This window comes from Amblyomma americanum, chromosome 6 (genome assembly GCF_052857255.1).
Source record: "Amblyomma americanum isolate KBUSLIRL-KWMA chromosome 6, ASM5285725v1, whole genome shotgun sequence".
Taxonomy (NCBI): domain Eukaryota; kingdom Metazoa; phylum Arthropoda; class Arachnida; order Ixodida; family Ixodidae; genus Amblyomma; species Amblyomma americanum.
In genome coordinates, this window is record NC_135502.1 from 2,415,615 (window position 1) to 2,487,529 (window position 71,915).

Genomic DNA, 71,915 nt, shown 5'->3' on the forward strand with positions numbered 1-71,915 from the left:
GTTTGCCTAGTGGTGGCTACGAGCGTACGAGCAAATGGCGCGTCAGAGGTAGTGAGGGGGGGGGGGGGGGGGGGGTGGGATGCTCCTGGTATCTGTTATGCACGCCGTCGTCGCACTCACCGGTTCGGTGGCTACACGACGGCTGTAGCGACGCCGTCTCTTTGGGACCATCTCTCTGCGTTAATGACGGTCGCCGACGGAATTTCGTGTAATTGAATCAAGTTACAGATTTGTAGTCTTACCCCTTGAAAGGTACTTGAAAACCCTTTAGAAGTACCTCTGTGAATAATAAGCACATGGTTTGTGGGCAGAGCTCCGGTTTTGGAGTGATTTGTTTTAGGATCCATTTCGGTCTCACTCAAAGTTCAACTCGATGACCGGTAACGAATCGTTTTTAAGGGAGGCTGTTTAAGTGCTACAACTAAACGGATTTGCCGTCAGAGATTCTGAAGTGTTTGAGGCATAAGAAGAGAGCTTAAACTAATGCGATAGCAAAACCAACATGGCAGAACTATTGAAGCGCAGAACCAATGATCGACTTCACGTGGTACGCATCATTCTAGCACAGCATTCGTTCAACAGAAGTGAACCGTATTTCCTCAGTTTTAAAGTTGACAAAAGGTTATCGAAACGAACGCTCTGCGGCGAAAAATGCATGGGACGTACACGCACACAGAGCTTGTGTGTTCGGCGTGTCGACTCTTGCATTTTTCTTCTCAGAACATTCGCCATGGATAATAAAGTGGCCCGCAAACGTACCCTCTTGAGCATAACGGAGACGCACTGGCGTAGGCTCACTGGGTGGAGTTGTGACCGCTATGCATGCGCAGCTAGCGTCCGGCAGTTCGTCTTCGTAAGTGCGGTAAATCTCTCTAATATCGAACGGATGTTCAGCGTAATTATTGTTGGCGCTGTGTTCGTAAGGTGCAATTATATTCGAGGAACGGCCGTGCCCCGGTAATGTGGCCCCTTGTTAATAGGGCCATCTCCAATTATGGACAGCTTTTGTAGGGACTAAACTTCCTCAAAATATTTACGCCTCGCTAGTACAAATATAAACTCGCTGTCTGAACAATGCATAGGGCGAAAATGCAGGAACTCTATTGTTTTCTCTTTTTTGTCGCGTTAATGTGGATAACGATGAGAACAAAAATTCGACTGGCCCAACTAGGTCTTTCCTCTCCTGCATTCTCAGAACAAGACACGAAGGGAACGCTGTGGGAAAATCAAATGCTTGAGTGATGGCTCTTTAGTTATGGTTTCGGTCTTTACAGTTTCGAGATGCCCGCTCACGTGCCTTGCCATTAGCCGTATCGCATGAATAGTTGGGAAGAAAACTCTCTCTGCAGCTTGTGCTATGTTGAAAACCGCATTTAGCAGCTGTCTGCCGACTGAGTACTTCGCAGTAGGCAATACGTCATCACCCCATGGGACGTCATCACGCGTGTCATATTATGGTAAACTTCGCCACATTGTTTTAAAGATAATGGCGGCTAGGGTAATGCTTTTGAAGTCCCTGAAATTTTGTATAATTGCCACTACAGTGCCCGCCAGTATGCAGTAAGCAGAGTTAGTTGGACCATGATTTTTTTCCAGAGTAATCTTTTTCTACCCGATTCGTCTTACGTACGACTGGCGGAATGGACAGTTTTGCGCGGGAGCCAAGGTGTGCATATTAGCGAGGAACTTCTTTAATTGCCCAGTGGCAAACTTTGAACGCCGCTGCTTTTTGCTGGTTCCAGTAAATCCGAGCAATACTCAGCGTGCAGTTAGGGCAGAGCGCGATTATTCTGGTTTTGTTTGCGGAATATAACTAGGGTTTGGACTTTTCGGTTTCGACCTAAAAAGATCAATAAAAGCGCGTCGAATTCAGTTTTTGGTATTTGGTTTTAACCGAGAAGGTCATTCTAGTTCTTAGAAGTTAATTCCTCTTGCGCTCTTGACTGCCGGATTTGTCATTAAGCACGTTTCTTTTTAATGACAAAAGCAATTTCTTCTACAATCTCACCTGCGACAGCAAAAGTACTGGTAGATTATGTTGACAACTGGCAAACGAACTGCTCATGCTGAAAAAAATGCCTAAATAGATGAAGTGACTTTTTACTACACATAATTGCCACTTTAAATCACCGAAATATGTCAGTAGTTCATTCATCGAAAATAATATTCGCCGTAAAAAGCGAATATGGCATTCTGAAATAAACACCGAAAAAACTCGGCCGAATTATTGAAAAATAAAAATCGAAAAGTCCAACGAACGAAAGACATGTGCCTTGTGAAAAAAATGAAGAAAACGAAATCATCCCTGCATGTGCCATGCATGTGTGTATGCCAGGCCAATTTTAGAATTTGGATCAGTGTTGTTTTCAGGCTCGGCTACATATAAACTTCGTCCTCTCGTCCTTTTAGAGAGGGAAACACTTCGCATGTGCCTCGGCTTTCCAAAATTTGTGGCTACCAATGTGCTGTACCTTGAAGCCCTCATTCCGCCTCTCTTATCACGACTTCAATTTTTAACTGTGCAAACTTACCTCAGGGTCTATGAATCCCATTTACACCGTTCCCAAACTTCGAACCCGACCGCGGCGGCTGCGTTTTTATGGAGGAAAAACGCTAAGGCGCCCGTGTGCTGTGCGATGTCAGTGCACGTTAAAGATCCCCAGGTGGTCGAAATTATTCCTGAGCCCTCCACTACGGCACCTCTTCTTCCTTTCTTCTTTCACTCCCTCCTTTATCCCTTCCTTGACGGCGCGGTTCAGGTGTCCAACGATATATGAGGCAGATACTGCGCCATTTCCTTTCCCCCCAAAACCAATTAATAATTAATAACCGTTCCCAAAGCATTCTCTGTTGTCAGCCGACATCTTTTTTTGGTGTCTCCTGGTCTCGTTTCAATTCCCATCAGGTAGTGTTTGTGCAAAGATTACTTCAGCCTTTAGATGTAAACATTTATGATATCCTTCCTGCGCATCGCAATGGGCCCGCTATCCACATTGTTTTCGACGACATATTCCCAAAAAATGCAAAACTTTTGCCATCGACTATTCTAAATGGTCTACTAGAAGATCCCCATCTGAGGACCCTACCTACAGATATAGCAATAGCCACTGACGCATCGCAATACAATGAAAAAGCAGGTGTGGGAATATTTTGCTCGCATTTAGACGGGTCCTTTTCACTGCGCCTTCCAGATTTCACCCCTATTTTTCAAGCAGAGTTTCTAGCAGTTGTACTTGCTCTACGCAAGCTAGACCCCTCTATTACAGCAGTTGCAGTAATTACTGATTCTTTATATTTGTGTTCGCCCCTCGCTGCACATGTTGACGGTCCCATTTTAACAGCTTTCTTATCCCTACTTCCTCCGCATTTGAGCCTTGTTCATTTAGTATGGGTTCCCGGTCACAGCAGTATGACAGTAAATGAGATTGCTGACAATCTCGCAAAGGCTTCCCTCAGTGGCCCCGTGTTTCCAATCATCCCGGCTACAGCCTATATTACAGCATCTAGATTTCGGCGACGTGCGTTTTTAAGCACGCCAGACACAACTCTTTTAACATCGGCGGATTATGAGCACCTTAAATATTATTGAAAGAGGAAAATTTGTTACTCTCGGCAGCTTGAAGTATCACTGACGAGGCTGCGCTGCCGCATCCCCCCTTTAAATTTCTATTTACAGAAGTCGGGTTTGGCGCTCTCTCCCCTTTGTGCATTTTGCCGTGAGCCTGAATCTATAGAACATTTTTGGCTGTGTTGTCGCCGATTCAACTCTCTGAGAAAAAGGTTGCTGGAGGTGCCCTTGCAGCATCTTGGCCTTAGTTTGAGCAGCCCGCTCTTGCTATCATTTGGCGCCACCACATCTGGGTTCAGCCACAGATCTGTTTGTACCGCTGTTCTAAATTTCCTGATAGAATCTCACCGACTGCCTTGCTAAGTGTTCCAAACTTTCTTTTCTATCAATTATTACATTTTGACTTAATTATTATTATTTAATCCCTCTCTTTATTATTATTCTTGTAATTTTGAAATCAAAACTCTCATCCCTGTTCTGTTCATGAGGAAGAATTCACCGGTGTTGCGCTCCCACGTGCTTTTCCTTTTTATTAACTGCGTTCAGGTGAACAACCACCCAATTCTTGGCCGATTTCCCAGTGTGCGTATGTGCCATCTTTTGATAGGCTAACAACAACAACAACAACATTTCCGAAGAGGAAGACTAATTTGGTGCTTATGCCGGTGCCAGGTTGCTACAGCGTCGCTCGCGCCAGAGACGAAGCCTAATACGGGGCGGATACCAAGACAAAGCGGCGGGAATTTTGGCGATTCGGAGTGTTTCTTTTGAGGGCGTTTTCTGAGCATACATTTATTCTGAGCAGAAGCGAATGTGAACAGCAAGTGGAAGAAGAAAACAATGAAGAAATCGGTGACGCCCCGTTCTCCGACACCCGGCCCTTTCACCACTCTGCAGAAGGCGTGTACGTAGTCATTTATACATACGCGCAGCCTCACATTTTGACTACGCCGGTTTTGTTGGTTGCTTATCGGGTTAGTCATGTTTTCTTTTCGCGCTCATGAAGTACACGCTCAGAAAAATAATTGGACGAGCATCTCTTTTCGGCTCTCCCCAAGCTCAGGGATCATGTATTTTCTCCCAAGTACCCCCAGTCTCGCTGGAAGCAAATGTGGACAACGGACTGCATTTCAGCAGCGCCACGAAAAGACTATTTGCCTGTGCTCAATCTAGTCTTGATCACGATCTCAAGTAGTCTTGATCACGACTGCAGTACCTAGGAGCGGCTTTCTCGCAGGTCGAGCACAGCGATTTGGGCGGCTTCGTCTGCTCGTGCCAGCCCTGAATGGGCGGCAACCTTCAACAGCCCGGAATGAAAACAATAAAAACCATTACCAGGAACTTGGGACAGCGCGTTGTCAGTGCTGCTAAGCCTAGCGGCCCAACTCCTCCTCCATGGAGCCGCTCAATCATATTTTTTTAAGTCATGTATGATGCCCATGCGCTACTTTTGAATGTTCCAAGCTATGCGCCATGTGGTCGCAGCCAAGGAAACGAGGTGAATTTTTCTTGAATTCCTGGCAGGTTGAGCCCGTTCAGAGAGCGCCATTTCAATTAGCCGCTCTCAGAACAGGGGCGTACACAATGACGAGGACGACGCACGGCAGTTTTCGTTCTTCGCGCCTCTCGTTCCCGAAGCGGAATTTCATTTCCGGTGTGGGGGGCCCTCCAGAGGTGTAGAAAATATTCCAGGCTCTTCTCCCGCTTCTTCTCCGCCCGCTCGTGGAAGAATGATGAAAAAAATGGCGGTCGATTTGCGTACTTATAGGCCGATGCCAGTTTGGTCTGCCAGCACTGTGTGACCATTGTTTCGCATTGCTTATCTTGGCTTTGTATTGTTTATCGTGGTTATACTTTATAATGCCTGACACTACTATACGGTTACAGTGCTATATATAAGTGTATTTTGTATGTTGTGTATGTCTTCATAGAATGGATGAAGGAGAGTGGATACATGACACAATGTTTAATACCGTCGTTTTATGCATGTCACGGTAACGCTTAAAGGTTACAAAGACTCTTTTGTGATTCGTAAAGTAGTTAGGCACACATAAAATATTGTAAATCACATATTCTCATTGTGACCATGTTGCCCACGAAGTTTTGGTCAGACTGCCACCTGCTCACCAAGGCAGGTGTACCACCATCAGAACGATCGGAATGACAACAGCGAAACCCGGCCATGAATGCGGTGTTGAGCGCTAGCGCCCCCAAAAATTTAGCAGTGCATCTTTCTTCTTCTTCCCCACTTTCAGGCATCATGGTCACCGTGGTGATCATAGTGGGGTCTCTGTTACTGGTGCTGAGCCTTCTCCTCCGCACCAGTGCTTCGCCCAATCCCGGGATGCAAGCACTTCATGCTGGAACCTCATCCAGTGCGCATCCACATAGCAACGTTACAGCCCTGCTCGCTTGAACTCGCCACCGCACAAGCCCTACGCAGAATTAAAGGCTCTTCTTTCTGCAGTTTTTTTCATACTGAGTTCATCACATAGCTCATTATCGTAGCCCACTGCACGCTCATAGCGTTGTATTTGTCACATCCACGTGCGCGTCGTGGGCAAACGGACACAGACAGATGGACGGACGGACGGACAGACGGACGGACAGAGACGGACGGACAGAGACGGACAGGGACGGGCGGACGGACGGACGGACGGACGAACGGAGTTGACTTGACTTACGGACGGACAAAAATTATGGTGGGGCTAGGAAAAAGATTGAGAAATAAAATGCCCCAGCCCGTGTCAAAAGTTTCTGTCAGAAGTGGGACAGACAGACAGACAGACAGACAGACAGACAGACAGACAGACAGACAGACAGACAGACAGACAGACAGACAGACAGACAGACAGACAGACAGACAGACAGACAGACAGAGACAGACAGACAGACAGAGACAGACAGACAGACAGAGACAGACAGAGACAGACAGAGACAGACAGAGACAGACAGAGACAGACAGACAGACAGACAGACAGACAGACAGACAGACAGACAGACAGACAGACAGACAGAGACAGACAGACAGAGACAGACAGACAGACAGACAGACAGACAGACAGACAGACAGAGACAGACAGACAGACAGACAGACAGACAGAGACAGAAAGACAGACACAGACAGAAAGACAGACACAGACAGACAGAGACAGACAGACAGAGACAGACAGACAGACACAGACAGAGACAGACAGACAGACAGACAGACAGACAGACACAGACAGAGACAGACAGACAGACAGAGACAGACAGACAGAGACAGACAGACAGACAGACAGACAGACAGACAGACAGACAGACACAGACAGACAGACACAGACAGACAGACAGACAGACAGACAGACAAGGCCGGGCGAGCGATGGGCGAAGAAAGGAACGACAGATGCGAATACGCACTGGTGAGCCCTGTAGGCATACGTTCCAGAGAGCAGCTCTTAGGCGCCCCTTCCTGGCTTCCGCGTCGGCATAGTCGGCGTAACCGCTTGTCCAAGCAGCAGAGCCACCTTGAAGGCCACGGCAAGATCTCGGAGGGCAGCGTAACACGCCAGCCGCCAAGAGCTGCGCTCAGATTCCGCACTACCGGCTTTTTATTGTGATCAACTGTCAATTTTTTTAGGTCTCTTTCGGGGCAATAGGTCTTCGGCATTGACGCACTCGACGGCTCTCGATTCGCACGCAAGGAGCCGGGAAAGCTTGACAATGGTCGCCATCCTCTTGGGGCGATGGCGTCCATGACTCCGCTGGCTGTCGCTGTCCTGTACTGGACAGAGCAGCCTCCCAAGTATTCCCATAGGGAGCGGAAGATTGTGGGTGTACGGCTGCTGCATGTTCGGCAGCATTCAGGGTATTGTGCGGGGAAGAAGAGGTTTGGGAGAGTGTGCGTCTGAACCTGGTGCCAGCCTATGGCATCCGCTCTGCTGAGGGGGCAGGCGGGCAGGCAGGCAGGCAAACTTTATTTTTGCAAGGGAGTTTTAGACCCTGCTGGAATCCGTGGACAGCATCGTATGAATTTCCAAACATCTCAGTCGGCACTAAATGGGGTGCGTGTAAGTCTGTTCAGACCGGCGTTCTTTTCTCAACAAGATCAGCACTCCTAATTCAGGACGAACTATACACTACCCACTGTTTTAACTTTTGCTTTTTTCTCGTCTGAGTCAAAATGCCCTCGAAAACCTCTTTTCAACAATTCGGCTCCGTAATCCAGTGCCATAAACAAAGGATGCAAGTGTTCGGTGCGGAGTGCATCAATAGCACAATTCCTGCGGCCAAGTCCTAATGGCAGCTATACTGCTGCCGGTGGTGAAATGCTTGTCGGCATAAGGGACAAACGCACAAAACCCCGACCAAAGCCAATCATTTTCCCTGCAAAGGCAATGCTGCAGTCTTTCACTGTAGAATACGAGGGGGCCTTCGAGTACTTGTGTAGGTATGTGGTATCCAAAGTGAAGAAAAATTTTAAAACTTGCCATCCCTTCCCTTACGGCGCGGTTCAGGTGTCCAACGATATATGAGACAGATACTGCGCCATTTCCTTTCCACCAAAAACCAATTATTATTATTATTATCATTCCTCTGCTGCTGTCATCTCTACAGTCAAGCCAGCAAAAGAGTGCAGCAGGCTGATGCAACTGAAATCATTCCTGACGAACCAAATGCCCCTGGTCGTACCGACAGAAGCTGCTTTCAGGGTCTTGAAAACAACGGAAGCATTTTTTTGAGCAACAAAGAAGCACTTCTTCAGGATCGCACACCAGTTGTTGCTGTGAAGAAGACGGTACTTAAAGTTGTGCCTAGCAGCATACCTGTGCGCTACAGCGTTCAGAACAAGCTGTTTTCTGCACACGCGGGTGTATACTTGTTCCTAAGGAAAGAGAACGGCCTCATTTCTGCAGAAAAGCAATCTGTCAGGTGTGGCAGCAAAAGCATCGGGATGCGAAAAGCAGCAGAGGCTTACATGTAGCAGTAACAAGTTCATTGGATGAAGCTTGAGTGGTAGGCCAAGTTAGCAAATCCATGTAATGTGCAAATTGTTTCTGAATTGTGGGGTTCGACGCCATGAAGTGACTCAAGTTATGAGAGGCACCACAGTTGAATACTGGAAAAACTTTGGACACCTGGGATTCATCGATGCGCGTCGTACAGTACACTGATCACTTGCATTTTGCCTCCATCAAAGTGCGGCCGCTACAGCTGGAATTAAACCTTATGGAGCCAGCAGCCGAGTGCCATAACCACTGAGCCAGCGGGGAGGGGCCACGTGCAGATGTTGTGGATTGATTGTGGTGCTGAAAGACGATAGGGAACTGTTTTTGCTATCGTGGAACTTGATAGCCCGTTGCTTCACAAATCATTTGGGCACTGCGAGGCACCCCAGCTGAGAAAAAACTCCCAGCTCTGGGACAGTTATCAGCATGTAACAGCAGTACTAGCTGCTGTTAATTTCAAGTTATTTATCATTGTATCCTGATATGGGGCGTCAGTACTGCTTATAATGTGGAAAACATATTTATCGCATAAAAAAAGTCAGAGCCCTAGAAGGATTAAACCATAGTGAAAGTACGCAGTTTTTCCGAGATCGCAACGGAATATTGAGGGTTGACCAGCTTTACAGGCGCAAGCTTGCGACGTACAAGCGTACGGAAATAAGAAAAGACCATCAAAATTTTCAACTATGTTCATGGTAACGAATTAGATCTTTGATCTTGGAATGATAAATCACAGAGTACCGAAGCTGCGAACAAGTTATGGTGAAAAAAGTCCGAAATACCAAATACCTAAACTTTTGAATAAAAATAAGGATCTTATGGCAATAATTGAACGGTACTCGTCAGCAACTGCTTTTAAGGGTGCTTCGATCGAAAGAGCGCTTCTGTAGGCTTATTGAATGCACTTACTGTTTTAACCAAGAAATAAAATATGCCTTTTTCCAAGACGTCTATTATGTGGTTTCAGCTTTATTTTTCTTTTCATTCTTCATGTGTAGTTGTGTCTGTGTGCCTCCAAGTAAGACGTCGATATTTCCAGTATTATGATCTTTGTTTCCTGTTCATTTTCTGCTTTATATGTATGCTTTGTATATATATTCCCCATGTATGCTTTTAATTTTTTTTCTCCTCTTTGTGAGTAGAAGTTGAATGTGCATCTTGTTGTATAGCTGAGTTTACTCCGTTTACAATTTGTTTGGGGTCTCGGACACAGTCAGGTGAAAGGCTGCACCATTTGTCTGGGACTCTTTAGTTTCTTGTACAAGGAAACTAAGAACACAAATAAAAAAGGTTTTAACATTAATATGTCTAGGACTTGTTCACATTGAAAATCTATCTAGCAGGAAATAGTAGGTCAGTGTAATTGGTTCACTGGAGCTGTCATTCAGATTCATATACTAAGCAAAAGACTTGTTCTTGGTGTTTTTGTTTGAAAAAAAAGTGAGCATTGATATGAAATTCACCACCTTGTGTGCTGTGAAATGATCATGTTGGAAGTAGAAACACTGCCTAACAATTACATGTGCTGCTTCTGCACTGCAGTCAGAGCTCGAGCTGTCAAACAGGGGCCGTAAAAACAGCCGTTTGGCTTTAAGTGCGGATTCTCAGCTGCTGAAGCAAGTTAAGATAAGGCCTTTCATGATTATTAGTGTATACTGGCAGGAATTGGTACCAGAAGTTCTCCTGAAGGTGGCCATACGTAAGGACAGCAGCCAAATATCTAAAATTGCAATACACTTTATGGTTTCCATTGAAGCCAGCAGACTGAAGCCATCAGAATTTTAGTTTTTGTTTGTGTGAAAAAAACTGGTTGTGAATCCTTGAAAATTTTCACCACATGTCTTTCTATGACCTCGAACTCCGGCAGTACTGGTTATGTTCTATTGTATGTTCGCATCGAACTATGGTTTATGCACATTAGAGGCACACGTAGCACAAATGCGTGCGCAATGCACGCTTAGAAAGGCCCTGCATCAGAGTCGGAATAGCGTCAACGGGATTCCCCTATCGGCAGCGACTGTGATTTCGTGTTAGCCGGTGAATTTGCTACTAAGCGCGAGTGACACTTGCGTAATCGTGCAATCTGACATGCTTTATAAAACCACATAGTGTGGCTACGGTGCTGAAACAGTCGCATATAAAAGGTGCTGTAGCAGTAAGGGTTTAATTGCAATAATAGACGGAACGGAAAGATGCTTCCAGCCGCGGCAATTCCTATCTGATCTCTTGCGCACCCGAGCTGCGCCCGGCGGAAATCAAAGCGATAGAGAGGACACCAAGGGGTGAGCGAGAACGGATAGTGAAGATCCACGTACGCTGTTTACCAAATACAAACGTTCGCACCGCTCGCGTGTGACTGTCCAGACACAGTTATGAATTCTTCTACGTGCGAGCGACAATTGGTAGCATTTACAATAAAACGCTATATAAAAAGCTGCGTGCGTGTACATGCTCTCTCGGGAACTAGACCGCCGCCCTACAGCTGCAGTTTCGCCGCCATCGCCGTCTGCGACAAAACTCAATGCAAATCACATTCAGAGCGCATTACTGGCACGTTTCCCTTCTTCTCATACCAAGCTGATTTGCCGCAGTTTTTAGTGCACCTTACAGCAGAGCCGCCACTCTGCAAGGTCCGTCGTTTCCGTGCATTCAATTGAGCGCGCCGCCGGAACACAATTGAGAAGAACATAGCGGACGACGCGAGCCGCAGGGGAAAGGGCGTTAGGAGAGCAGGGACCTGGAGCTACTTAGCAAAGCTGATCTAGGGACTTTATTCTCAATAGCCTCAATAGCACGCAGCACGAGGAACAACGCTAGCTAAAAGCTCGCTCGGGTGGCCCGAAGAATCCCCGGCTCCTCAACGTTACGTCACGTGGGCCAACATGGACGATGTTTCCCTCTCCGCTGTTCCCCGCTCCTGCGCTCACACTGCACGCGGCAGATTTGAACACCGAGCTTTAAATTGGTGATTAAGGCCGAAATCGAAAAAATAACTCCACAGACGGGAACAACGAGTCTACTTTAGAACCCTAGAAGGTTAGCAGATTCGAAAACCGCCTCAGCACACCTTTAAACGTCGCAGTCCACATAACCTACCAGTCCCGTCAGGTCTACCAGACGGAAGCGTCTTGGGAACCCTTCGTTTTCCGGCAATTTGCATTGACATTGCAGAAGTTATTAATGAATCCTTAAAATTCGTCTATTTGCTGACGATTGTTTTCTTTTCAACTAAATGAACTCACAAAATGATCAACTTGCACTGAACTTGAGCGACTGGACAACCAACAGGGGCATGAAACTAAACTTTAACGAATCAGTGTTTCTCCGTGTCGCTAAGAAAGAAAAGAAACGTAAATATCAGTTCACGTACGCCAAGCAGGATAATCATCTCACTGAAGTTAATGACTTGAAATATTTAGGAATGAGGTGCTGTTTTCCGGCTCAGTTCACTTGTTATAGTACAATAACAAGAGAATTTAATTGGAAAACAAAATTCAACAATATTTCCTCATTACCCTTTCGTGAAGTACGTCTTATTTAAGCACGTGACACTTTCAAGTTAAATACTTAGCATGTACTTCTTTGATACGTCCGAAACTAGAACTGCTGGCGTCGTGAGTGACCTTTCCACTAAAATCAATATTATCACGTTAGAAAGAAATCACAGCCGAGCCGTGAGGTTACATTTTAAGTAAAATCGCGCCTAATCCGTGCCTGCTGCAATGGTATAAAAAATGAAGAAAAAATGTTCCTTTCAGTCAACACGCAAGTTTTTCGTTTAAGATTTCTGTACTATTTATTTTACCATAAACTAGTTCTGAGCCCCGAACCATATTTAGCACTGCTCACTACCAGGAGGACCCGACGTACTCATTCGCTTCCTTTAACACCTTATTTCGCAATGACAACTTTATTCTAATACCCCTTTTCCCTCGAACTATACAAGTTCCGAACAACTGACCCAATAACTGCATTATGTGTTTGAATATGACAGAGAGGGATTAAGAGCCTACTCCTTTCGTCCTTTTATTATTTTGCTCGTATGCAGTGCGTGTACTTTTATCCAGGAAACTTTTTATTGCATTGATGGAATATTTTCCAGCGTATCGCAGTGCCATTGCTGCTGTATAAATTGGTCCTTTTCCATGTTCCATTTCGAGTGCAACGAATATTGTGTTTTTGTGTTTGCTGTAAACCTTTTCTTTTTTGTCATGTACCTGCTAGGGCTCAGGACTGCAGATGCCATGTTTAAATAAATCATAAATAAATAAATACTTTCTAATATCCAAGGTTTTCGCAATACCGCTTGCCATAAAGAGCTCATATTTGCATTATGAAATTATTTCTGTGATGCGATTCTCAATAAAATTGCTTGTGTAGGAAAACAGCACACAGTATATAGGTTTAGCCGCTGGATCCCCTACAGGTGCCCTTTAGGGGGAGGGGATGGGAAGGGTGGGTGAAATACTGCGCGGACCTAGACGGGCCTGCTACGTACTCTGAATGAATGAAATGCGCTGCGCAGAAAGATCGCCCGTTCTTCTGTCTGCTCCATAAAGGGTATAGTGTGAGTGGAATGATGCAAACGCGCAACCCATAAACGACTGTTCTTCTGCAGCAAATCGAATGCAAAACTGTGGTTCGCCCCCTTCCTCTTTCACCTGTCACGTCAAGCCGCAAATGCCAACTTCGGCACAAAGCACGTGACAGGGCTCAAGGTAGCCTCGCCGACCATCGCACCCATGGTCTGCTTCTTAAGGCAAACTGGGACGACGTTCACTTTGCCGCTACTCTATCGCAGGTGCTGTGTGAGAGCAGAACGTGCTTCCCTCTGCTGATAGCTGGGGCTGTGAGAAAAGGACGCCTCATATGAAACCATGCCTTCGGACACGCCTTTATTTTCTGCCCATGCGGGGTGCAGGATAGCGTCGCTGTGTTCAGCGATTGCGAGAGGTGCGGTCCGTCAGCGGAGACCTTTCTGCTTTTCAAGGACCCACTCGACGAGCTGAGGTCGGGCGAACTTCCCCAGCTGAGTTCGCGGAATCTTGTCGACCAATGTGACGCCACCTTCCAAATAGCAACCCTGCGGGGCGTTAGCTGGAAAAGAAGATGGGGTAAGAAACGCGCGGGTGGCAGATAAAACACATTACAAATATGCGGTCATCCTTACAAACCTAGCAGTAAAAACCAGCATGCTGCTGCTGAAATCTGATGTCCGCGTAGTGATGCATAGGGCTGGACGACTGCTTTGCCATCTCCGTCACCTTTATCCCTGAAGAATCGAGCATCTTCACCTTTTTTTGTTCAGCGCTATTAGGTCTTTCGACTGCATGATGGCACTGCTGGCTTACCGCTTCTCTTTGAACCGATGTATGCTACACGTTAATATGCATCTTAAGGAATGTTTACATTTTTACAGGCGTGTGTACCTTGCTCGTGTCTCCACCGGTAGAAGGCTGGTATCTACAAGCAGGAGGAGGTTCGACTTCGGGATCAAGCAGCCATTCACAGACTGACTCGTGACCAGTAAATAATCGTTTCTGGGTGGATTCTGTGCCCTGCGGGACTCGCCGAGCGGTGCCCTTCTCCAAAGAAGCCGTTTTAAAAATCCTGGACGCATACAGCAGTGTCCACAAAACGCGCTAATCGAGGGAAAGCTTGTTTTGTAGCGAGAGCAACGCTACGGTAGCCGCTTGGCCTCTTCAGCACGGTCGCACTTTCGCCGTGGTTGCACCGCTCGGCGCGCCATCTGGCATGACGTCACTACGCCGTTGCGCCCGTCGTGGAGCAGACGTCGCTCGCCTCGCCAGTTGTGCGCATGCGTAGTAGAGGGAAAGGGGCTGTCGCAGTGTGTACATACATACTGTTCGGCGTAGCGGGAGGCGAGCCGCAGCGTTTGTTCGGCGTCTCGTCAGCGTCTCGTCTACCGGCGTCGTCGCTCGGAGCCCGCAGGAGAGGGCGACCAAACGCATGAGGGCATACAAACTGGCGTCTCCAGACGGGGGTGGGGAGACATCGTCGGTAAAGCCCCTCAATTATCCCCTGTCCGTAACTAATCGTCCCATTCAGCGGCGACGGGAACCTTTTGCGGGGGCAAGGGGGACAATAGCAAGGGTACAGAAGGAACGCTGCTGCCTTCGCAGAAGCGGGCCGCGGCTTTTGGCTCCACCAATCCCCACCTGCAAGGTATTTCCGGCGCCGACGCTGAGATCTGGCCTCGCCAGATATCTGCGTCTCCCTGCGTCGCCTCGCTCCAAGCGCCAAATTTTCGCCTCCGGCGACACCAGTAGCCCACACGCTGACTCGACGCCGAAGAAACGCTGCCTTGTTCTTCGGCCGTTATGGAGAACGATGAGTCAGCTAGGCTGAAAGAAGCCACACTTCGGCGTCGGAGCGAAACAAGGACGAGACAGCGTGCCGAAGAGACCGAAGAAGAGCGTGTCAAACGTCTCAGTGAGCGTCGTAATGACGACGCGGCTAGACCAGCTCGCTAAGCTTCCGACAGTGAATCCGCGACGGTAGAAGACGACGTGCCGAGTTTGGCGTCTTTGAAGAAACCCAGACTTCAGCGTTGGAACGAAACAAGCATGGACAGAGATTAGCCAAGTAATCATCAGTAGCATTACATCGCTTAAACACAGCGTAGCCTAAGCGTAGTCATGGCCTGTAGCTCTCCCTACCCACCAGGTTTAACCAGAGCTAAGCCACAGCCAATTTTCTTTTCAGAGTGCTATTAGCAAAGTACAAAAAAACTTATATTCAAAAGGGGAGCGTGGCTCCGATGAAAAGCTATAAAATACGAATACTATGCCACTGCAAAAACGCTCGCCGTACAATGAGAATCCACCGCGTATGGCGTCCGCCGTCCAGGCGTTTTCAGGGAGTGGGTTCGGCGGCTAAAGAAGGCGAGCCGGCAGTGCTGTTTTCTTTAAGGTGTTTCAACGCGGCCAGCACGGCAGTTTGTTTCCACAAATGTGCTGTAGGTTGTAACCAATCCTAAGCAAGAGTGACTCTGGCGGCGTGCTTTGCTTCACAGACAGTATCGTCTGCAGCGTTACTGCCTTTGCTGATCTGCGAACGTCCAACTCATCTCACACAAGTTCTTTTCCCACGGAGAAAGCCTCATTGTGCGTTCAACCTCTATAGAAATGTGGGAAATCAGATTCCGGCAGGGTTGATGCAAGCCACCTATAATCTGTATCTAGATTTTTGGGCACTGAATCGAAAGCTACAACCTGTGTTAGCACACGAAGAACCGCATGCGCCAAGCTCTGTAAGTGCAAGAAGCGTCCGTGATTGCTTGCACTCTTGGGTTTGGCGCGCCGAGCTATTAAAATTGCCGAAGCTACCTGCTCAAGGCAGGTAAGAACAAACAGTTCGGGCTTGCAGTGTGCTTTAAACATTGGGCCCCTGTTGTTTCGCTGTCGCAAGAGGTAGCTGCGACTTGAATTTTGAGAACTTGTGAGGCAAGAGTATTCTGGGTGGGCTGTGACTCGTGTCACCGCCTTTGTGCCTCACTCGTAAGCACTGTATTTTAACGTTTTCTTGAGAGCTTCCCTTCTATGCTGGTCACCCGGAAGACATAGTCATATTTTGGGAATACTCGATAGCTGTCACTTCCAAGCGTGCAAAAACGACCTCGCTAGGAACTGCGACTGAGACTGAGACTGCCTTGCCGAGACCCGCACATTATGCAAATGCAGGATTCTTAGAGATCAGTTATAATTTTGATGAAACTGTAGATATTGTAAGTTACTCTAATGAAAATATTGAAGGCAATGGTGTTCTTTCGACCGGTAGAAAAATCTTTTCTTTTTAAAGCATATCCACCGTTCACGTCGGGTAGTTAATACTGGTATAGAAAGCCAATAGGAAACGTTTTTGAAGATAGCAGACGCGTTAAACAAATTCTAGCCGGCAAAGGGGAGATATGCGGGTATACATCAATTGTTACACTGGAATCTTACGAATTAGTTAGCACTTGTGCAGAATTACTGAGCATGGTATGCAAAATGATTAACCTTCCACAAAACGCCGAATGTGTTCGGGCGTCGTCGTTTCGCCTCCCCCGCGCTGTGGCACAATCACGGCGTGCGCCACTTCTCCGGCCTCGGGATGCGGCAGCCCCACGACGGCGCAGTCGCGGACGTCCGGACACTTGAGCAGCACAGCCTCGACTTCCACCGGCCAGAACTTGCTTCCGCGGCAGATGAAGAAATCGCTGAGTCGCTGCACCAGGTAGAGCCAGCCGTCATCGTCGTAGTAGCACTGGTCGCCTGCAGTAAAAACCTCACATTGTCGTGTTTGGCACACATAAGGGGGGGCAAGCCTGGAGAACATCTCAGAGGCGCGATTCAAGCGACAAAAATGAGCCGACGCTTAGGCAGCGATAGAATATGGAGGGTTAACACGCCGGACATAGGTCGCCCGTTCGAATCCCAGACGCGAGCTAGCCTCTAACTTAACTAGTAAGTTTATGCTGCACGAAACACGAAATCGTATGCCACCAACCGCACACTCTGCGACAAAACGGTTGCGACGCAATGTTCATATGAAGATTCGTAAAGGTGTGGAATTGAGAGTACATAGAACGCCGATAGGAATCCCTGCCGCGAGCTGCGCTCTAACTTAACTGGGGAGTTTATGCTGCACGAAACGCTGAATCGTAAGACACTATCCGGAACATTATTCGGCAAACGGTTGGCCCTCACATTTTAAACGAATGTCGGGACTAAGTGGCCCGAACTTAACGCCTGCCAGAGGCAGATATACCTATATACCAGATGGACATTGTTTAGTTTCGATTTGTTTCGAGATGGTTCGATATTGTTTAGTGCTCGAGAATCATGCTGCCGCCTGTTAATTTATTCCATTATGCAACGACCCCGGTTACCACGGCAATAATAATAATAATAATAATAATAATAATAATAATAATAATAATAATAATAATAATAATAATAATAATAATAATAATAATAATAATAATAATATAATAAATTATTATTATTATTATTTTGTCACCATCAGTAGCATATACAGGAGAGACAGGCCGGTCTAAGCCTTCAGATGGCTTGTAGTACCGTGCCTAAAAAGATACATAGTGACAGAAAAGCATGACTCACGCGTATATATACGAAGAAAGCAAAATAACAATAAACATGAAAAAGAGCTCACTAAAATTATAAATTCATTCAAAACCAAACTGTTAAAAGCATACAGGCGCAAAGTCTAACAAGGCGAAAGAGATTGCACTAATCCTAAAACTAATTTTTGTATTCACTCTTCGGTAAGTCTCTCAGTTTGCCTCTAGAGCTAGCCGTAAAGATTTCATCCGGCAGTTTGTTGAGAGTAGCCGGAACATAAGCGCAACGCCTGGCCGCACCGTACCTCGTGTTTGACCGAGGAACAATGTAACGGTTATGTTTTCTAAGCTGTCTCGTCGGAGTAGTTTCCTGTTTAAATTCACTGTACCAATAGTGCTTAAGGACCACAGTATCATAGAATAAGGATTTGAAGTTTGGGAGCCCTAGTTCACGGAAGATATTTTCAGCTGGCAAAATGGGTGTGTTGTACGCAACGTTTTTAAGATAATTCTTCAAAATGCTCTCGATACTAGATACCCAACGATCCGAGCAAAAGGCAAAGATGGTAATACCGTATCTTAACACACTGTACGCTAAAGAATGTGCAATCGCTTTTTTTACAGATAAAGGCATAAAACTTTTGATATTAAGCAACAACAATGCCACTGACCTCAATTTACACCAAACATTAGATAGATGGTAATGCCAGGTTAAGCTACTGTCGAAAGACACTCCTAGATACTTAACACATTCCACATATTCAATAGTGGAACATTTACAAGAAACACAGTTTGAAATATGCAAGTAAATTGGAATGTCAATAACAGTAGTCTTAAGTGGAGACCGAAAACAGACGAGCTATGTTTTTTGGGCGTTGACAGCAATTCCATTGTCGGGAAACCAGCGCATTGTATTGTAAATGTCATTTTGCAACAAATCTTGCAACAAATAATAATAATAATAATAATAATAATAATAATAATAATAATAATAATAATAATAATAATAATAATAATAATAATAATAATAATAATAATAATAATAATAACAACAATTGGTTTTCGGGGAAAGGAAACGGTGCAGTATCTGTCTCATATATCGTTGGACACCTGAACCACACCGTAATAATAATAATAATAATAATAATAATAATAATAATAATAATAATAATAATAATAATAATAATAATAATAATAATAATAATTGGTTTTGGGGGAAAGGAAATGGCGCAGTATCTGTCTCATATATCGTTGGACACCTGAACCGCGCCGTAAGGGAAGGGATAAAGGAAGGAGTGAAAGAAGAAAGGAAGAATGAGGTGCCGTAGAGGAGGGCTCCGGAATAATTTCGACCACCTGGGGATCTTTAACGTGCACTGACATCGCACAGCACACGGGCGCCTTAGCGTTTTTCCTCCATAAAAACGCAGCCGCCGCGGTCGGGTTCGAACCCGGGAACTCCGGATCAGTAGTCGAGCGCCCTAACCACTGAGCCACCGCGGCGGGTACCACGGGAACCACTGGTTTACTATTTGCGTCACAACGCATAACGCTGAGACCCGAAACGCGAGAAGTTGAGCCTCAGGCTCTAAAATGCCACGGCTACTGTCCTATGGCACTGTTTTAATACTCTAGTATTACTATACCTTCGTCATGTAGTGCCAGTATGAGGCCGCGGTGGGTGCTGATGGGGGCCAATAATAATCGGGGGAGGAGTCATGAGGAGAGAGTGGGAGGGCACACAAGCACGTTCTTCTTCAGTCGTCCTTGACACACTGCAGCGGTCGGACTTTTAACCAAGAGGTGTCCTCCTGTCCCTGAAGCCTTTGGACTTGTGCCCAGGGACGATGACGTTTAAACCAGAAGGGACCAGTGATCAATTCTGTTCCTTCGATGTGCGATGCAGAGCTTCAGCAGCTTAGAAGGAAGCGACAATGGTTGGCTGGGGCTATTCAACGCAACACTGATTTCATTGCGGAGGCAAAGTGTCGGAAAAGGACGCTGAAGACGACAGGCAGCGCAGCCTAGCAGTTCAAGCTGAATATAGTAGACTCGAATATTTATTCAGATACCTACACTTATTGCAGGAGTGGACGAGGGAGGACAGAAATAACATTGAAACACTCTTGACGCCTCAGATTCGATTTCACAGTTACGATGAGAAGATTTAGAGAATGCACTCTTTACCAAAAATATCTACAGCATTCAGTTACCCAGCAAGAAAGTAACTAGTAAAAAGCTAGCAACATCTCGAGCAAGTGTACTAATATATTTGAAAATTTTTTTCTCATATTTAGGCTGAAAGACGAAGGAGGCCCAGAGACAGTTTCCTCTGGCAATCCAGTCTTTGGTAAAAAATAGTACTGACGTACGTTTGTCGTACAACTGTATCTACGTACCTCAATAGAATCGTCGGCACGCGCGGAGACATATGTTGGATATTTAAATATCTCTCTTTATCAATGCCTGTTCTAGAATTCAAAATATTATAAAATACGATTAAGCACAGATATTTTCTTCTCATTTAGAGCAGAGGTTGGTCAATATTATTGCCCGTCCCACGAAGCTGGCAGCACGTGCCTCTAGGGATTCAAGTTCTATGATTTTTTTTGTTTATCTGAAGGGTCCAAGGTATTGCAAACGTACTCAAATATGAGACGCGCATTAAACAGATATATTTCTGTTGGATTAACTGGTGCCTGTTAAAAATTTCATCTTTGAAAGCTTAACACGTGACTAGCCTTCAACGTCAGGACGTGAACATAAGTATTACATGACCAGTTGCAGAAGAAACAACTCCTAAATACTTGTATCCCGTCGCAAGTCATAAGCAAGTTCCTTCCATGACGCAATATGGAGGCATACACTAATGTTTGGTGGTGAATTTAAGTTGGACAGGTTAATATCATTCTTGCGATGCACACAGAAAAGAACTCAAGTCATCCTGCAATAGCTGAACATGTCCTGCGCAAGTGAACTCGCGGGAAAAGCAAAAACAATTTTGGCTCAGAATAAATGTCAACTGAATTCTTTGTCGTTATGTTTTTTAATTTCACTTTATGATAAATTATACGAGAAATTTGCTTTTTTTTTGGCGGCCACGATTTTCTGTTATGCCAGGTAGTGCTCTCAATCTTCTTTTTTTCATGCCCCGCTTTTTGTGACAGCCTTTTGCGATATGCTGACTGTAATGTATTGAAGAACACGACTAAGCATTGTACGCGCTATGCTCCCGCGCACGCGAGATTAGGAACGAAGGAGGATACAGAATACAGAAGGGCTTGAATGAGGTCGATTGCTGCGTCCGCTGTCTTCTTGTTCTAGTTACGATACAAGAAGTATGTTCTAAATGAATAAATAAAAGATAAATAATCCTGAATAACATTCACTTCGGTTAGACACTTCGTCAACTTTCAGGCAGATGCACTTGTTAGATAACCATAGCAATTCATCTCTTGATGTCACGTTGTCTAAGCCCAGAGATAGAATTCGCACCTGTGCTATACCACCCTTGGTCGTCGGTGACGGATTCGTGCAGTTTACCCCAGTAACCACGCATCAGACCGGGGCCTCTCACAACAAGCTCTCCACGTTCCCACGGACCGAGTATCTTTCCCGTCTCGACGTCCCTTACCTGCAGGAGAGGAACAGTATATGCGCATCATTCAACGACGCTCTTGTATTCTAAATGTAGCATATCATACGGATGGTTGCATCGGCGATTAGTCAAGCCTGAAGGACACTGCACTTTTCACTTGTTTCTTTACCAACAGCCCAGTAAAGGCCAAAATACTCTGACTGCGGCTCTCCTCTCGTGATAGTTTAGTTATGACTCCACAATATTGCAGTGCGTTATATAGCCCGAAGACCTGGACAGTCCACCTTCGTGGTGGCATCTTTTCAATTCTATTTATGGAGTAATTACTCATTAGAATCCACCCAAACGCAGCCATACAAATCTACTCCATCTTGGGAGATTCCCCTAAAACATTTGACCATCTTTTTGTTTCGCGTTTTTTTTCTCATACCGAGGGTGATGGCCCATGCCCGGCCGAGGAAAAACGGCTATTTAGTTAACTGAGACGGTAAAAGCGCTGGGAGTTTCAAGAGCACGGAATTAAATGTCCCGGACACATTCACGCTTTTGCTGCGTTGAAACTGACTACGTTAAAATAGAACATCCCTTTCGTGTCATGCGGAGAATGTAGAGAATGTTGCAGCACACGCTTATCTTCATCGGGAACCACAATTTTTCTTCGGAGTGCTTGTTTATTAGAAAATGATCGCAACCGTACCATTGCTTCGACACCCATAGCCAAGGGTCCGATGGACATATACTTTGGCGGTGCATCGTAAAGGCCCGCTGCGATGAAAGGCATCTCCGACTGGCCGTACACTGGTTGAAAGCAAAAAAAAAAAAAAAAACAGAACCAAGGAGAAATTTCACTCGAGACAACAATGGGGCTTTATATAGCTCTAAAAGACAAACACCTGTTGAAGGTGACTTGCTCTCAAAATCAGTATCACGAAGAGAACTTAAGTGGATCAGTACAGCCAGCGCATACTGTCCCGGAAACTACCACACCGGGAAGGCGGGGACCTTGTCATGAGTCGCGTTTAGTGGTGGTATACTGTGCCTTTCAGAAGTGTGAAAACTGCGCGGGAGCCTCTCTCTCTTGTTTCCACCTTGATGCATGTCTTATCGTCACCTCAGAGCGTCCCGGCGTCGTAAAGAGCGCATTTCTGCAGCCTCACATGTTGTCCGTCCATTTGAGGCGGTTTTCGGTTGTAGGATCGTTGCCAGGTTACAGCCTTTGCCAAAAGTTACCGGACTGTCGCAGCCGCCGCAGGACAGGCCTACGTGCTGGCGGCCTCGCGGTGCGGAAAGAGCAGCCTTGCTGCTTAGGCAAAGATAGTATGTTTGATGCGTTGTTCGGCGGTGTCTTAAGTGCCATTGTGATGACTAAATCGTGGTTTTAGTGAACAGCAAGCATAATTATTGAGGTCACGAACCACCTCAAGCATGGCCAGCAACTCCAGCTCGTCATGAAAGATTCTGTTGTTTAGCTTTGGCAAGGCAGGCACCAATAAAAACATTTTAGGCATCACTACGAGAAATTCGCTGCATGCCCATTAAGACGCTGTCCTTTGTGCCAGTTCCGTTGACACTAGCAATCCAGATCCAAGCAAAAATTTATATTTCAAGGGCTTGTAGTGGCTGTTCTTGGAACGAACCGTAAATATGCGTCAGGCACTCACGAACTTAGCTCACCTACAAGCCACCTTCAGAATTAGCCCTTCAGTTCGGCTAAGCTAACCGACATCTGCAATACTGCTTCAATACTACAAGGCCCATGGCGTCCTTCTGTGACCGTTCAAGATACCTTTTTTTTTGCTGCGAAAGCATTCAAAGCACAACTGAAAAAGTGTCAAGTGTCATTGAGGTGTACTCTACAATTAGCAGTTCCACCGGTAATGATTGGCCTAAGCCAGCTGGAAGCAACTGCATCGGTAATGAATGGCCTAAGCAAGCTGTAAGCGAATTCTTGTTTCTCGCATAATACTCTTTTTGTGGCCACGCTAAGCTTACTGGCTTATGCAGTGAGTGATGAGAACTGCGCTTACACGCCAATGTCCAAGCAGCGAGCCTGAGTACTTTCCTCCCCATCTCGCGGTGGAATTTCGTAGAATTTCCTGTGGTGGCCGATTTACGTTGGACAACGTCGCAAATCGTAGAGTTTGCAGCGTATTTTTGGGGTTAACCCAACATACACGAAATGGACCGCGGCAACACACGATGACAGCAGACAAACGATGTACAAAGTATGCTAGGCTGTGCCTGCAATTCTCTATGCACTCACACTGCGTAAATGTTTTGGGCTTTAATTCCTGCATGACTGCTTCAGCCACGTCCTGGGCTATGTACGTAGTCGCCGTGGTGATGTATCGAAGGGAGCTGAGGTCATAGTTCTTGCGCTGCTTGTTTTCTAGCAGGCCCCTCACCGTGTATGGAGTTGTGCTGATGGCGGTGACCTGCAGGAGATAATCATCATCATCATCAGCCTGACTGCACCCACTGCAGGGCAAAGGCCTCTCACATGTTTCTCCAATTAACCGGGTCCTTTGCCACCTGCGCCAACCGTATGCCTGTAAACTTCTTAATCTCATCCGCCCACCTAACCTTCCGCCACCCCCTGCTACGCTTGCCTTCTCTTAGAATCCACTCCGTTACCCTTAAGGACCTGCGGTTATCTCGCTTTCGCAGTACATGCCCTGCCCAAGCCCATTTCTTCCTCTTGATTTCGACTAGGATGTCATTAACCCACGTTTGTTCCCACACCCACTCTGCCCGCTTCCGGTCTCTTAACGTTACACCTATCATTTTTATTTCCATGGCTCGCTGCGTTGTCCTTAACTTAAGCTGAACCCTTTTCGTTAGCCTCCACATTTCTGTCACGTAGGTGAGTACCGGCAAAATACAGCTGTTGTACACTTTTCTCTTAGCAAAGTTAAAATGAGCTCGCAGAGCACATGGGTCGGTTGGGAGGTCATCGTTGGCGCATAGGGCGCAGAGACAAATGCGAGATGTGCGCTCTGCGGTTATCTCTTTGAACTCGCCGCGGTGGCTCAGTGGTTAGGGCGCTCGGCTACTGATCCGGAGTTCTCGGGTTCGAACCCGACCGCAGCGGCTGCGTCTTTATGGAGGCAAAACGCTAAGGCGCACGTGTGATGTGCGATGTCAGTGCACGTTTAAGATCCCCAGGTGGTCGAAAATATTCCGGAGCCCTCCACTACGGCACCTCTTTCTTCCTTTCTTCTTTCACTCCCTCCCTTATACCTTCCCTTACGGCGTGGTTCAGGTGTCCAACGAATATGAGACAGATACTGCGCCATTTCCTTTCCCCCAAAAAACCAATTATTATTATCCCTTTGCGTGACTGGATGAGGCTACAAAAAGATAAAAGACACTCCCAGTCACGCTGCCCTTTCCCAAGGACGAGGGGGGAAATGGTTGTGCCGCACACCTATCCCTCACAGTATTACCAGCGCTACCCGGTCCACATAGTAAGGAGCAGCGATTGTCCGGACCCGTGGAGTATCTTTTACGGGTCCATTTGGACTTATTTTGGGAAATGTGGCGGAGAGTTTGAAGGTTGGTTCACTCCCGCCACCGGTTAGCCCGGTATTGCACTGCCTTCGAGATCGGCCTCGTCTTTAGCGCGTCTTTACTATCCTGTCTTTCTATCCCATCTTTCAACTCTCCTACTATCTGCACGTGGTAGCGATTGTGGCTCGGCTTGAGCCAGTGAGCAGGCCTGTGCACTTTCCTTTTCTTTCTTCCAGGCAACAACAGACAGATAGACAGATCCCCCCATGGGCCCTGTACTCATGGGTCCCATCACTGCAATATGTATATTATTGCTGTTGAGCGCTTGTGTTGGGCACCACAGGCAACGAATACGCAGTGTGCAATTGGTTACTTGAATGCTGCAGGCTCTTCACAGTGTACGCATTGCAAGCAAAGTAAGAAAGTGCACTGAGTTACCGCAATGTCGCCAGCCACCAAGAGAGAGCCTCTCGGTTGATGCTGCAACTTTTCGTCATTTTGGATGTCATGGGGACGCTAGGTGTGTATTTTACCTCAATTATTTATACCCGCAAGCATTTTGTGCGACACTGGTTAGCCGTCAAAGCGGTCCTTACCCTATGTCTCTGGATGGCGTCAAGCACTGCCGTGTCATTGGCGGTCTCGAGAAAAGCGGCCGACGCTCCCTGGACGATGGCCTTGCTGACGCCGTCGAAGAGCGCGTACACGTGACCCAACGAGGTGGTGCTGAGCTGCACGTCTTCGGCGCCCAGGGGCATGTGCCGCGGGTGGCTGGTCGGCGGCAAGGAGGAAATACTGCGTGTCTTCACTTTGAAGGTCTGAGCGAAAAGGCAGCGTGAGCAGCCTGACCTTGCAGGATCATTCGCGCCTGATTAGCATTCAGGCCTCCTCTCCACGGCACGCTAATGATACAGATGACACTTAGGCATTGTTTTAACTAATTCTGTTAATTCAGCATGAAATTTCGATGAACCTGAAGCGTGCAAGGAATCCAAGCCTGCATCTCAAGCGCATGATGACGAACGAAAAGTTTTATATACGTATTGAAGGCACCTGGCATGGATCCAAGGCGTCCTTGAAAGAAAATGTGTGGCTGACTACAAAAGGAAACTCCCAAGCAGTGGCATGTGCTCGATAGGAGAATGAGACGCGGCATAATGAACACCTTTCCTAACAATCCTGTTTCGAGTTCTAGCCGGCTGCTGTTCTTCAAATAGCCCAGCAGTGAGTGGTCTTGCTTTTTTATCGAGTGCTCGGCCAGGAACCTACTGTACTGAGAGCTTGTTTGGGCAACAGTTCCTGGGCTCCTCCACCACGGCGGAGTTGATGGGGATCCGGCTCGGGCTGGACCTGCTGCTCACCCTCGGCCCTCCGCCGCCCAGGAGTGCTCTGCTGTGCGACTCCCGCGCCGCCCTCAGCCGCCTGCAATCTAACGGCCGTGGTACCCCACTAGTGCGGGAAATTCGCTCGCGCATCGAGCGCCTCGCGCAGAGAGGTTGTGCTGTGCGTGCACAGTGGGTGCCCGGTCACTGCGGCATCGCCGGCAACGAAGAAGCTGACGACCTCGCGACCGCTGCACACCAACTACTTGCCAGCGATCTGCCCCTTGCGCTGGAGGACGTGCGTGCGTCCATTCACGACCATCTCCGAAAGCAGCACCCCGACCCACGCATCGCGGGAGGTGAGCGCATCGACAGTGTCACCGGCTGTCGCGCACTTACACGGTCGCAACGTGCAATGATCCTCCGCGCGCGCATTGGCTGCGTGTGGCCCGGGGAACGACGGGTGCGTCACGGAATCGCGACGAGTGATGTGTGTGACGGATGCGGTGCAGTGGAAACACTAGAACATCTGCTCCTTCGCTGCTCCGCTTTCGCCGATGCTCGTCGCGATATGCTCGCGGCCTATAGGGCGCAGGGCATACTACCAGACTCCATCAAGACGCTATTGTGGCCGCAGGGCAGTGCGCGCACTCGTGAGCGAACTTTGGTGAGCCTCTGTGCATTCCTCGAACACACGGGCTTGACGTCCCGTCTGTTCTCCGTCAGGTAGTTACACGCAGTGACCGAACGCTCCGCGAGTTCTACCTTGAACGATTAATAACTGGACGCCCCACTCCAGTTGTAACCTACACAGTGCTGTGCGCGTGTGTGATTTAATTCCTCTAAAATGAACTAATCACGCGCACAACCTGGACACATTACTTATTGTGTAAATAGTTTGTACATATTACTTCTCCCCCTGTCCTCTATTCCTGTCCCCTCACCTCTTTCATTTCATTTCTCCATTCTGCCTCCTGTCCTTTATTTCCGCTGCCCCAGCTCAGGTGCTTCAGTATCGATGGCAGATGCCGGGGCTAGCAAAAATCTTTTCCTTCCTTTTTACTATTATTTTTTAATAAAACCACTACCACCACCAACAGTTAAAAAAAAACTTGGATGCAGTTTAGGGCAGGAACATTTTCGAAGAATAAGACGGATAGAGAGAAAGGCAGGAAGGAAGAACTACAAAGAAAAAAGAACTTGTGCAGATAGTCGCGATGCGTGGTCAGGTACAACGTACGGAAGGGCAGCCTGTCAACAAAACTTGCTTCGGACGAAAGAAGACAGCGCGTTTGGGGCTCTTCACGCTGTATTCAATTTCGGTGAAGTTGGGGTATATGAGTACGATTAGCCTGTAAGTATACGTGTGTGACAGCACTATATATATAGTATACAATGAGCTTTCACGCTTTCTCATAGCTTTAACGGCCAAGGATATGCGGCCTTCGACGCCCTAAATGTTGAAATTGTTCCCTTTTAGCGGAACGTTTCTCAGGGGAGGGCAGGTGGAGCTTGTTGTTCACAGGAAGACTCCTCTTTAAGTGTATTTTTAGTGTACAGTACATTGCTAACGCTTGTGTTTGTTAAACGGGCATTGCTATTATTTTAAACCTGCTGCAATTCGGTTGTGCACATCAAGGTGCCTTTGCATGCTCCTTATTGTCCTTGGGTATTTGTAAGACTCCTAATTGGAACTACTCAAGCATAAGAATTACTGCGGTCGCATACGCAGTTTCCGAGGCCCCAATCGACATACCATTTAGAGGAAAACCTGCCAATAAATGCGTCCGTCTCTTCACCTGTTCGCCTGGACGTTGCCCAGGAGAGATTCGTGAGTGTGCACCACAAGCTTGGGCTTGCCAGTCGTGCCACTCGTGGAAGTAAGGTAGCAGATCTGGTCTTCCCGGTACTCAACAGGGGGCGGCAGCAGGCCGTTAGAGGCACGGCCTTCCTCCAACAGCTTGCTCCATGTTTTCACACTGCTGGCCGCGGAGTCCCCTTTGTGCGCTGGTTCATCCAGGGCTACGACGTGCTGCACGCAATTTGAGGGAATGCCGCCGTTTAAAATCTTTTAGTTTGCTTCCCTGTTGAAGGGACAGCAGAAAAGTCTCGCAAGTAGGTTAGCTTGAGCATCCTGTTTCATTAACTGATGTATTTGTGCGGCAGTGCTTAGTGTATATATATATATATATATATATATATATATATATATATATATATATATATATATATATATATATATATATATATATATATATATATATATATATATATATATATATATATATATATATATATATATATATATATATATATATATATATATATAGATTTAAGAGAAGTGGGCACTTCTACAAAGACACTTTTATTTATCAACGTTTCGACCGCGGTGCGGTCTGGAAACGTTGATAAATAAAAGTGTCTTTGTAGAAGTGCCCACTTCTCTTAAATCTTTATTCTGCGGAGCCAACGCAACCTATATATATATACGAAAAGTGATTTCTGGCAGCTGGAGGACCAGCCTTTCGAAAAAGGCTGGTCCTCCAGCCGAAACGTCGTGAAATAAATCCGTGTTATGTTTCTTCAATTTTTGGTGATTATATATATATATATATATATATATATATATATATATATATATATATATATATATATATATATATATATATATATATATATATATATATATTAAGGAAGCCAACAGTCACCGAAATCAAGGTGCATAGAGGAATGTTTTTAATTTGTAGTGCCAACCAATCGGTTTAAAGAAAATTACTTATAAAGCAGCAGAAAAAACAACCATGCCGCCGGTGGGATCCGAACCCACGACCTCCGAATATCGCGTCCGGAGCTCTTACCAATCGAGCTACGGCGACGGCTGTCCAATCTGCTGCTCTCGTCGGTATTTATGTTTACTGGGTGTAAGCGAACCTTGAGGGTGTTCACCGGCGCCACCCTCGTCCATAGCGCTCTCGTGGACGATCTTGAATAAGGTCGGTCCACCGATCGAAACGGCGAGTAAAATAATAATATTTCCTTAAACGATATATATATATATATATATATATATATATATATATATATATATATATATATATATATATAGTGAAAAGGTCACACTGGTTCGATTATCTAGGTTTATTCACCAACGGTTTCAGACGGTGGACCGTCCTTCATCAGGGTTAAGTCGAATGAATACACAGATGTGCGCATTTACGGTGCTAAATGCAGAGGGAGAGGAGGCACTTTCTATCTCTCTCTCTCTCTCTCTCTCTGTGTCGGCGTCCACTAAGGGGAAAGGAGAATGGATGTGAAACAAGTTAAAAAAAGCTAGTTAAAATACAGAGGTGACAGACATGCAGCAGAGCTTAGAGGGTTGGATTTTCGCCGAGAAGACTTAAGCAAGCAAGGTTTCCTTCTGCGGAAGCGAGAAGTTAGAGCACAAGGGGAAAATAACGAAAACACGGGAAACAAGAAAAGAACAAAAAGGAAAACACCAGAATACACTGAAACAAAACACAAAGACGCACATGGCATGACCCACTTCCCAGCGGTGCAGATGTTAAGAACTCTTGTAATGTAATTTACTGTCAGCTGTCAAGACCGCATCATTTCGCCCTGTTCAAGAGGCACCAGTGACCGTTACGAGGGCGGCGTGTCGCCTCAGCGGCGGAAAAGCGGTCGTCCAGACGCCGTGTGGAAACCCGATCCCGCCACTAGCAGCTGCAGACAGCAACCACCGGAAAAAGGGAAACCGGCATGGAGTAAAGAAGAGGGGGGGGGGGGGGGGGGGCACGGTGAGCAGGATAAAAGGGAAACAAATGGAAAATAACAGACGGGAGCTTCTTTCTCAATTGGAATGGTTCTTGAGGAAGGCAAAATTGCCCAAGTTCTCATTAATGCCGCGGGTTAATGTCCGAAATTTATGTATGAAATACGATTCCCTTTGTTCTCTTTGTCGGCCGGTTTTGAAAACCCGACTGTAGGAGGATGACCCGGATGCTTTCAAATGAGTGCTGTGGCAGACATGGGTGCTTAGAAAAGGATAGATTTGGCAGTGTGTGAATGTGGGCCTCGTGGTTGTTGAATCGTAACCTGAACGGAGTTTCTGTCTGGCCGATGTACTGCATGCCGCACACGCCGCAGTGAAGCATGTAGACCACATTTGCACTGTCGCAATTTAGAGTTTCTTTGATTTTGAAAGTAAAGTCAGAGAAGGTACCTTTTGCAATTCCTGTTGTCAGCATGTGACAGCAAACCCTGCAGCGTGGTTTTCGGCAGGGCGGACACCCGGGGTTTGGGTTAGCATTGGGCGATGTTCTGGATTTAACTAAAATGTCCTTGAGGTTCTTGCTGCGCCGGTATACCGCTCTTGGTGGCTGCTTAAAAATGCGGGACAGGTGACTGCTTTGCTCGATAATGTTAAAATGTTTTGAGAGGATATTGTTCACGCGTGGCATGTTTGATGAATGTGTGAGAACGAGGTTGGTTTGCCTTTCACCTTGCTGAAAGTTTTGGGGACACAGTATTTTATTTCTGTCTATATATATATATATATATATATATATATATATATATATATATATATATATATATATATATATATATATATGTGTGTGTGTGTGTGTGTGTGTGTGTGTGTGTGTGTGTGTGTGTGTGTGTGTGTGTGTGTGTGTGTGTGTGTGTGTGTGTGTGTGTGTGTGTGTGTCTTTACCACTTGAACATGACACGGAGTCGGTCATTAGCTATAGGAGCGTTTCTCAATATTATTTGTAATCAGTTGAGTTTCACCAACTGTAGCATTATTCTGCTATAATTCTGAAAAATTCTGATTGGTTTATTTCCAAGCTGCAGAAGATTGCGTTGATCAATTTCGTTCCTTACAGCAAAAAATTATTAGAAAATTACGCAATAATTATTTGCACAGCAAATACAGATCGTGCTCGCTGTATCACTTCCGCGGGCAACAGTCCCGATTTGTGCTAGCTTGTACAAGTTTTCGTAGACATATTCTCTATCACAATCGTAAAACAATGCTCACGATAAGGCTGCTGCCACCGAGTGTCGTGACGTGCGTCCCTTAGAGATCCCAAAACCATATCGCGGCCGGCCGAGTCAGAGCAACGAGAGCCGCTGCTGTGGGATGTGGAAAGGCTTAGCAACGCATCAGGAAAATCATGCGCCGTACAGCGAACAAGCACTACGAGAGCACACAAACACGCTTGAATGTGTCGCGTGTGGCTGCTATCTTTCACGGGCCCTATAGCTCTTATCCATTTACTCGGCTGGCAATGAAACCAGCCGCGCGCGCGCAGCGTAAACAAGCTTGTATAAGCGACGCCGTGAGCGTGTTCCAACCAACTATGCTGAGCGTTTCCCAAGCCACAACTTTGTCTTTAGCGCTTATGATTCCATGAGCATCCATTAGTATCCGTGAGCATCCAACGCTTACTTGGATCAAGTACCGCCTTTAACAAATCTTTTTTTTTTTTTGCCAATCGCAGTGCAAGAATGGAATGAGCTCCCAGACTCCGTCGTAATTGAGCGTGATTCCTTAAGATTTCAAAGAACGCCTGATGCTCTATCTTGCTGTATGGTTTCCTTTTCCTTTCATTACAGCTTCTTTTGCACTTCCGTTATAGTAGTCTGTGTGGCTTTGATTATTTTTTTGTCCACCCACTCATCTGTCTTACTTTTGTAGCGAAAGCTGCATTGGCCACGAACTCGCAGTTTCGCCGTGCTCGCATTCCCACCGTGGTCGCACCGAACCACGTGACCAACCACGTGACTGGTCACGTGACCAACTGCGTGACGAACCACATGACAACTAGCCAGACAACAAGACTAACCTAGACTTGTAATCAAGATTAACCAAGGCTAACCAAGCTATGCCTTAGCGTTCGCTACGTATATCCTGGCATAGCCGAGCTAAGCCACTGCCGATTTTTTTTGTGTACTCCTCCTTTAAGTAATGCCTCACCAGGGGCTTTTAAGGGTCGAATGAATGATGATGAAGATGATGTATTTTAGATTAGTCCCGCTCCCTGTGCCTTCTAAGTGCTGTTGTTTTCGAATTGTTACTGAAAATAAAACAGCTGTATTTCGTTATGAATAGTCATGGCAAGCAAGATACTGATGTGGGAAATAATCGGGTATTATCCCGACTGTAAAAGTAGCCTATTTTTCGCAAAATCCTATTTTTTCATGTGATGTACTAGGGCCCCGTCAATGTAGTGCCGTGAGTTTCATTGCACGCTGCACGGCAGAACCAATTTTAAAAACTTGCACCTGATCCTTTCATGCGGAGACGCTCGCGTTTTCACGATGGGATTCTGCAGCTTGCTCCTTTCTTCCTCCCATCCCCCACCGGATGACCCAGCTCGAAAAAGAGAAACTACTGGTCATATCAGATCTGGAGGTTGAGCGTGTCGAAGTGTAGAGGTAAATACACTCCTGTGCTAGGCGCGCTAATCATCCTCGTACTTTCCTTTATCAGGGTGGTCGTTTTGATTCCTCAAATCGAAGAGCACGCAAGAAAGGAGGCTGACAGCATGAACGCGACTGGAACAACCGTCACCCGTCGACAGCACTAGTTCACCAGTGCGGTCGCCCATAGAGAACACATGCGCACTTTCAGGAGCTTTAGTGCGCCCAAATTTAGTCGAATTTTAATGGGGTCTGCGGCAGCTATTTGTTCATTTTCGAAGGTAGGAGATATTAGGGGCAATTCTTTTGCTGAAGCTGTTAATTTTTAAAGAAATACAGTAAATATTTAGAAAAATCGCGCTTTTGAATAAGGGTTTAGTTCTTTACGCCTCCTAAAAAGAATGTAATGTTGGAATTTCGTCAGCCACATTTCCTCCCTTCTTTTCTCTCGGTCTTTGATATATACAATTTTCGTCGTTGTCAAGAGCATGGTTTTTGCTTTGCAGGCTCTGGAAGTTCCATGGAAATATTATGCGTCTTTTAAAATTTCGCGCCAGTGTTTATTGTTGCGACGGGGCTTCTCAAGGCGTACTATTTTCATGCTGCTACACTCTCCCACTGAACTCTCGCTTGGCCGTCCTGGAGCACATTCACCCAGACCAAAAGCTGCCGGCGCTTCGTACAACTTTTCCCAAGGCACACCTGAAAGTAATGCTTTGATAATTTCCATACGAACCTAATTCCGAACATATATTAATTTTAAACCAATGTTTAGGAGAATCCCAAATGGCAGAGTAGATTTGTGATAAGGCAATAATTACTCATCAGCATCCGGCCAAGCGCAGCCGGAAAAAGCTATGCAGCTTTCATACACATTGTATAGCACTGGCTAGAGTTGGCCGCATTCTTGCGGCTCATACTTGATTTCGCGGCAGAATGCATCTTCCAGGTCTAACACTGGCCCAACCAAATTGGAAACCGTAATAGCCTAGAAAAAATAACGAACCCTGGAAACTTGCCCCCCATTGCGCAAATCACAAGTATTCACCTTTCTTTGAACGGACTACAATTTTAGCGCGTGCAAGGGACAAGGAAGAAAGAGAAATAAAAGAAGCCTTTGAGATATGGGAGGCCGGTGAAGACGAGTGCGTAAGCACACCCTCGGTGTTGTTATCACGTGAGCAGTTCAAACTAATCAAGAAGCGAATGAGCGTGCGACACAGCCGGTGGCGATGTTTTGACTGTTTTGAGCATGTGCATGTGCCCTCGTATCAGAATAAATCTTAGTTGTTAGCGCGCGTTTGTCCTGTGTCCGTCGTTTCAGTGGTCGTTTTTTCCTTGTGTAGCGCGTTATTTCAGCCAAAACTACTTACTGATTACATAATCACTAATTACAATTTACCTAACTATTAATTAACTAAGTAAGTTAGTGCACTATATATATAGCTACGACATACTACACCTATGATAACGTCATCAGTGTGGCAGCTATAGTGTGACACTTTTCTGCGAGCATCTCTGCTGGCGAGTCATAAGCCTATAAAGGCTTTCGCCTTAATATGCCTGACACCATATACGTTACTGACTTAATGGGGTGTTGCATCCACCCGTTTATTTGGTATTCTTTCGTGTCGATGTTCATTGCTTCGCTTTAGACCCATGCGCGTGTACCCCATTCATGATTTGGACCCCTGGTGAGGCTTCAATGAATTGTAGTTTCTTGTTTTCTTTGTATCTTCGCCTTTTTATGCATATATTGCTGTTTTTTTCCCCGAATAAACGTTTAGTTGCGAGTGAGCGCTTGTGCTGTCATCTTCTTCTCTGCCGTCTTCGTCTTTTTTGTGCTCGTTAACCATGAATGATTAAGAGTATTGCAGTGACATTTGTTGGATTGCACCTGCCATAGATTGAATGTAACGCCAGAAATGACTGAGGAAACGTTGCTTATTAGCAGTGTACCACTAATACTTGAGTCATTGCGGTTGACAGCGCTTAGAAAAACGGACAGGGGACAGAAACAGAATAGACGACGGCACATTCGCTGAACTTCAACACTATTCCAGAACCGCCGAAACACTACATATATACCGAAAACACAGGCGCCAACAGGCGACGATTTTATGCACTCGTGACAACAAGACGTAACAGAACGGAAAGAACATTACTACACCGTTTTGGTGCTACCTTGGTCGGAACCTACGAGTGCAGTACTTGGTGCCTACAAGTGGTGCCGTGTCATGCCACGCGTGACTAAGCTAGAAAGTTGGCAACAGACACTGCATTGAGGTTAAGCTTGCTACTCATTGTGCGGCTCAGTTACCGATAATCGACAAGCCCAGCAGCAGGAATACACTACGAGTTGGTCTAGCCTTATCGTTCTGCTTGTACGCAGACCAGTTCAGAGCGTAATATTTAACAGTTTGCGACGAGTATTCCTTATGTGAGACATTGATATTCATTTTATGACGCAAGGGCATCTGTGGCCAAACAGCTTCATGGCACACGGTGTTTTGTGGCTAATCAAGGTGGGGCTAAAGACCAATTTCCCAAAAATTTCTCCCCCGAAAAAAGCTGCGCACCAGGACAGATTGTACCCGATGTATCTGGAGATGGAACCCTACGCTGCCCGCTTGCCAGGCGGGTGCTCGGACAACTGGACAACCACTGCGGTCTTCCATATGTGTTTTCTTGTTGCACGAGCAGCATATGCGCATTTAATAAATGAGGGACGATTTTCCTGCACGTGGAGCCTCGAAGAATACCCCGCTTTTAAATGTCGCCGTAAGGCGGTCTCCGATCGCGAACTTGTGCCTAGGGAGAAGAAAATCTGCAGGTCGCAGTCGTACGTTGAATAGCTGTCGCTACTTGGTATTTTGTTTGTTTCCCCGCACTCCCTCTTCCGCAGTAGAAAGGCGAGCACGTGGTGACGCCTGCGCCCAAGCATTCCATGTTGCCATCGTAATTCTGCGTTCTCATGATGTTTTCTTCCTTATTTATCGTATCACTTTGTTTGTCTCGCGAGAGGGAGACTCTTTCCTCGGGGGTGGTGACTGACGAGGTTCCTTATCTCCAAATTTCGCCGCCGTGCCAAGTGCGGCCGCGAGCGACGGACATTCTGATCATCGCCGAGCGCCGGCTGACTGCTGCGGTCGCCGCTGCAACGCGGGCGCATTGAGTGCGCGGAATAAAAAAGTACTTTCATGTCACGTTAGGATTTACACACGTGCATGTCGATAACATTTATCTCCTTTTGGCCGTCTATGAGCGCAAAAAAGTCCAAATCTGAGTTGCTTGGAAGCTCACAAAGGCACTTGTAAGAACCTCGTCACCAGCAAGAAAAAAGGAAATAGAGTTAGACTGCGACGGGGATACGTACCTTAACTGAAACGAGCTTGCGCTGAAGGTCAAGAGCCTCCCGGACCCAGCTGGGTTCACAGCAGATGGCGACACATCCGAGAGTTTCCATTCTGCCAGCCAAGACGTCTGCGGAGTAATGCAGCGCTACTTTCATTCACACGTGGATACTGCGAGTAGGGCGAAAGAATTTAGAGAGCACAAATGACGGAGCGTGGTTAGGCCACATGCAAATTAGGCACGACATCACTTCGGTTTTCATTGTGGTTTTGGTTCGAAGCTTCGTTTTAAATGTTAAGCAGGCTTCAAAGATTGGCGAAATAAGTGAGGGTGGCCTGTAGGGTACGACGCGACAGCGTTAATGGGTTGATTCAAAACGGTATTTCGCTACTTTATATTCACAGATCGCTGGGAGTCCTCATACCTTTCCTGGCGCAGTGGTGCCCTGCGATGGCAGGTGCTACCACCTGTGGTAGGGTTAAAAGGCAAGGGATGGAGGTGAATCACAGGAGTATTCCGGTTGGCCGCACAGGGAAAGGAAAGAAAGGACAAAATGGGGATATAGAGGAGAAAAAATGCGCAACATGTGAAACACGGTCCGATCTTCCAGTCACACTTTAAGGAAATAAATGTTTTTCAACACCACCGCGGCGCACCCTCAGTAATAAGTATTGAGGGCTGAGGACTTCGTCCAAGGACCGCGTTTTCCATCCGCGGGCGTGCTTCAAAGTGATCGTGCGTCCCGCACCACTCATGTCTTGCAGCGATAAATCGAAGGCACGTTATTGCTGCAATATTACGTAACGTTAGAGCAATGGGTAAGGTAGTAACAGAAAATTAACCTGATGATAAGGCCCGTGACACCTAGGTGCAATTTACTTTTTGCTGCAAGCGTTTGTGAAAATATGCTTTCTTACGAGGGCTACTTGGTTGTTTTGAATGTTTCGGAGGGGACAGAGAGGGAGAACAGCTTTACCTGAACTGCCCCCCACAGGGGCCGCTCGTAATGTATAACTACCAGCAGCAAAAGTTTACGGTAGGCGTGCTCTTGAAAATCAAATTCATAGCGTCGTTTCCTCTCGACTTTCGCATAGCGCTGTCACCAAGAAATGTACAATACACGCCCCCGGATGCCTTCGGAGGTTTTAGGCGATTGCCGGAATGAATTTTCTCCCGCACACCCTCATCCCGGAAATTTTGCTGCCGTAATGTAGTACGACGGTAGTGGTTGGTCAGGGTGCGTTCTGCTGATAGAGAGATCGTGGTTAACAAAGCTTGGTAGAGGCAGACGGAGCAGAAACGGAAACTGATGAATGGCACCGCAGTGCAGTTTCCCAGAATGAATAGTCGGGATGAAACAAACAGGAAAACACGTCAACCCAATTTAATTTACCCTAATTTTTTTGCAGCGAGGGCTCTAAAACGGACCATGAAGACAGACTGAAGTTGGCCTGTATCAATGGTTTACCTTGTTATAATCAGTCTAATCGCAGCTTTTGTCAGCTATAAATATACGATCCATGAAATATAGGTGACAGCGGTGACACCGACGCAATTTTATGGGCGCGCCAGGCTGCACTGCCGGGCACTCCACAGTGGGGATCACGGAATCAGTGTAGCTGTCGCGAGCATCAATCAACCCAGTGGTGTGGAATTTTTTCAGTGCAATTTTCTCGAAACTAAACACATATTTGCTGCCGGATGAGCGTCAACAAAGCCAGAAAGGGCCGTGCAATCGGTTTTCATTAAGTCCGAAAATTGGATAGGGTTGCGTTCGGCGCCGCTTTAAGGACCATTAGATTATTTCATAGCCAACGGCTCTGGCAACCGCGTTGGCTATCATTCAATCTCTTTGAATAAAAAAAGAGCTTGCGTATCTTGTGATAGAGGTCGAGTACACTATCCATCCTGGAGGAATATATGTTTTTCTGCGTTTTTTCTTCTAACTGGCTTGAAGTATCTGTCTCGTAACTAGGTTTTTTTCATGGTTTTCTCAAGCTCTTTGGTGCTTTATATTTCTTATATTTGTTATATGAGACACCAAAGTTGTGACGCGGCGCTCAAGTGTGCATTCGCTTCTCCTCGTCTGTTTGCGTTGCGTTCTGCGAAGGCAGTCTAACTGGCTCATTTCAGCATCGCCTTTTAAGGAACGTTTCTAGGTGTCGGCGTCGGACAAGCGACACACGGATTGGTCGGCATGCATTGACATCTCGTATGACGTCACTGCATCGCAGCACGACAGTGCGTCGCGCTGAATGGTCTAAGCACAGTGAAGGCATGAGTGACAGGCCTAGCAAATAAGATGACGAATTATGATGAATTAAAAATATAATCACCGCCGCACATAGCTGTCGCTAAATCTCACGTTGCACTGTGGCAATCGTCTGGTGAGTTTTTTACTCAGAGAAGCACTCATCAATTTGTCATCAAAAAGACTGCGATTTCGTTGCTTTCTTGAGCAAAGCACAGTTGTCACTTCTCAGTGCAGCGTTACGCGTTGCTCTCATGCTCGCCGGATGCACTCTCAAGAAGCTAATAGGAGGCCGCTGCTCGCAACTGACCCATGGCCGCAGCGGAGGCAACCGGAGCAGTGACGTCACACTCAGGCTATAGCAGGAGATGAGAGGGACGGAGAGAAGCCGCTCGGCTCTCCCAGAACGGTCGAGGGGAAGGAGGCGATGGAGGGGGCACTTATGCATAAGACAGCGAAACGAGGAAGAGACGGAGGAGTGTTACTTGTCCTGTCTGTTCCTCATCCGCGTTTTCTTTCAGCTGTATTGCAACGAGGTTGCCGCACACACCGTGCAGATATGATATCACATGACCCTGGCGTCACCATAATGTGGCGTCACGTGACCGCTGAGGTCACCGGCCGCGAGTAGAGCCAACTCAGCACCGCTGGTGGGGAGTCCCTTCGTGTCATGTAGGCGACAAAAACACAAATCGGAACAGGAGAAATAGCTGCAATATTTATGCCGTACAGGTATTTCTTTTCGTTCATTAGGCAGTGGTTCGTGGAGAGGCGGACATCCGCAGCGGCTTTTGGCGGAGTATGCTAAATCGGCTGAGCCAGCCGGCGGGATCGGAGCTCGCGCGATGCTGCTTATGAACGTATTGTTGCTTGCTCGCTGTCGTGGTACGCACCGACCCCGAAGCCTGGGCTCTCGAAGACGCAGGCGACGTTGGCGCACGCTGCTCCCAGGAACATCGGCAGCAGTTGCAGTCGATTGGCGCTGAGCAGCAGCATCTTGTCTCCCTGCCGGACGCCCAACCGGCACAGCGCTGTCCGGACGGCCTCCACCTGTTCGCTCACCTCCCCGAAGTTGTGCCATTCGTGGCTCGTGCCATTGATCTGCCAAGTCAGTAGTGCTCCACAGTGTTTGTTGGAGTAAAATAAAACGCAGAAAGGAATGAAGCAAAACGCCAAGATAACATGTCCAACATTCTTGGAGAAAAGTTTGGAATATTGGAATACTGTACGGTACTGTTATGTAAATATTGAAGGTAATACCTCATTGCTTCCTCATTGCTGCAATGCCACTCTTCCGATGCGTACTAAAATCTTTCTTTTATAGCGTTATACTTAAGACTGCCATAGAAAACCAACGGGGAGCAATTTTGATGTTAGCAAAAACATTAATGACAAAAAAATGCAAGCGCACCGACGGGAGATCTTCAGATATTTGATTGCTAAAATAAAATCTCGCCATATATGAAAAAATTTCGTTCATAAACTCTTTCCTGTGGCCGAGAGAGAAGATGGAATACTTAATATCGAGACAAAAAAGAAAATCTAGTTTTCCGTATACGTTCCTCATGTCTTGGACGCTGATGAAAAATATTCCTTCCTTCTCTTTTCCCTCTCAGAATTTCTCAATTTTAAATTATTACACATGCAGAATCATCGGTACTGTTCCGCTTTATTTTGCGCTTAAAATGGGCTTTTCATCCCCGCACTACAGTAGTGATGCGGGAAGGGGCCCTCTTTTTTCACCCCTGCGCTTTAAGCCCGTAAATGCTTGGCCGCACGAGTAATAGAGTCCTCCATGCAAAGGTGAGGCCATTCAGTTACGCCTACGAACACGCCTTCGCGCTTAACCTGCGTTATCTGGAGGGGGCATATACAAGCAAAAGCTGCTATGTTTGCAGCTGCACAAGAGCTCCTCATGAAACGCTGCTGATGCAAAGCGCTGCGATTGATACCGGCCTAGATATTGCGAGCTGCGAATGAGGTCCGAAGCTACGCTTAATCCCACAAGAACGCCAGGTTATCCAGGTTATCCTACTGCTCTCTGCGTCCTCGGAACGGAGCACTCACTTTAGCAAGAGTACCTTGATATGCTCCGGCTCAAGGGAACTCCAAGCGTCCTTGCTTTATGACGCGGCGTTCGGTTTATAGTTGAAGTCTGCGAAGGCGGCCTTGTGGGCCGGAGGTATGCTGGCTTCCCCGGTGCTTATCCACACGCCAGTCCGCGTTTGTAGGACAGGTTTCGCAGTTTTTATCGCAAGCAAGTTTAGTATGTGCGCCTGCTCGACACCGGTACTGAAGAAAATTGTGCCATAAGCTGGATACAATAATACCTCACCCGCGTAATACCGCACCAATTCATGCCCTGCCTGCAGATAGATTTGCAAAAGTCCTCAACGTGGTTACTTAAAGCATATGATTGCGGGAACTGGGCCGTGAGCACTGGGAGGCGACGTCGGCTCACACACGCCTCCCCCTTCAGCGCCTGGCGATCGGCCGAGCCTGGAGGGCTTTCCGGACATGGGCAAGCGTGATCCGTCCAAGCTAATAATACTTTACTCTATTTTTTTCCTTGTAACTTCGCTCGTTTCCTTGGGCACCTCATTGCTGCAATGCCCCTTGAAGTAAATGGCGTCATGTCTATTACCAGTAAGTGCAAAAGGGACGCAAGATAGTGCATGGAGATACTATAGAAGGTGTTCAGACAAGTGTGAAATACCTGATTTTGTTTGTTTGTTTAACTGAGTTAATACAGTTGTGTGAGAGCGGAAAGTAAAGTACTAATACGATTCTCTCTGTCGTGGCTTGCTTATGTGTGAGCACGTGGGCTACTTTTCGAGACACATTTAGGATTTCTAAATTCTTTGTGGATTAAACACCACATTCCATACGTTCTATACTGGAGCACACAGTGCTTTCTTTCGAATTACCGTTCGATTAAGTGAGGCGTTTTGTTTCCTTAATCTAATTACCGAAAATTTATGCTCCGTCACTACCTTTGAATGAGCCTAAATTACGTGTCAGTGCTGTGGAGCACAACTATCAATGCTATGAAACCTGTAAATAAAGTGACCGTGTGAAATTTTCACCTTACGACATATTATTCCTCTTAGACGCACATTTACGTGGCACCTTTATGGTACACGTACTTCGCCACTGTAATGCTAGAACCCACGCGTGCACTGGTGAGAAAGCAAAAGTTAAGTATACAGGCTTTGCTCCTCTTCTCGCACACAGACATATTTGTGTATTACTTTGCCCACAGCGCCATTTTTGTTAAGCATTATTAGGGGGGCGGGGAATTATTACATAAGAAGTACAACAAATTTGCTGGCAAAAAAACACAATGCAGAAAATACGATGCAGCATGAGTTGAAACCATGAAACAAAAGAACAAATATTATTACGGGGGTTAGCTCAGCAGCAGGCGCGACAGGCCACAGACAAAAGGCACACCAAAAACGAAGTCACCCAAGCGTTAGCTGCTGCGTCCGCGTCCACATCAACTGTCCAGTGATAGACCAACGTCCACTTCGCTTCGCGACTGTGCAGCGTAGAAATATTACCAGCGATATTACTGTAAGGCCGTTTAATTTTTCTTTGTTATTTAAATTTGAGGTTACTGTACGCCTCCAGTCTACCCGTAGCGTTCTCGGTGCTTCCCGCCCGCGCGTCGGCCGCAAACTTACTCAAAAGCGTGGAAGCCATTGTAACAGTGTCGCTACGGCGGCCGAAGACTCCGAACATTGTTAAACAACCAGCACCCAGAAAGCAGACGTGACGCCCACAAAGGGCAGCAGTGGACAGGCGCGCCGCTCGATCTTGTATGGCGTTCCCACGCCAGCGGATTCGCATACCGTGCAGCGAGTTTTGCGAGGGGCCCTTCGTTTGAAACCACTCATGCCAGCACCGCAGCGTCGCGGAGCTCGTTTCCTGCCGTCCCCACCCAGGAAACTGCTAACCCTGTCAACTAGTTAAAAGGGCACGTCGTCCTTCGAGAAGTGGCAGGCAGGTGTGGCGGCGACAAGTCGTAGGCGAGGATGCACGTGCAAAGTGGAAAGGGAGACAACATAACGCGGATAGGGCGAGAAGTCCCGCCTAGAGCGTGTGTTCGAAATGTTTTCTTGATGTGTTTCTTTTTTTTATAGCCAAGCCCCGGGTTCGAGGTTGTGCCCAACCTTTAAGTGCTGTGGCTACTTTATATTAAAACTTCATTGGCCAAGCGAAGTCTAGGGCGGGCCTCGGAACACAACTGTCCTAACTTCTTTATTTCCGGAACCGTGAAAATGAAACGCAAAAGCATTGGACATCCGTCTAGGTATGAGCCCCGTGCTTAGCACGTAACTTTCACAGCACCTAAGCTTTAACTAACGTCTTTAGTCGATAAGTAAGAGTTGTTTCTCTGTGCGAGGTTGGTCATCTTTTAAGTTACAGTTATTGAATTTGTCTGTGCGACTTCGTTTCGGTAACCGGCAACTTTCACTTGAAAATTCTGTAAATATATTTCTTCGTTTCATCCTCTGCATCATCGATTGTCTCCTCCTTCATAACCACTGAACCACCACCTTGGAGAGGTGTGACCATTTCTCGATAAGGCGCTTTCCACTTCGCAGTCATTGAGTGGAATCATGATAGCCCAGTCTTTGTTTCTACGTGTTCCAATTCGAGCCGCTTCCTTCGCATATGTTCCGATTTCGGGTTATCGCAACTTATTGAGCTGCCCACACGTGTCACTCCCATTGCATCATCCCTTCTTCATCTCGTCCTCACATCATCACCAGACATCGTGTCCTCCATCATTCATTTGCCTGTGTTAAGCGATCACACGATAATCAACTTCAACCTCTCTCTACCGCTAACGCGCTCACGTAAGCTGTTCAAATGCATCATAGATTACAGCAAGACTGACTTCCAGGCTATTAATAATAATCTTTCTTTATTTTTAGATGAATTCTTGAGTGCTTATGTCGACCGTAGTGTTCATCGTAACTGGGGGATCTTCAAAACTAGAGTTTCTGACCTTGTGAATCAATACATACCCATCAAAAGGGTATATAGCAACAGTGTGCACCCTGGTAAAACAAGTATCTTAATCGGCTTTCCAATAAGAAAAAAATACTTTTTGTACAGCTCGCTTTATTCACTCTGCTGTCAGGTGGTCTTCGTATAAAGGTGCTGCAGTCGCTTACTCAAAGGCATTAAAATCAACCAAATTTACCATCTTTAACCAGACTCTCCCAGCAATGATAAACAATAACCCGAAGCAGTTTTGAAACATGGTGAAAGGCAAACGAAATACCACCATACAACTATTTACCCAGGAAGGGGAGCCAGTTCCTGACCAACTGTCCGCATCGCTTCTCAATAGCACTTTTATCAAAGCGTTCTCTAGCCCCAACGACAATTCCGCACTGCCTTCGCTCATAGAATATCACTTTTTACCAATGGATCCTATTGTCATCTCATCAGAAGGAATTTGCCGCATTATTAATCGGCTTAAATTGTCATCCTCTTGTGGTATCGATGGCCTCAGTACTAAATTCTTGAAAAATACCGTAGAATATTCTTTCATTATACTACAGTGTATCTCTTCGCAGTCTTTAAACCATGACAGTCTTCCTAATGACTAGCTCACCGGCAAATTATTTCCTGTGCACAAATCAGGGGAAACGCAAGATCCACGTAATTACTGTCCTATCTCACTTACTTCCGTCCCATGTTAAGTTCTATAGAACATCACATTCAGTGATCTTGATAATTTCCTAGAAACCAACCAGTTCTTTACTCTGAAACAGCATGGATTTCGCAAATTCTTCTCGTGTGAAACGCAGTTAATGATTTTCACTAAAGACTTGCATGTTTCTTTAGACTCTGGACTCATTACAGAATTCTTATTCTTAGATATTTCAAAAGCTTTTGACAACGTCAGTCATTCCCTTTTAATTTTAAAGCTGAGGCAACTGAACATTGATCTTAATGTACTTGATTGGATTCGTGCCTTTTTTAGTAACCGCACTCAATTCATCTTCACCAATAACTGCGACTCATCACCAGCGCCAGTACACTCAGGTGTGCCCCAGGGGTCGGTCCTTGGCCCGTTATTATTTCTAATTTACGTAAATGGTTTACTTTTAAAGATTTCTTCTAACATGTGCTTGTTTGCTGACGACTGTGTAATTTACAGAGTAATTAATAACACTGATGATATTGTTCAGTTACAGACAGACTAAAATAAAACTTATAATTGGTGCCAATCGTGGGAAATGGAATTAAACATATCTAAATGCAAATGCATGTGTTTAACCCGTAACCAGCTAACAAGCCCAGACTATTTTGTTAACAACACTCAGCTGAATCCAGTATCGTATTAATAGTATTTTGGCGTTAATGTGTGTTATAACCTTTCTTGGAATGCTCATATCAAGTTCATCACTTCAAAAGCTAATCGCATGCTAGGGTACGTCCGCAGAAATTTTTCTTCCTCTCCACCTTCATTGCAAATGCTACTATACACTACACTCCTTCGTCCGCAACCAGAGTACGCATGTTCGGTTTGAGATCCTGACGCCATCACATTAATAAACGAACTAGAGGCCGTGCAGAATCGAAGTGTCCGTTTCATCGTTGGAAACTATCATCGCACCTCCAGTGTTGCCGAAATGAAATCTAATCTTAAACTTGCATGACTCTCCACTCGCCGTAAACTTTCACGCATTTGCCTTTTCCATATAATTTACTACCACAATCTTTACCTGAAAGCCATCTGTGTAAAGGCTTTCATCTCCCCTCGCATAGACCATAATCAAAAAGTAACTGCTCCATACTGCAGCACAGTGACCTGCTCGAATTCCTTTCTCCCTAAAAGATGTCATGACTGGAATAATCTTTCACCCACAGCCACTTGTATTAGCGACCCTGCGCGTTTTAAAAGCAAATTACTCGCACTGTTAGAATCAGGCCAATTGATATATTATTTACCCATATAGAGATTATAATTAAGGTTTTATTTTTGTAATTCTTTTATTTACTTCTGTACTTTTGTTCTCAATGTTTTGGTCCTCTGCTTTAACATCTTCGATATTGTTCGTATATATAGCGCTCTTTTTGATCTATGTATTGTTTTTTCACTGCTCCACCCCTTCTGTAATGGGAAAGTCCTGAGGGTAAAATAAATGAAATGAAAAAAAACCCCTTCCGATGAAAGGGAACGAACCCATCTTTAAATTTACTATTACAGCGATGAGGCAAAAGATTCATTGGCCATTGTGAATACGTCATATTGTGGCAACTAATTTCACTCATTTATCCCTTTCATGAGAAATGACATATTTAATAAACGTGTTCTTCATTTTATATTTTTTTGCTTGAAAAATGCGGTCCGTTCTTGCAGAAATGTGGTCTGATGGAAACAAACATTGGCCACGGTCAATACCGGTCTTACAGTGAAAAATGTTATGGGAGCATTTAAGCCTAAGTAGGGTAGGTATCTGCGTTTCTGAAATGTGTCCCATCGTAAGGAATTTTTCGCTGATGATACACCGAAATTCCAGGTATAGTTAGTTATTCGATACAAAACGGACAGCTAAATTTTGTCCCTTTTCTAATTTATCAACATCGTTTTTACTTCTAGGGTCCCATACCCTACACGCGTACTCTAATATAGGACTTACATTAATAGCATACAGCAATTCTCTAGTCTAAAGGAAAACGCTTGCATTTCTGCGCAGAAAGGCCGAAACATGGCATGCTTTTGCAGTTATGCAATTAACGTGCCTGTGCCAAGGCAATTCACTGGACCAGTAGACCCAAATATATTTGCATTTAGTGATGGACAATAAATTCACAGTACTAATGTCATAATGAAAATTATGAAGTGACTTTTTCTTTGCAAAACACATGTGAGCAATTTTGTGAAGATTAATATTTATATTAAAAAAACATCGAACTTAGCTCAGTGTTGAGAAGTATACCTTTCATGCGCGTATTCGTCCGGTCGTTTACAGAACAGGACTACTTCGTGAGCACATGACTTTCATGAGGATCTGCCACGACAGATACACGTGCAGGGTCTGCGAGCGCCTTCTGCGGGGCAAGTTTTATACGACGAACAGCATTCGAAAACGAAAAAAGAGTAGTTGGATACATCATTGCAAGCATGGGGAGGCCGAGAACTGAGTTTCGCAAGAAAGGGCGAAAAGGAAAGGACCGGCGGTAAGATTAAACCACTTTGCTGCAGGAGGAGCGAGAAGGGCTAAGAAGGGGAATGACGGGCGTACGGGCGAGTTCCCACCAAATTCCCACCAAGCTAGGAACTACTAGCGGAGTAACGCCTCTATTGCGCGTCATCTTGCGTACAAACGAAATGAGTGTCCAAGAAAAATTTAGCAACACTTGTGCCGTTTTATCTATCTGTCTTCTTGCGAGCAAAGTGTCGTCCCATTGCGCCTTTCTGTACAAAAAATGCTGATTTAAATAAAAAATTCTAGTTTACATTCGTAAATACTGATTTCCGATTAGGACATATAGGTGGTTCTTGTGAGCTGGGGTTTTGAGTGAGACAACATGAAGGCTTCAATTTACGCTTGGCCAGCTCGTCCTGGAATGCGCATGGCGCTCTTGGAGCTGAGAAATATTAAGCTGTGAGGTGCCAAGTACGACCTTGCCTCCAAGAGCACGGAATCTTGGTCTCGGACATTGGGCAAGAGTACTGACAATTAACAAAGATCGGGATGTGCACACAAACTTGGTTTCCAGACAGGACAACAACACATGCTTCCGGAATCCTTAGAAGGGGAAGCTGTCTTATGCTGATTTCGATGAGGCTACTCAAAGTTGGTACTCTAGTCATTTCAGGCAGACAGTAAGCCCGGACGTGAAAATTCAGTTCAGTAGAACTTGGTGGAGAGCTAGTCGGTCATTCATTATTTAAAGATTGGATGTAGCGCCGTTAAGAAGACCACAGAGAGAGAGGCTTCTTTGTTGTGTCGTCCTCTCTCAGTGGTCTGCCTAATAGCGTTACATACAATTTTTAAATCAGGTCAGTTCAAGCCTACGAGTACGACACCCACCCATTTTGAGTTAGCGTGGCGCCGCAGATGCTGCAGAATGTATTCCCCGAAGTTCCTCCTGGTGTCGAGCGGGTGCTCCTTCGAGTCCATACGGCTTTTGAGTGGAGAACCCATCTTTGACGACCGGCTGCATTCAGAGCCAGTAGCGGCCACTTGACTGACGCACGAAGGCGACGCTTCTGCGTGTTCTGGGACTCGATAACTGCGGGTCCAGAGTATCAACCTCCTCTGCTTCAGCGCGGAGAGCGGAGATTAGCTTTGTGAACCAATAAACCCTGGGTCATGCCCCTCTTGACGTAGTTTTTGTTCTCTGTCCCCTTACCTGTGTTTACTGCGCTAACGATGTTAGGAGCCTTCATGAGTCCAAAGAGTACATCGTTATATCCCTGTGATATCCCTCGCTCAATACCCAGTCATCATATCGTCTGTCCGCGCGGAGACGGCGCCAAAGAAATTCCGTATAAAACCTACCGACTGGGAAGCATACAAGGACGCTGCAAGCCGAGGAATTACTGCCGCAGTTTGTAATGATGTCTTAGTATAAACAATTGCTCATTGCTTGAGGGAAAGTATATGAATTAAAGCTAAAAATGATAAGCAACCTTCAAATGCATATCTGCAGGCACATGCTCCGCGCGGCCTCGAGAATTTTCTTGCTTGTTGGAGATAATCTTGCATGGACAAGCTCGCCTCAGTGCCTCCAACAATGCAAAGTGTTTTAGGTACCTTAGCCTGCCTTAGGCAGCAGAGACATGCAATGAACTTTTTGCTGGCATATGTAAATGAGATTGCACATCTCCATAAGCTCTAATTGCACCGTGCATGTTATCCTCATGCATCCTTCTCGCAGTGAACTTTGTTAGCCCATTTGTCGGACTGGGAACTTCATCACTTCACATGTTACATCATTGCGCGCTGATGCACCTCAGTGCGCATTTAATGGTCGCATTTTATGTTCTCCCAATTTTATTTCTTTCATGTTACCTTTTCCGTACCGCTCTCTTTCCATCTCCCAAATTCCCTTTGCCATGCAGAGTAGCATGCCAGCGATTTTTTAACGCCGGATAACTTCTCTGCATATTCATTAAAGGGTTTCTCGCTCACAAGCACGCAAAGAGATGCGACTGTCATATGGTTGCTCCGCGGTTTAAAACGCAGCGCAAAACACCACGACACAGGAAAAAGAGAAAACTGGGCGAGTTTCACGTTAACAGAGCTTAAAAGGAAAACTATGGACCGGCAGATTATAGGACGCTAGTACCGACTATCCATAGATGTAAATTTTACTGTGGCTATAATGTACGCATGGGGGTGTCCACGTCATGCCCATAAGTGCAGGTTCTGGCGCTGGTGTACGCTGTATGAGCTCAGTGGTGTGGATATGACAATATAGTGACGTCACAGCACGGATATAAGTGGTGTGAGGTATCGTGGACCCGAGTTTATCTGCGTACCAGGCTTTCGCTGAGTCTAACGGTTTACGCAGAGACAGACCAAACATTCCGTAATTTTTTCCCGTCTTTCTTTCATGCAGTACCAACTAGCCCATCATGTCAGTCACTCTTGCTCTCCGGTGAACGAGCGTGAAAGGGTGAAAAAAACCTTGAAGGACGCTTAATGTAGCCTTAAGAGCACGATGTGATAGCATGAGGCGTCTCACGTGACGTTTCCGGTTTATCAGTGCGCATAGGCCGTGTTTAAATGCTTGTTGCCTACTCTGCGGGAGTAGGTGGTTACACGAGACCGCTACACTATCGCGGTGAATGAACGCTCCTCAGAGGTGTGGACGTGGCGCGCCCAGCTCGGGATGTGAACGACTGCGGCTCGTCCGCGTGAACACCATTTTTGTTTTCAGCGGAAGGGATGACGTCACGACTACTCTCGTGGCACGGACGGACGCGGACGTCTCTTGCAGAGAACGGGACCTCTAATGCGGTCGCATTGAAACAACAGGGAAGCCCGCTGAAAGCTTGCCTTCTCCACGGAACGCGACGACTTCCTACACAATCGTAAGGGCCACTCAATCCATGGCCATCATTTCTGCCGGAGGCAGACATGGCAGTTGGAGGCGGAGTTTCCTAGCGATTATGAGTCAAAGGGATAAAAATAAAATAAAACAGGTGCAGCTTGGGAACGGAAGTGAGGTTATCGTGAAATCAGGTAGTAGGCATAGTTTTTACTGCATGCTTAGTAGATTAATTAACATTAATTGCAGAAGAACCGAAAACTGAGCGAGTTGGTGCATCATGGACGTTGTAAAAACAGCGCAGCGACGCCTTGTCCGTCTTCCTTCTTCGTACGTGTCCGTCGTCGCTGCGCTGTTTTTTACCACGTTAACAATAATTGAGGTAAAGGTGGGGAAGGAGCTGTCTAAAGCACTTATCGCAGATCGAACAGATACAAGAAAGATATTTTAAAAAAAGATAAACGGTTAATTTTTAAGAATGATTCCAAGTTAATAATAGGCGCAGCGTTACATACGCAGCTAGTTCAGAAGGTTATGGGCTGAAAAATTAGGCTGAATTTGAGAAGTTTGTCCTTAAAAGATAAAAAATACTTTCAATAGGTGATCAGTATACTTTTTTATCATGGAAGATATATGCCAGTTCAAAGCTAGAAGTGCAAAGAAATCAAAGCCAAAACTAAGGTGGGGACTTAAGCAACTTACATGTGAGTAATGAGATAGCATTGCAATTCGATGCCAGTTGAATTCAAATTCTATTGTAATTCTCTTTGATTTTCGTTTTAATTCTTTTGCAATTCTATTTAGATTCTGTTCCAATACTATTCTTATTCTATTACAATTTTATTCTAATTCTTTTATACCCTTTGTAGTTGGTGCAATTGTAAGTACAAGTACTGACTAATATTTGTTAACATTCCGAATTTTCTTGCCTTTGATGACATCATATTGTTTTGGCCTAAAGAGATCTTGTAACGTCAACACTTTTTGGGCGACGCCTGGTTTTCGCGTCGATGAGCCGTCTAAAGATTCCGCATGAATAATTATTCCTCAGTTTTGTTCAAGTTGCCAGCAACGATTCTGCGGCTGCAAACAGCAGAAAATGGATTCATTACATGTTGTGCTAAACGGATCACCCCTAGATTTCGTTTTGAGTCTGCGAGTTAATTGTTATGTTTTTGTTTCAGCGCTACGGTTGACTGTGCAATTCTTCACTAGTGACACCACACACGCACTATAGGTATTTCATGCAGCTATCAACGTTAAAAATGTAATCAAGAGTTGAACGAAACATCGTCTGGTCACGTGGTGGCATAATGAAGAAATATAGGGTCACTGACCAAGTCAAAGTTTAATTAAACATACTGACGTCTCGGAAGCCCCACGGCTTCCTTGTTCACAATGGGTACATGTTCACAATGGGCCCATTGGGTAGCTCTACGGCTTTCTTGTTCACAATGGGCCCAATGTGAGCAAGGAAGCCGTAGGGATTCCGAAACGTCAGTAAGTTTCATTAAGATTTCACTTGGTCAGTGACCCTATATTTCTTCACAACGTGAAAAATGCAATTGCTAAATTTCCGGGATAGCTTCGGCTGAGGCGTCTTAATTTTAATGCGATATCATCTCTGAATGTCGGCGACAAAGAAGCCGTGGCGCAGTGTCTAGCTCGCGTGTTAGGTCATCCCACGCATGCCATATGCAATCTGCAATTTAAATAGTCACCGCCTGGTTATGGCCAATCCCCCTTATGGGTATGTGCCATTTTGTGAGGGGAACAACAACAACAGCTCGCGTGTACAAGAAGTGCGAGATTGCCGTCGCATGGTTACCGACGACGAGCTTTTCTGCAGTAGTAGAAGTCGTCCTGTGGACTTCATGTTTATTGGCCAATAAGTGCGTTTATGTTGCCAGTGGGTTGTTTAGGCGTACTAGGCAGCTGACAACGTCGAGTCTCTAACTGCTTTGAGGTCTGTAAAGATAAGACCGGGGGGAGAGTGGTCTCGGTGTTGTCATGGCATAGTCAAAGCGCGCGTACGGCTGCAGATTGTGGGGCGTGTGATGCGCGAAAAGACGGAGGTGAACCCACGGGAGGATGATTGCATCCTGAACAGGCAGAGAATAAAGGAAGCAATTAACCTCATTTTGATGAGGCCTGGAATGATACCTGTAGAGGGACAGAGACTCAGTCCTCTACAAATTAACGGAGCGCGACGCGGACGAAGCGAACAGGCCGGGAACCAGGAATCAACAGCTTTATTCCACTCCACACGTGGCTCTACGTAGCCAGCGCGAGCGCATGTCACGAGCCGAGGCGGCGCAGCACTGCTGATGATGATAGTTCCGCTACAGGTCTTCATTGCCGCGGAGAGGAAGGAGAATTACAGTCAACAGCGCGGCGCCCATGAGACATGCTTGCTGACGGCGCGGACCGAGTCCGTGGAATTAGAGAAAACTAGCGCCAAAACCATGCAATTCACAAGGGCGAACGACGACGAGACACAAGACTTATACAGTGGGCCCTTTCTTTTGTGTTAATCCTCCTCCTCGCCTAATCGACCTTATAGCGCTTGTGTCTCGTCGTCGTTCGCCATTGTGGTTTGCATGGTTTTGGGGCTAGGTTTTCTCTAATTCAAGTATGCACCAATTAGCCCAAAAAGAGGTGTTAACGACTCAGTGGAAGAAGCGGGGCTTGAGACTTCGTGGCGGTGGGGTGAAAGAGAAACATGCGCGATGTAGGCGGGTTTCACGCGGTCGATGGCAACGATTTCTTCTCTTCCATCGACGGACAGCTTCAGAGTTTTCTCACCCCGCTGCAGGACGGGATAAGGGCCATCGTAGGGAGGGGTGAGCGAAGGCTTGATGACGTCTCGACGCACCAAGACATGGGTGGACGTGGCGAGGTCTTTGCTCACGAAGACTTGGTGAGTCGATGGACGTGTGGGGACGCGTTGCAGGCGCCTGAAGAGCAGGCGTAGTTGTTCCACGTAGGCAGGAGGCGAGATATCGTCGGTGCGGGCCGGAACGAAGAACTCGCCTGGCAAACGGACGGTAGTCCCGTAGACCATTTCGGCCGCCGTGCATCGCAGATCTTCTTTCAAGGCTGATCGAAGGCCGAGGAGCACCAAAGGAAGGGAATCGGGCCAAGAGGTGCGAGCTTCGCGTGCAACAAGGGCAGCCTTCAGCTGTCGGTGCAAGCGTTCCACTATGCCGTTCGCGGAGGGACGATACGCGGTGGTGTGAACATGGCGCACGCCTAGCAGAGATGTCGGGCGCGAAACAAGGCGCACTCAAACTGGCGGCCACGATCCGTCGTCACTACCGTGGGGCAGCCGAAACGAGAAATCCATCCACTGACAAAAGTGGACGCCACTGTAGACGCCGTGATATCGAGCAGCGGAAAGGCTTCGGGCCACCGTGTGTAGCGGTCAACACGCCTAAGTATATATTGGAAAACTCGTGATGGAGGAAGAGGTCCAACAATGTCGACGTGGACATGGTCGAAACAACAGTCGGGGCGCCGGAAAGGAAGGGTGGTGAGGCGATCGCGTGTGACGCGTTGTTTTGGCACGCTGACATTGCAAGCACTCACGAGCCCAGCGACGCACATCTCAGTTGACGTTTGGCCAGACGAACCTAGCCGTCACGAGCCGCTGCGTAGCACGAATGCCGGGATGGCTTGCGTTGTGCAGCTGTTCGAAGACTTGGAGGCGGAATGCGGTGGGTACAAAAGGCCGTGGAGAACCACTGGAAACGTCACACACGATGGTGTCCGAGCAGAACGGCAGGGGCTCTGGCCACAAGGTCAGAGAGCCAGGGTTGGGCTGAAGGGCTTGAATCTCACTGTCTAACGCCTGTTGAGCAGCCAGCGCTGTGAAGTCAAGCGCGCCTGATGCAAGAGCAGCGACACGGGAGAGCGCATCGGCGGCACTGTTCACGGGTCTTTCGATGTGTCGTATATCTACTGTAAATTTGAAATAAAACTCAGGGGCCGTATTTCCCGTGCAGTGTATGAGCTCTGAATCGCACGAAAAAGCAAAAGTTAAGGGCTTATGGTCCGTGAGCACATAAAAAAACGGCTCCTTCCAAGATGTGACGGAAGTGTCGAATGGCGAGATAGACAGCCAGCAACTCACGGCCGAAAGTACTGTAGTGCGTTTCTGCGGGCTTGAGCTTCTGGGAGAAGAAACCCAGCGGGCAACAGCAGTAGTCCTGAAGCTGTTGCAGGGCGGCGCCTACAGCCACACCAGAGGCGTCGGTGATGAGACGCAACGGGGCGTCGGCCAGCGGGTGCATGAGCAGAGTAGCGTCGGAGAGGGTGTCCTTGGCGGCTTGGAAGGCGTTTTCGGCAGCTGACGTCCATTCGAGAGGAGTGTGAGGACCATGCGGTGACTTTGGTGAGAGGCAGGGTAATGCGGACAATGCCGGGCAAGAAACGTCGGTGGAAGTTCAGGAGGCCGAGGAGCTCGCGAAGCTTGCGAAGCGACTTGGGGCGAGGAAAGTCGCAGATAGCGCGCACCTTGCTCTCCAAAGAGCGAATTCCCTGCGCTGTGACGTGATGGCTAAGGAACTCGATGGCGTCGACGCCAAAAACGCACTTGGCCGGATTGATGACGTGACTGTGCTCTTCGAGGCATGAAAAGAGCAGGCGCAGGTGTTCAGCATGTTCTTCTGACGTGCAGATCATCTAGATACTCGAACACAAAACGCAGGCCACGAGTGACCTCGTTGATGAAGCGTTGGAATGCCTGAGCAGCGTTTCGCAGACCAAAGGGCATACGAACGTACTCGAAGAGGCCAAACGGTGTTACAATTACAGTCTTAGGGATGTTTGCAGGCTCGACCGGGATCTGATGGTAGGCCTTCACCAGGTCAATCTTAGAAAATATGGTCATGCCATGCAGGTCGGCTGCAAAGACATGAATATGAGGGAGAGGACATCGATCCGGGAGAGTGCGGGCGTTGAAGGCATGATAGTCGTCACAGGAGCGCCAATCGCCGGGGTCACGTTTGGACACCATATACAGCGCCGAAGTCCAACTGCTGGACGACGGCCGAATGATGCCCAATTGCAGCATATGGTCAAATTCGCGGCGGGCAATGACGTGGTGGTCGCCAGCAAGGTGGCGTGGTCGGTAGTACACTGGTGGGCCCATAGTTGCTATGTGGTGGTTGACGGTGTGACGGACGGGAAGCTCAAGGTTGCCGGGCCGCGTGATGGCAGGAAAATCGGCCAGAACCGCAGCAAAGGCGGACGACGGCAGCCGCGGAGCGGCTTGGGGATGGGGGTGGCCACCGGGGCGAGGACGCCGTTCACAGACAAGTGAGTCGTGTGGTCCACCAGTCGACGAGATGGAAGGTCGACAGCCGTGCCAAAAGTGGCGAGAAAGTCCGCTCCAAGGATGGCAGACCGCATGTCCGCGATAATGAAAACCCATCGGAATGTGCGGCGTAAGCCCAAATCGAGGGTGACAGCGCTGTCCGTAGGAAGTGATCTGGGAGGTGTTGACCGCCTGCAAAGGCGCTACTTGCACAGCGCATTGCCGATCGAGGCGGGAGGCAGGCACAACGCACGCTAACCTGTGCACCGGTGTCCACAAGGAAGCGGCATCCCGAGATCCTGTCGGTTACGTATAGTAGGCGGCTGGATGTTGAGCCAGAATCACCGGCCGCCATCAGTGACTCGCCGGGGCGTTTCCCGACCATTGGCTAGGCTGCCGGCTCTGACGGGCAGCGGCGCCGAACTTGCGGTGGTACCAGCAGAATCCGTCACGGACTGGGCTCGATCGATTACTGGAACTGGAACGATGGCGCGACCGTTGGTGAGAAAAATGCTGGTAGCGCGCGAGGAATCGACGCTCGCAGTGCGGCAACGGTACTGGTGAGGCGGTCAATTTTAGCCGCGAGGCTTGACTGCCGGTCGACGAGAGTGGACGACGCGGCGGAAGAAATTGCAGCCACAGAACACGGGTAAGAATAGTCCTAAACACGGTCAGCCAACTCCGCGAGCTTATCCAAGCTAACATCACCTTTCCAAGCTAACACCACAGGACAACCAGGAGGTCCTTAGGCAGGCGCTGAAGGAACAGCTCACGGAGTAGCGGGCTGCTGACGTGCTGTGGGCGGTCGCCGAGCAGCTGTCGCATGCGATGGAGGAGCTGAGATGGTCGACGGTCGCCAAGGTCCTCAGTGCTGAGCAACTGCTGCAGGCGGCTGCGCTCCGAGATGGTTTTCCGGGCCAGGACCGTAGCCTTGAAGTGATCATACAGGGAGGAAGGGTCGGGCGTCTTCAACACGTCGTCAAACTCGTCCATTACTTCGGGGGAGAGAGTCCACTCGACGTGGAGATACTTCACGCGTTGTGAAGTGATGCACCGAAGGTCGAACACAGCCTCCACTTGCGCGAGCCATACGCCAGGAATCTGAGGCGAAAATGACGGCAGCTTAACCTGGACGCTGGTGATGTCCTCCGCAGGCGGTGTATGAGCCGGGACATGGGGCCTAGGCGCCCCGACCGTGGCGGCGTTATCCGGGTCCATCACGCCCGGGTTCACGAAACTGCAGAGGGACAGAGACTCAGGTCTCTACTAATTAACGGAGCGCGACGCGGACCAAGCGAACAGGCCGAGAACCAGGAAACAACTGCTTTATTCCACTCCGCACGTGGCCCCACGTAGCCAACGCCAACGCATGTCACGAGCCGAGGCGGCGCAGCACTTCTGATGATGATAGTGCCGCTACAGTACCTAAGCGTTTATGTGGCAAAAAAAGTTTATTTCGACCAACAAACCGTGCTTCGTGGTCGTCTTGTAATTATTAAAGCAAACGAAACAGAATCCAAACCACATACTTGGCATGTGTCACCATTAAACCACTATTGTGAATCGCCAACCGATAACACCGACTTACCTGAGCAAGTTGTCTTCGTAGATTTTTGGGCCCGGCGTTCCTTGCATGTTTCTTTCTGGAGGCCCGTGGCTTTCACTGGCTTCGATCAGATTTCTTCGCGCACTCCCTCTCCTTCAAGGAAACGTGGTACGGCGGTTGGCGAATCGGGGGCGTAGTGGTATCAACAATAATTCTATGCTTGGCGACGGGTTTCTGGCGAACTCAGGATGTCGTCGCGAAACAGTTGCGGTACCGATGCAAAAGAGAGAGCAGTTCTCGTGTGTGGGGAGGCTCAAGCTTGGGATCGATATCCAGGGGCATCGTTGTAGGGTCACATGACCCGGGCGGGGCCTCCTCCTCAGGCAGCGCAACAGCTTCACGAACGTCGCTAAGTTCGTCCAATTGGGCACAACTACCCCTTTCGTCAGGTGCTGCGGCTCGTTCCTGAAGTTGGTCACTAAAATGGCATGCCCACGTTGAACATTGGCGATCCCTCGCGCTACACCAATGCCCCGCGTAAGTAGCATCTGGACACTTCCTTCGAGAACGCCTTCGCCACATTCGGTTGTATCGGCTCGGAGAGGCAGGAAAACTATCGACAACGGCTGCAAGTGACCATGGTCGGCATCAACTTTCATCGCAGCGCGGGGAGCACGAGGAGGTATTGGCGATGATGAACGTGCGTGGAGGGTCAACTTGTTCCTCCCTATGTCGATTACAGCGCCATACTCACGAAGAAAGTCCATGCCAAGAATAAAATCCTTGGAGTAATTCTCCAAGATCATGAATGTGGCGGGGCATGTCTCACCGTGAATCTCTACGGGGGCAGTGCACTTGCCAACAGGGCTTACGAGGTGACCTCCCGCGGTACGTATGGGCGGGCCGTCTCACTGGGTGGTAATCTTGCGAAGACGCCGAGAGAACTTGCCGCTGAAGACCGAGTAATCGGCGCCGGTGTCGACAAGCGCCGTTACGTCACGACCGTCGATTAAAACGTTTACATTGCTAGAGGCCAAAGAACAGTCTTCGTTCCCAAGTGTGCCATCGGTCGAGTTGGGGCATTCCAACGTAGGTGGAGGTTCTTTACTGCGTGCAACACCGGCAACGCCACCTGCAGGCGTCGCCGTACTTAGTTTTCCCGAAGTGGCGAAAAGCTCTCACGGCGAGATCCACGAGAAGGGAGTGATGAGCGTTGAGGGGGCGGCGACCGGGAGGTGCGAGGTGGAACTGACACTGGCGATGGAGAGCGTCGAAGGTAGTCCTGTATCTCGCGGGGCTGTTGACCGTGGCGGGGGCGCGAATCAGCCCGGCTGAAACCTCTAAGGCCGAGTTCGTGGTACGGACAGTAGCGGTACATGTGGTCAGGCTCACCGCAGTGGAAACACAGTGGCCTCCGGTCTGCACTCCTCCAGATGTCGGTTTTCCTGCGTCTCAGCGGTTCCAGGCGTGCATCAGACGGCAGCACGAACTCGTGGCGTCGAGGGCCGGAATCGGCAGCGTTCTGGTACTGACGAAGGACGGGAGGTGGACGGCGGCGGCGTAGCTCAGAGATGTTTGGTCGGCTGCAGCTACAATAGGTACGTCTTCGGGCGCCAGTGCGTGCCACAGTTCGTCCCGGACCGCCGTCGCGATGGAGACAGATGCAGGGTGGTCAGGAGCTGGGGACAGCCTTTTCAGCTCCTCTCGAACGACGTCACGGATAATTTCGCGAACATCGGCGAGGCCAACACCGCTCAGGCCAGACGAAGCAAGACTTGAGACGACAGTAAGTGCGCTCAGTCGCTGAAAGTGACTGGTTCGTGTCGCCAATGCGTGCTCGATGTTGGTTGCTTCAGCGACGAATTCGGCTACTGTGGTAGGAGGATTGCGGATGAGGCCTCCAAAGATGTCATTCGGGGCACCCCTTATCAAAGCTCGCACCTTCTTCTCTTCAGTAGCCCGAGGGTCAGCGCGGGCACTCAGACGCAGTACGTCTTCGACGAAACTGCTCACGCTGTCGGTGGGAGCCTGGATACGAGTGTGGAGCAGATCTTCAGCATGCGGTCGCCGGTGCTGGTTTGCGAATGTGCGTACCAGTTCGCTCTTGCACGTCTCCCATGATGTCAGCGAAGCCTCGTAGTTCTCGAACAAGTATTTAGCTGTAGCATCTAAGGAGAAGTACAGGTTCTGCAGACATTGGTCGGGTGTCCACCCATTTTGTCGAGCTACCCGTTATTAGTGCTGGACCCAGTCTTCAACATCATCAAGGCCATCGCCACGGAACGGGGCAACAGATTTTGGGGCGACAGGCACGTAGACGATCCTTGGCGCAATCGCGGGGTCGGTTTGTTGTGACTGGGACGGCATGGTGGCGTTGGTCCTAGATGTCCTCGATCCCTCGAGCAAGAGTCCGAATTCCGGCGCTTGACCTTGCTGACGCCGGCTAGCGCGAGTCTGTTTCTCCCGAGGGCTCCAAGAAAACCCGGCGGCTAGGACTTAGTACCGGGCTCGAATTGCGAGGCGGGGTGCGCTGCATGAGATGCGTAACCCAGCACCTCCACCAAATGTCACGGCTTGCTTGACGTATAGGCAGGCGGCAAGCACAGGTGATAGCAGGAGCACAAAAACAGGCAGGTCCGCCAGCAGCAGCGTCGTCGTCGGCACACGGCGATCGCGCTTCGTCTTTCTCTTCGCTACAATACGTCGATGATCGCAACGTTTGTGATGACTCGCTGTGACATCATCCGCACCTCCGCTTACAGTATACCGACTGGATTCGAGATCGCCGTCAACCCGCGCCTTCGCCTGCAAGTCAGCATCTGATAGCCACACCATCGCCACAGTACCCCAACTGTGTATGTCGCTATGTAGCTTTTTATCCCTCTCCCTCATTTTTTTTATTTTCCCCACCTACGGGTGGTACGAGGCACGAGGGCCCTCGTGCCTTTTCATTTATCTTCATATTGGATTAAGCCTGTTATACGTTAGTGGTGCAGGCAGGGGCTTATTATTTTTCAATCTTTTTAGGTTACCCCAGCCTAATATATGTCCCTGGAGGATTCTAGAAGGCAATGGGCCAAACTAACGTGTGGTTCAGGGCAGCTCAGAATGTAGGGGACGTGCTTTATTTTACGATGAAAGCTCGTGCTGGTGTGAGCAGGGCATTGAGCTGAATTTGATTAAGGAGCCTAACGAATAAAGTGGATAGAGAAGGATCTGGAGTGGGGATGGTTTGCCTGTGTAATAATGGGGAATGTCTCTCCAGTATTAGATGGCATCTATCCTGGAGGGGATGTATGACCAGGGGATTGCAAGTGCCTTCTTTATTGTTCCGCGGGCTAGCTAGTTTACCAGGTCGTTGCTTGCAATCTCGGCGTGACCAGGAGCCCACCGGATTAAGACGAAGATGCAGGTAATAGAACCGAGTGCGTCTGCTAATTTGTTGCGTCTTGTGGATGGAATGTGGCCGTGTTGAAGGGCTCGAATAGGTTTCTGAGAGTCCGTGTAGATGGCTCGCGTGGTAGGGGCAGATTGCACCGATGCAAGTTCCTGAATACTGAACTTTACTGATAAGACTTTTTGTAAAGGAGTTGAGGGGAGCGGGAGTGGGCCGAAGAGGCAGAGGGAAGGGGGCTGGCAAGACAAAACGACGGAAAGAGCTGACGCGCCAACCTCGGTGTGAGGCGCATCTGCATAAACGGTCCCGTAGTGTTTGAGTGTGACATGATCGATAGCGTGGGTTGCATGCAGGCCCTGATTGAGATGGCTGCTGGCATTTCTCAGCACGAGTGCGAAATGTAGCATTGCTGAATGTAAACGGGGTGCCTACGATTGACGGGAGGTCGAGCGGAGAAATTCTCGCTTGCTCGAGGAGGCAGCGACACTGCGGAAGCCCTGAGATGCGAGAAATGTGTAGGTCCCTGTGCTGTTCGAGTAGTTTCGAGAGTGCCAGGAAAATCACCTCTTGTTTACAGGCGTGCATTCTAGTGCCAGTGAATCTTCATCTGCCAGCTACTGCGGCAGATGAAGTGCAGCCATGTTCGTTTAAGGTGTTTAATGACGATTAAATATCTGCCGCTTTGCTAACTTGACTTACGGAATTTGTAATGCATATTGCTCAAATGTGGAGCTTTTATGTGCCGTTCCGCCAAATCCTCCCGGAGCCCTACATGCTGTTTTGCAATGCGTCTGACCTTGTAGGTGACGCGGGGACATGTTTCTATGCTTGCTGTGACAGTCGATAGAGATGAACATCAGTGTAGTTGCACTCCCAGTACCCAACCTGTGGGCACGCAGGGGATCCAGGACCTTCAGCGACGATGTGAATTATATCGCTGTGTTGTCTTCGGTATCTTTCAAGGGAGAGCAGATATATGGTTTGTCTGCAGCGGAAGCGAGGCCCATAGTGACCAAATTCGATTTAATGACTGAATGGTGCCTTGCGATGTGCCGTCGACCTCACCCTGTGAGCCGTGAGTGAACTGCACGGTCTGCATAGGAAGTGGAGAGCTGCTATGAAAGTGCAGCCCCGGGGTGCGCCGCGTGTACGGCAGGTTAGGGATGTCGTTAGGGATTCGGAGAGGCAGAGCCACAGAAAAGCGCGGTGGTGCAGTTCAGAGCCACAGTATGTGACACTTAAGGCGTCGCGAAGCGGGCCGTGAGCGATTGTATCAAATGCTTAGCGCACATCGATGGTGGCTAGCCCCTGGAGCGGATCTGGGGTGGGGGTCTAAAACCATCGAGAGCATGATCCTAACAGGCTTGAACATTATCTTAACGTAAGAGTGTACTTCCACACACAGCAAATTGGCTTCCGGTGTGGGATTTCACTCAGGATATATTGTGGCTCTTGGAACTCAGCTTTCTTTATACATATGAAGGGCAATAGGCACCAATATTGTGGAAAATATAGAGAATGATCTTTCAGGTAAAATAATAATAATAATAATAATAATAATAATAATAATAATAATAATAATAATAATAATAATAATAATAATAATAATAATAATAATAATAATAATAATAATAATAATAATAATAATTGGTTTTTGGGGAAAGGAAATGGCGCAGTATCTGTCTCATATAACGTTGGACACTTGAACCGCGCCGTAAGGGAAGGGATAAAGGAGGGAGTGAAAGAAAGGAAGGATGAGGTGCCGTAGTGGAGGGCTCCGGAATAATTTCGACCACCTGGGGATCTTTAACGTGCACTGGCATAAAAAATGGTATTGCTAATAATTTCGCATTTAGCAAAATAAAAAATAATAGAAATACCCTATGCTTTCCCTGGTTTCAGTTGCTATCCGCCTTCACCAGGTGTGTGCCGTAACGTGTGCCTCATTTCCCTATCCTAGTCTGATAAATACCTTCTTAATAGGGAGAACTGATTTCTTTTGGCCTGTCACCTTGGCCGCATTTGAAACGCGTGACTGGTGCTATTCAACGGGCCGCGGAGCAGGACGACACTCCGTATAGCTCCTGCGTAAGTTCACTCGGGCAACATACTTTCCTCTGCGAGTGAAGCATGTGGACCAATTTTGAAAGTAAAGCAGTCACGTTCGCTGCACCTTGCTGCTGCCCTGCTACTTCCTTGAGGCTAATTTTAGCCTGTCCCAGGTCATGGCGTCACGGCGAATAATTCCCCGCACTTACTCACAATACAGGCGAAAATACCCAGTTTAGCCTGCATAAACTGCAGGCCTGGCAACAGCCGCAATATCGGGCAACGAGAAACGGAGGCCGCTAAGGAAGTGGATGGAAGGAGGATAAAATAAAGACTATACTGCGTCACGAGTTACGAGGGAGAAATTGGCTCATCCACGCAGCGTGGTAATAAAGACCGGTTGAACTTTCTGGAATGTACGGAGGCGGTGCGTAGACGTGTTTCCCATAGAATGATGTCATTTCAAGCTTCAACTGATGTCACGGCAAGCCGGCGTTCTGGAATTAGCAATGCAGGGTGGCTAGGCGGAGCTTCCAGTTTGTGCGTCTAAAATAATATGTCACAAAGCCACGCAAAGAACCGCTTAGTAGAGCGCTCGAGTCCTGCGTCGTTCAGAAGACGTTCGCTTATACGCTCTTTAAGTGCGAAAGCACTGATCCGGAAGTTCAGAGCACGGCAAAATCATCTCGTGCCGATTGCATGTAGTACGAGATTGCATTTGCGAGAAGCGCCGGCGCTGCGCCCGGCGGCACTGCTCGCTCATTGTCGTCTTCGACGTGGCATCCTTTCGCACTGATTTGAAACATTGTGTCATTTTTTGCTCGTGTTTTCTGCGGCGCAACGCTGGAAACAAGAATGACTACAGATATGCTTGCGCAGGCGCACGTTCATTAACTTCATTATGCAAGGTGTGAGCCCAATTGAGATAATGCTGATGTCGCACGAGATTTAGATGCAATGAAGAGCTTAGGAAATTTGCAGTAATAACATAGCCTGAGCAGGCACAGAAATGAAGGCCATCGAGAGAGAATCTTCTGTCAATTGTATTGGGCTCGAGAGGCTGATGACGATAGTGCTAATAATGGTGGTGATGATGGCAATGCAATGCTTGTTCCCGGTGAACTGTATCGTGTAGCCTTGCAGGCCCACAGCGTGTGGTAGAAATGCGCACTTTCTCCACAGTGCCGGCATTGTGGTCTGTAAAGTTGTGGCTACCAGTAGCGTAGTTTAAAAGTTCTAGTTTCAGGGGCGTTTTGCAGCCGGCACCTTCGCTTCTTTCTTCCCCACAGCCACAAACGGCTCGTTAAGTAAACAGGACCGCCGTATCAGGTTCGACCGATGGAATTGTGAAATAGGGACTCTAACCATGGAGTTCTTGTCACTTTGGCCAGGAAACAATTTGAACAGCAGCAGCATCGTGTAGCCTATACTGCCTTCTGCCATTTTGGTAGGCATCTGGCAACGCTGGCAGAACTAAGGCCTTGACTGAGACAGGCATACCTCTGAAAATGATCGGATTCCAGATCTTAGACCAGCGCCGGAAGTGCTACAGCAGGTCTTTATTTTTAGCAAGGTCCAGTTTATTGTACCTTTGATCGCCCGTTACAAAAAAAAAGTTACCAGCAGAATCGAGCAGCAGCTGCAGCATCTCGTTGCCGTTGTCGCTAAACCATTACGTATACGATCAGCTGGCCAGCGTTGCTGAAGCCATAGCGTTTAATAGGAGCCGGCCTACGCATTTCCTTTTCTCGAGGGGAGGTGTCAACACCGCGCTGTTTCGCTCTTGCATGACGCAGTTCAGGCCGCTATGCAAATCACCGCCAGTGGCGACCGCTGCTGCCGGCTCAGAAAATGAGCAGGCAAAACTGCAGTCCTCGGCTCTCCGTCATGAATCTAGCTTTCTGGATGGTCTTAGTGGGAGGCTAAGTGCGCCGTTTTGTAACTATTAACGATAGAAGCAGAAAACCAAAAAGCAGTAGAGAGAAAGAAGCGAAGGTCGAGGCCACAGAACGGCCTTGGTGCTATAACTTGCGCATTGCGTGTTTTCTGCAAAGAAAAACAAGGACAGATAGAAGTGAATGATTAAAAATTTGCAGAATAAATAAACAATAAATGGCTGGTTTAGATGCTGTGCAATTTGCAGAAAAGCTCATTCTCTCTGTGGTTTTTGCACGGAATGAGATCGTCAGCAGCTCATTGTGACTGAAGCATCCCATACGAAGCAAGGAATGGACTTGACACAGCTGCGGCGGATAGGCTACGACTGTGCTCACCTTACTTATTTCTCCCTTTTTGTTTGTAGCTCTTTTTTCTCAGGCTGAAAACAGTTAAACAAGTGGCTTCGTTCGGCACCACTAGCTGCAGACTAGTATTCGTCCAAAAGGTTGCTGCAGCGCTTGTGGGGTAAACAAAACGAACGACGATGGTTAAAGAAATATGCTTTTTTTCGGAATGACCCAAATTCAGAATCTTCCTGCTATGGAAAGCGCATCCATAGATCCTACTTTAGGGAAAACTGCGACAGGGAAAGGCGCCCAGTAACGCCTAGGAAACCTGCGGGTAAATCCTACGTCAAATCAAAATTTCTCCACGTCCTGCTGAAGTACGGATCGAAATTAGCCAAATCCAATCGTGAGAGTCTCCTTTGCCAACTTGACCCTCATAGGTAGCAGTTTTGAGCGTGGTTTCGTTTCATTTATTCCTTCCCCAGCGCTACTCTCTCATTATCGCCTGCGAATGATATGAATAGATCGGCGGAAGATCTCAGCCCAGAAGACGGCCTTAACGATGGGTTCATTAGCTCCGTCGCTGATAAACAAAGCATGCGCCTCTGCTGCTGTGAACTTTAAAGCGTATATTTTGGCTAGTTGGCAGTGGCTTTTTCACTTCGTTGTTACAAGCGAAATGGCCGTGGAAGACAGGAAACGACAATACTAGCCGCTGTACCGTCGTTTTGCGTCCCGCACGCGTCCACCACTTCGATTCTACTCATGGCCTTAGCATTGTACAATGAATTAAGATATATTATAGATCCTATAAATTTTAGCTGCGTCGCTTTTACGCTGCCGAATTGTGAACGCTTGAAAAGAAGGCTGTCAGGTCGGTGTTCTTGAGAGAAGCCTTCAATTCACATTTACTTGCTTGTGTTGAATCACAGCAGTGCCCCTGATTGCGCACAATAAATGTGTTGTTTCTGTGCTGAATAGACAGCATAATCATTGTTAACATTATTTTCATAAAAAGAGCTTAAGAACTACCGTAGAAAAGTTTTGTGAACAAAAATGGGTTACATTCAGTTTCACATTGAAGAGACACAAATCAAAATTTTGCGTGCTGATATTAACTAAGCTATTTCCACAATTCTTTAATACATTGCGATATAAATTTGCTCTAACACGTGAAGCACGTCCAATAACCGCTTGCATACAGCAACCATTTGTGCGGATAACGAAGTTTCGCGTTTTTCTCGGTTAGCGTTCTGACGGATTTCGCTCATTTCGAAAAAAAAATTTCATATTTAGCGAACGAGCCCGTACATGACCTTCAGGAGAAAGAGAAGTTTTCACCACGAGGTAATCGTCATTACTGAAGAGAGAGAGAGAGTAGAAAGGAAGTTAGGCACATCGAATGGGGGCCGAGAGCGGCCAACTTGCCTGTTGTGTGCTACTATTTCATTGGAAAAAGCGCGAAAATAGCGATGGTCGTGATGACTTTGCTCTCACATTTGAGCAGCTTTTCCGACTTGTACGCAAAGTCTGCGCAGTCAGGAACGAGTTGCGCCACAGTTATGCGGCAATAAGATATGACCCAGAGGAAAGCCAGTACATTATTTTGTCACAGATTATTGCTTCGCCTGTCCACCGTCGAATCTGAGTCACGTAAGACACCTTCCACGCCCCGTCCAGCGTATGATTTGGCACGCCTGAGGCGCTACCTGGAAAAACTACGACGCATGCTTTTCTAGCGCATCGCTGGTTTCGACGAATGTCGTCACGCAGCCAGGCGTAGTGGTGGCTCAGCAGGCAAGCCGGTTCGCGGAAGTTCGCCGCTCCAACAATCGCTCCGTGGCCGGGGAGCGAAAAATACTGAGAGCAGAAAGAAAAAAAAGGAGAGGGCCGCACAAGCTACAAGAAGGCGCACCTGGCCCTCGCAGCTCCACGAGAAAACTTTCCGCCGTCGTCACAGCCGTCGCAAGGGCGGTTGTGCGATTCAAGGTCGGCTGGTGTAACCATTGGCAAGAACGGTGATTCCCGGCTAAGTTGGCGCCCTAGTCTGGCCCGCTGCTTTATCGCCGGCCAACTTGGGGCGCTACGCCAGTGACGTCAGCGGCACTCGTCGCCACGCTTTCACCTCGGCCTCCTCACTTTCCGCAAGGCCGGCTTAGTTTTGCGTCGACCAGTTGCTTGAGTGGCTCGGACAAGTGGACGTTCTGAATACTCCTGTCAGCCGGACAGAGCTACTGCGGAGTCGGCTACAATCGACGACCTGTTTTCGTCCGGTATGCGCGCAATGAGCATCGTGGTCTTGGTCCTCACCTTGGGCGTCGCATGGGCGGCGCAGGAGACCGGAGTGAGAACGCCGTCCGGCCTGAGAGACCCGCTGGACCTGGGCATCAACATCCCGCAGATCTTCGACCTGAAGCTGCTCACGGGGCGCAGTGGCACCGACCTGGGCATCAACATCCCGGCCATCCTGAACCTCCGGCTGGATCGGGCCCGGCCCGGTGGACAGCTCCTGCGTGACCTGTTCGGCAGCCCCCGCGGCCGACCCATCTTTCGGCCGTCGGAAGCCGAGCTGCCCGACAAGACCGCCTAGGACCGAGCACAGAGGCACAGTGTCCAAACAAGAAGCCTGGCTTCCATCAACAAGTGCGGGATGAAGCGTATCTGTGATGATTTCGGCGACTTGGCTTACCAGCTTTTATTCCTTACAGCGGATTTCAAAGACTGCGCGTTAAGGCGGGAGATGCGAGCTTAGCGTGTCGCGGTGCCGAATTTTCAAGGTGGATAAAAAAGTATCGTGTGGAAAACTAACCGTCGCTTGCGCAGAACGGCGCCTCATTAGGCATGTCGGCACAAGAGAAACTCTTGAAATTAATTAAATTACCCTTTTCTGTTCTCTTATGTCGCTTCGGACGAAAGCTCAAAGGTAGTGCAAAAGCAGGAGAATTCTTTAGCCGACACCTGGTAGCATCGATTAGCAAGAAGCCGAGGTTATGTTGTACCAGCCTCGGTGAGCGTCCCGTCGAAGCACTGCAAGACGTGCGAGAGAGAACGTATAAACTATTTTCCAGAAAGATGGCTGCCTTTATCAAGAACTGCATGCTCTCCTGAAAGCTGTGTTGCGTGTAACCTTCTCTCAAGTATTCTTTAGTAAACAGATGAATAATGAGTGGGTTTTATGTCCTTCCTTGTCAGTAATTTTATTGCGAAAGCATTATATGGCTATGTCGTATCAGCAAAAAAATGTCCTCAAATTTTGTCCGCACTATTCTGTCGTTCTGTGGAGATAAATGAACAAAAGTTTGATTGTGTTAGGTAGTGCGTGAGTAGTACTTAAAATAGGAAAAGCTTGGTTGATGAATTTTAATTAGTTAATTAAATATATCGAACTAATGAAAATCAATGCTGTGTTTCAGGCATGTTTTGTGGGACGTATTCGATGAAAAACGACGTAAATGCGTGAGAAAGCTTACTAAGTATAAAAATAAATAAAAATAAATAAAAACTGAAAAAAGAAAAATGAGAAAATTAGAAAAAAATAAATAGCATAAAACAACAATATTTCACAGAATAAAAATTGAAAAAATTAAGAATTAAAAATGCAGGTAGAAAGGGGAAAGGGGAAAGGCTTTCGGGGCATTTCCGCTCTTAGCCAGATTCAAAGGAGCACATAAGAGGGATCTGAACTCGTCTTTCTACCGCGGGAACTCGATATACACGTTCCGAGCGTTTTTAAAAACTTCGAATTATTGTGTTGTGTGGCAGGAATCGGATTAAACGAGTCGGCTTCCGCCTTTTTTTTTTTTTGAACTCAACGTTGAAGGTAGGAGAATTCAACCAACGCGTGGAGTGCCTTTCAGCAAGTCCCATGGCGGCTTCGCTTTCGCTTTTATTTTGTATTTTTTCCATATGTTTCTGTGAGTAAATAGTTTCAGTCACAGACAACATAACCGCAAATTAGGCCCACGGAAATATAAAAATGTGCGTGAAATTTTCGATTTCCGTATCACTCTGTCGATGGCAGAGCGGCAGCCCGCCACGGGACTGGCTGAAAGGCATCCCACGCGTTGGTTGACTCTTTTTATGTTCAGCGTTGAGTTCAAAAAAAAAAAAAGCCAGAACCGGGACCTTTAATCTAATTTAAGTTAGGGAAACCGGCCGCACAGGACAATAATTTGACGTTTCTAAGAATGCTGTGAACGTGTAGATTGAGTTCCCGAAGTGAAAAGACGTGTTCAGATTCGTCTTTAGTACACCTTTAAGTGCAATCATGTAATTTTTGCACCGTGCTCCTGCACGGCAGAATAAAGCTGCACACGCTATGCAAGCGCTCGCACTGCACTAGTTGAATGTGCACTACAAAAACAAACTGGAATCAGTAGTGGCTCTCCAATCAGGCATGTGACTGACAATGAAGAGCCTAATGTTTTTTTCTCTTCCTTGTGCAGCGGAATCGAGCAAGCAAGCTCACGCGTAATTTGGCTGCTGTTCCTTTCGTAAACACAAGCCACGTAGGCATGTGTGCTGCAATATGGCCAGGGAAAAGAAAATCAAGTCGCGGCAGTACTGTAGAATCACAAATTTTTTTTTTTTACTTCAGGAGAGCATTCCTAACCTCCTACTGGCTTTTCCTCGACGTGGTTGCACAAACCATTTGAATGACGGCTTCGCTGGACGGTTCTGGAATTTACAAAGCGTCAGAACCGGACGCGCATACACTGAAGAACAATCGCCGGAAGTCTAGTCAGCTTTGCTCGCGTCGACTATACCTTGCCCGCTTGAATTTGTATCTCAAAGCAGACTCACAAATAACCGAGCGCGTTTAAGATACCTTGAAGCGTTGGCATGAAATGACTATGGGGATCGAATGGATTTCTTGTGTTTTACTATTACGTGGTGTGCCCTGCCCCTGGAGTGACTCATGATAGAGCACCAATATCTTTGTTTAAAGAGTCGTGGATGCCGGTGGATCTATTGAACTGAGGCCGCAAACATGGGCATATCAGAGAGGGCGCTCACGGAATTGCACGTAGTTGGAACAATGTCGCGAATGTATAGAAAAGATACTCTCATACAAAAGTGACTGCCATGAGCTAACGGCAAGCCACTGCGATAACTTCAAGTGTTGCTATTTGGTGTGCTTCGATGTAATAGGCTCTTATATTATTTTTTGTTGAATGGGTGTGGGGACATTTTTTGTTCGGTGACTACAGCTGGATGCCGCCTATGCTGTGCGACTCTTGTGCCGACGCCCCACCAAAGGTAAAATGTCCTTCGGGCTTTCCGCAGTTTTGATACTCTTTGTAGGAAAGTTTTGCAGCTTGAGTTATTGAAGCACTCGCGAAACAGTAGTAGTGAGCAAAATGAATAAGCCAATACTGCGAAGAAAGCTTCCAGTCATTCGTGGCCTTTTGCAAGTGCTCGCTGGAAAGGCCAACGTCACTCAAGTACGAGCGATCACGAAATGCACATACAGGCGGGCCCTGTTAATACATATAGCAAATTTGGTTCCAGATGTAAAACTGCCCGTAGAGGGAGTCGCCGTAATAACGAATCAGGAGGATCAAAAGTATTCACAAAAAGAAGAAAACCACTGTGGTTGACGTCTGCTTCTGAGCATGAGAGGGGGGGGGGCAGTGAAATTGAAATTAAACAAAAGCTTGAGAGATCCAAGTGCATTATCTTGGTAGCCATTCTATTTAAAATATTCCAGTGCAACTTTAAAGACCTCCACAAGACGATTGATGGTCTGTCATGGTCTACCTCATATTACAGCCGTTCACATCACACGAAACGCTAGGCCCTCTCTGTACTCAGTTGGCTGCGGCTTGAACATCGCACAAGCTGCAGAGAGAGTTTTCATTGCAGCCCTTCATGGAGCAGAGCAATCGGTAAGGCGCATACCGGGCCCCTTGGCGCTGTAGAGCATCACACCACAAAAAAGAATAATCAGTTACTGCATTTGCACCTTCGCACAGCCTTTCGCAGGTGATCTGCACTCAGCATGCACGAGAGGAAACGTCTGGTTGGGGCAGTGGAGATTTTGTTCGCATTGCTGTCCACACTAATACGGCAAAAATACAAGGGTCCCAATGGACTCTGCGCATTTTCAACCTGTCGATTTTCCGGACACTGACTTTCCATATTAACGAGGCGTAAGCGCATTAAAGAAGTTCGGTCCCCAGAAATCTCTCCAATAATCCGAATACTTCATAGCAATAGGAGCCGTATTAACGGCCATTGGCGTCAGGAAAACGTTCCGCGCGGGGTTGTATGAATGAGGACATTGGGAATTAACAGACGCTTACCAGAGCTGTGCACACATTTACACAGACGCAAAGAAAAGAGAGGAAAAGCCTGCAGGGCTAGCCCAACTCCGAAATTCGTCTTTTGCTTCGCGTGTCTTGCGTCGCAGGGGTCGTTCCTGGCACATGCTTTACGATAACGTATTGTCAGCAATGAAATTCCAGTAAGGAAAGGCGTCAGGCAGGGAGGCACGGTCTCGCCATTGCCATTCGCCACTCGTTTACAGGAGATATTCCAAGGCCTGAATTGGGAACAGAGCGGCCGGCACCATCGACGTGGAGGTAGCGCACAGTGTCCACCAAGGGAGGCATCCTCGACCGTACGGAGACGGCCTTCAGTCGCCAACTCGAAGTTCGTGGTGGGTCATATCTGGGAACAGGCAAAACTTAACGTCTAGCCTTGCGGGATCGGCGTCACTGAGAAGCCTGTGTAAAGCGTTTTTGCTGTCCGATGGTCTGGCTGCCTGCGCAGTGCTGACTACGCTTGGCCACTGAGAGCGAGAAAGCGTCTTCTGCGCAGCCTGTTGAATTGAAGGTGGCCATGTCTCGATTAGTTGCATCCCTCATGCTTGTGGCGTTGAAGGGCAGTCCCATGTAGTGATGCGATGGCGCAGAATAGCCTTTGCGCTCACTAGCGGTTAGTGCTGCGCAAGCAGGGATGACATCTGGACCAGCGCCCAGCCGTGGTAGTAGGCGATCTGGGCCTCACCCAAGCCCGCTACCAGGTGGAAGAACGCAGCGAAGAACAGACACTCCCGAAGGACATTTTTCCAGATAGGGAGGCTAATGGCGTCCTCCGCTGAGGCAGTCACCGCCTGCACGATCTTTTTTTTTTTATTCAGATACCCTAAAGGCCCTTATGGGCATTACATAAGGGGGGGGGGGGGGGTTAACAACAGGATATTTCAAACACAATTAGGGGGGGGGGGACAAGGCAATATAGAACATCGCGGTAAGGATCACCGAATACAACAAGAAAATATAAAAAGAAAAAAAGGAGAGAGAATTGCATACATGATGAAAAAAAAGAACAACAACAACACTCCGTACAAAGCATGTAGATACACTTACAATGCGTCAAAGGCATAAAATTCTGCTTTTACCCAACATGCGTAAAACTGCGTTTCAAATTACTTACAAATGAGTCATGATCACGTATAGAAGCAATTTCTTTTGGCAGCTTATTCCAGTGATGAATAGCTAGAAAGAGCGGTGATTGTCGCAGGAGATTCGTACGCGCAAACATGGGACGCACTTTGAAGGGATGGTCGAGGCGGGGGAAAATTTTTTGTGGGGGTTTGATATGGGATGCTGTAAAGGATGACGGGGCATGATACAATCTGTGGAAGTGGGAAAGTAGTGCTAACAGTCGTCGTGTTTCTAGAGACGGTAATTGGAGGGACTTTTTGATAGCCGTGATGCTGGATGTTCTAGAGTATGTTTTAGTGATGAAGCGTGCTGCTTTATTTTGTAAAGATTCCAGCTTGTTTATTAGGTAAGTCTGATTTGGATTCCATATTATGGAAGCGTATTCAATCTTTGAGCGAACTAGAGCTGTGTAAGCTAATAATTTAGTTGACTGATTTGCTAAATATAAATTTCGCCTAATGAAACCAAGTGTTTTATTTGCTTTCGAAATTATTTCATCAATGTGATCATTCCATGTAAGGTTAGAAGTTAAATAGACTCCCAAATATTTTAATGTATACACATTCTCTATGCATATGCTGTTCATAAAATATGAACTTAAGTGAACGTTACTGGCTCTGGTAAATGTCATAGTTTTTGTTTTAGAAACATTAATTTCCATTTGCCATTGCTCGCACCAAAGTGAAATTTTGTTTAGGTCGGCCTGTAAAATATTAGCGTCCTCAGAGGTGATAATTTGTCTGTAAAGCACGCAGTCATCTGCAAACAATCGAACTGTTGAGGTCAGGTTGTTACTG

General features: G+C 47.4%; 2 protein-coding genes and 1 long non-coding RNA gene across 6 annotated transcripts in view; 2 read left to right on the top strand and 1 right to left on the bottom strand.

The window, feature by feature from the left end:
- The window catches only part of LOC144094517 (uncharacterized), a 15,678-nt gene extending 9,530 nt beyond the window's left edge, over positions 1-6,148 (top strand). For all 4 annotated transcript variants that reach the window (XR_013306508.1, XR_013306507.1, XR_013306510.1 and 1 more), the window contains exon 3: positions 5,824-6,148. This is a non-coding gene — a long non-coding RNA (uncharacterized LOC144094517). The remainder of the gene's footprint in view (positions 1-5,823) is intronic.
- A 7,275-nt stretch (positions 6,149-13,423) lies between these two features.
- On the bottom strand, positions 13,424-47,394 carry LOC144136189 (uncharacterized). The gene is made up of 10 exons (XM_077668271.1): positions 47,168-47,394; positions 38,996-39,203; positions 35,874-35,980; positions 27,871-28,103; positions 25,346-25,520; positions 23,503-23,674; positions 21,937-22,037; positions 21,137-21,275; positions 16,578-16,832; positions 13,424-13,653 (listed from the first exon to the last, which is right to left on the bottom strand). Exons 1-10 carry the CDS (start codon positions 47,279-47,281, stop codon positions 13,520-13,522), a joined length of 1,638 nt encoding a protein of 545 aa, XP_077524397.1. The 5' UTR covers positions 47,282-47,394; the 3' UTR covers positions 13,424-13,519.
- Positions 47,395-65,669: 18,275 nt separating this feature from the next.
- On the top strand, positions 65,670-66,833 carry LOC144136191 (uncharacterized). Its single transcript, XM_077668272.1, has one exon. The coding sequence runs from the start codon at positions 65,943-65,945 to the stop codon at positions 66,255-66,257; it is 315 nt and encodes a 104-aa protein (XP_077524398.1). The 5' UTR covers positions 65,670-65,942; the 3' UTR covers positions 66,258-66,833.
- The last annotated feature ends 5,082 nt before the right edge of the window (positions 66,834-71,915 follow it).

Bases quoted from the DNA above. Each gene is read 5' to 3' on its own strand.
- LOC144136189 (XM_077668271.1), bottom strand. From the start codon at position 47,281: ATGGGTTCTCCACTCAAAAGCCGTATGGACTCGAAGGAGCACCCGCTC. The intron at 35,981-38,995 runs GTGCGTACCACG...ATTACTCCGCAG, and splicing joins GAGCCCAGGCTTCGGGGTCG to ACGTCTTGGCTGGCAGAATG. The intron at 16,833-21,136 runs GTGCGAATTCTA...TTTTTACTGCAG, and splicing joins CCAAGGGTGGTATAGCACAG to GCGACCAGTGCTACTACGAC.
- LOC144136191 (XM_077668272.1), top strand. From the start codon at position 65,943: ATGCGCGCAATGAGCATCGTGGTCTTGGTCCTCACCTTGGGCGTCGCA.